Raw genomic sequence first — 60948 nt, forward strand, 5'->3', positions numbered from 1 at the left:
CATTTCTGAGGCATAATGGGCTTTAATTAAGACGTAAACATTGGTACCATTTGCTAACTTTTGTTTAAGCGCTTAGAATGAAAAGGGTTGTAGGGTCAAGATAAGTTATCTCTTATTTCTCTTCATCAAGACATATTTTACTGTAACAGAACTGGTCATAGGCACTTATTAACGCTCGGGTGCTACTTACTATATCAAAAAGGACAGAGTCACTCTCATAAAAATGAATAGCTGAACAGGATTTGAGACTTCTCAGGATACACATAAAAAGAATATGAATGCGGTATTCGTGGCTAATTCCTACGCATTAACACTCAAAAGCGGTGTTAAATATTCAACGATTATCGCTAAATACTGATAAGATATTGTTTTTGTATTTCTTTTCTATTTTGTTTATTTATTGATCATTTTTATTTACTTTTAAATGTATATTTTGCAAACGCATCATTTTTATACAAGTCCGTTTATTTTTTTTTTATATTTAATATCTAAACACTCTGTGATAATTGATAAAAAGGGTGCTTTTTTAATAAATGAGTGTTATAAAATTAGTTATATTGTTCAAATCTCACTGGCAAAAATACCAGGATGCAGCAGTATTTAGTTTATTTTAAGGCCAATTATTTATTTATTTATTTCTGTTTCTCAAAGGCTTTAAAAAAACTTTGGGTGATTTTAAAGAAATAAAATCAAAGAGTTACTCATTGGCCAATTACCTGAACTACATCTGTTGCTATTTGGCTATAAGAATATTTATGGTGAATAAGTTTTTTGTATGTAAGTCAAAATACTACTTTGTTTACATTTTGCTACATTTATGACAAATTATTTCATATTTATCACTTTTTTTTCGGATAACAAGCATCTAACATTTCTCTTAAACTATTTGTTTGCCCCTTTTTAAAGAAGTAAATCTTTATCAGAAACATTATCTGTTTCTGAGGAATAATGTGCCTTTAAATAAACCCAATAAGAATTTTCATAAATTTTTTTTTTTTAAATATGTTTTTGCATCGTTTTGGACGTTAAACATAAAGTAAAATCTTAAATTGGATATTTTACCAAATATAAAACATAAAATAATATCTTAATTGCTAATATTTTGTCAATTTTGCTCGATTCTTTCATCATTTATCAATAAACATATTTACAAATATAATTAATTAAACTTAAAAATTAAATAAAAGCGATGGGAAAATTGCAAGAAAATGAAAAAAACACAAAGTGACTTACTTTTATTTCCGCTTAAAATCATTTTTCAAACTTGCCGTTTCCTTATCCAAATTCAAACTGAAAATTTAGAAGAAATTACGTGCATTTTTGCTCCATCAATTTATCAGGTTTTGAATTTTTACATAACTCATTGTTAGCTAAGTAAAGGCACGCACAATTCCACCGTGTTACGTTTATAGCGAGTCGTCCAATCGGGAAACGGGAGAAATTTCACAGTGTGCAGGCGGTAAAAAATTGAAGCAAAATACGGAAGCGTGATTAAATTTCGTATTAAATATAACGATTAAAATGATTGCCTTAAATATCCAGCTGTGATGGGAATATGATGCCACACAACAGTAAGAATAAGGGTTACATCCACCGAATTTCCGGCTGCTATTTATATAGATTCCTGGCTCACGTGACCCACATGAGCGCCAATGTTGAGTTACCATGTTTCATCATATGTTGCTGAAAAACACCAACTATACACCAACTAGTACAGACTAGGATTCCTCTTATTTGAAAAAATAGAAGGTCCGTAAAATCATTTTGAATTAAAGGAAGGTCCAAAAGCCTAAAACATAGGACTATCTAGGGCACTTAAAACAGAAAGATAGCTGAAAAAAATTAAGAAATATACCCGAAAATAAATTGAGAAACATATTTTGGTGCTATTCATCGTAAAAAGCGTTGCAACGGTTTTCATTTAAGGTCATTTTTCACTTTAACTATTCTGGAAAAAGAGAGTGAGCGAATTTTGCTCTAAACTTACATCAACATTAATCTCCAGTCCCGTAATGCCAAAAAAAGCGGATCCCTCTAAAGTCCCTCGTTAAAACATAGTTAATCTCATTTACAAAATTGCGATACATTTTCACACATATCTGATACAGTGAAAGTTGGGACAAATATTAATCCCATGTGAAAGTAAAAGTACCCGGTATGGGTTCAAATCCCCGTTAATGAGTATTGAAGCTTTGAGGCTAACATACAGGGTTTTGCTTCAAAATGAATGCTGGATGAATGAAAGCTGGTTATTGAACTTACATGTGCACCCACACACCCATCTACACATGTATCATCAACAATGCTTTAAAAAGAGACACAAATCTGCATTGCTACATTTGTATTTTGTAACCTAAAAAACCCTGTCTGACATAAAAATTGCCATTGAACAGATCTAATTGGAAAATTGATTTTTTTACAGTGAGGTTAAAGAAAACGCTGATCCAAGTCCGACTTTCTCACGTCTCGCAATATGTCAAGATTTAATTCGTCTAAGGTACAGTTGACACGTCATTTCACCACAGTGAGTATCAACAAGAAAGATGATATGAGTTTTATTGTTAGAAATTGATTCGAAAACATGATAACGATTTGCCATTGAGTGTATTTAATACTGATCATGCTTAAGGGTGCCATTGGAGCATCACACTAAATACCGTATTCTGGTATATACCGGACAAAGCGCTTGAGGTCTCAACCCGGTACGGAATTAGACCGAATCCGTTGTAGTCTAGAAAGTAGTTCTTTAATATTTTGAAGTGGCCCAATTTAAGTCATCCCTAGTTAGACTCGTCATAATTAAAGTGTATTTTTTTGCATGATTGTGTGTAGTTTTTGTGTTATATGATGACTTAAAAAGTTGTTTTTTGTGTATTCTCCAGGAACTCACTTTTTGGCGGAAGGATTAAAGATGTATCACCCACCAGCAGTCAGGAGTTTTTAATGTGGTGAATTTAAACATTGTTACAACAGAATGAAGATTTCTGAATAAAAGTAGATGGCTAACCTATTATATTTTGGGCCTCATTTGACTTAGATAGTGTTGATGTTTAAAGTTAAGACAGAATATAATTTATCAAGAACAGTGGAATCCAGAATTAAGCCTCAAATGTGACTGATTTACTATAGAACCAGGAATACGACAATTCATCGGGCCGACGCCTTGAATGATTAATGCTAAAATCTCGCCGGAATGAACTTTAAAACGTCTTGTAATGAATGAAAAGTATAAGAATCGGCGAAAAAAAATGATATTTGTCTATTTTGTGATCATGATTTCTGCAAGCGTCTAGAGGTACTAATGTATTGAGTTAAATCCCATGCTAAATGTGTGTAATCACTGCGGTATACTGTACCCCGGATATTGCTCGATATTATGAGGACTTTCGTCCCATTTCGCGACTTTGAACGAGGAAAGAAGGTATGTTTAGTGACGATATTTAGTCATTTTGAATTGGTTTGATATAAATTTTGGAGAAAAACAAATACTACGATAATTTCTCTAGTTACTGAAACCCCAAAAATGTTGAGAAATAGCTTTAAAATATAACTAGGAGGTAAAATTCGTCTCTTTGCTCACGTGATAAATGAGCTCGGATCAGTCAAATTTGATGTTTTTGTGCATATACTTCCTTAAAGAAAAACTTGAATCGAGTGAAATGTGATAATGATGATAATGTTTATGTTGTTAATGTTCAATCAACAATAGAACCTCAGATGACAGTGCATTTTGAGAATAAATATACATGTCAGTGTACCGAGTATTGAGTTGGAGTTTGCCCGCCGGTGTCACGAGTATTGCTTTTTAGTGTAACGAGTATTGGTTATCAATGAAGAGTAAATGCAAGTAGTAAACACAAAGTATTTACCACATTTAATTTTAAATATTTCTTACTGTGTATACTTATTTACACTATATGTGCAGAATATGCAGAATTCGGAGGTACTTTACTGGAAACATCAGCGAATAATCCAGATTTACATTCCTGCTCGTGAAAAATCTCAGCCGAACGAACTCAGCTATTTTCTGTGTTTAAAATGTTCTCGTTGCTATCGAAGGATCAACCTTCCAGAATTTGTTAATAATTATTGCATATCTTACTTTAAATAGTAAAAGAATGCATCCAAAGTGCATTAATACTGCCTCAATATTGTCAATATTAGACGGTATTGAGCAAGTGTGCCAATATCTAATATCAACCGACTTCCTTCTATGCCAAAAATCCATATAAAAGGTAACTTTCGGGCATTTTGTACCTGCACTCTAGCAACGGCAGACCGCTGCACGTGAAATTTTGTTACGCCATTAGCAATGAGTTACCGTATGACTGCCGAGCGGGTACAGCTCAAAAACCGAATAATCGATTTTGATAAGATTATGATAAAGGGCAGCAGATGCAATAAAAAGGTTATGTTCCTTATAACCTTTTACCTCATAAAGGCGTGTTTTTGAAGGCTTTACACCCCACCCCTTTTGAGGCCTCAAATAATGTAAAACATGCGCTATTTAGGCCCCAAACACGGTTTTTTCGTTTGAGAAATGTTGTTTCAAAAGAGTGATCACTTTTTTCGGCGCCACCCATTAAAAAAAGTACATCAAGGGGGTTACGCAGGGGGGGGGGGATGTGCCCCCTTCTGTTTGGGGTTTGAAGTGGGGCAGTAGCCCCTCTAATCGCCGAGAAGACTTGGGACTTGTGGCGGCTAAATGGCCTCAGGTCGATTTTAAAGGTACCGTGTAATAAACGCCGAAAACCTAAGACTTTATCTCAATCATTGAGAAGTTGGTGCACCTTGAAATCTGTTTTGATGGGAAAAAACAACGCAAAATAGAGGTTTTTGGCAATTTTGAGACGCCCCCCACCCCGTTGCCATGATAATTGGAAATTTAAAATTGAGCATGCTATTCCACAGGCTATGGTCCAGCTAACATTTGTGCCCTGTTTGATCAGTATTGAAGCATTTTTTATAGTTTCATAGCAGTTTGAACTTGTAACAAGAGGCTTAAATTACGCTTAATTATAATTAAATGAAAACAGCCATTTTTCGCATTATGCTCATGCAGTAAAATGTTAAGACGATACCGGCATGCTTGGACGGCATAAGCCCTCAGGCCAATATTTTATTAAGTGAGTCGATATGTTTCTTAAGGCAAACTTGCCCTGTAAAAGCCTATTATCAATGTCATCTAAATATTTTTTTTATTCTTGTCCATTTCAGAGATTGGTCTCGTTGATCAAAGTGTCTTGAGACATGTAAAGTTTTTTATCGTCAATTTTGATGGCTCTACCCTGCTTCCGACCCAGCACACACTTAATTTCATCCATAGTGTGATTTTCAACCAAATTGGAAATTAAATCTCTGTATTTGCCCGTAGGAAAAGAACAGTAATAACACTGAAAATGCACTGTTGAATCTGAACTATTTGAATAAATATCATATAAACAGTACATTATCAGAAAAATGAAATTGAATCGATAAACAGACGTTAAAATTAGACAAAAATATCGAGTCTCCATACTAATGTGCTCATTCTGTTTTGCAATGCTCCGTACACTAAAGTTGGGCTATTTTGCAATACTCTGTACACTTAAAATCAATACTCGGTACACTGTCTTGTATCTTTTTTGGCCTGTATCTTTTTGTACTTTCACACTTTTTGCCTGAAATTTGGACAAGGCATACTTGGATTGTGAATAAAAAAATTGCTCGATTCATTTTTTTTTATGTTGGTAATATAATAATTTCTAACGATTCTACATTATCGCGGTCAGTATTTTCTAGTGAGCAGCGGATCGTTAAGGGGTAGTTTAATCAATTTTACAAATACCTGTAATACTTTTACGTATTTTAGAGCTACAAAAATACCTCTAAATATATAAAACCCGTTTAGATAAATGAAATAGCCATTAGTTTGGAAAATATCGTCGATGAACTTACCTTCGTTCCCCGTTCAAAGTCGCGAAATGGGATGAAAGTCCTCATAATATCGAGCAATATCCGGGGTACGGTATACCGCAGTGGTAATGGAATTATCCTGATTTGAATGTAAAGCTTTTTATTTGCTATTGAAATGTATATGGAAACTGGTCAGCTAAAATATAGATCTTGGTCAGACTGCATTAGTATGTAGGTATGACTGGCTCTGTTCAGGTTGCCTTGGAAAACAATATTAGAGTAAAGTTGAAGGTTGTCTAACAAGGTTTAATTTACAAATGTTCAGGCACAGGACAACCAATAAATTATTGCCACTTTACCGTTCCCATACCTCTCAGCGCCGCCGGAAGTTCGAAATTCCAACAATTTACAAGAAAAAATTGTTGTAAACTAACTTATTGAACATCTGGACATGTGTTCACACCGATATGATCATATGTTATAGAAGTCCCTAACATTTAAATTGCAATAACAGAATTTACACCAGGTGCCACTAGACGAATTTAACTCACTACTGTGTTGCAGCTGTACCTCCAGACGCTTTCAGAAATCATCACAAAATGGAAAAATGTCGCTTTCTTATCATAATTAATCGGTGTGAATAGATGAATTAGGCATCTTAAAGCGCATTTTGACCGATGAAAAGGCGAGATTTTAGCATATTTCATCATTTCAAGCGCCTTGTCCGGTATAAACCGGAATGCGGCATTTAGTGTGGTGTTCCAACACTTTTTTAGTCTCACTCCCACTTCACCAAGTAGGTGTAACATGAAATGTGTCTCTCCTCTATATCTTTACCCAGTTACCTTGTCAGAATATCTGGTTTATGCCAATACAGCAGCCATTCGTGATTTCAATCATTAATATGTCTTGTGATATATCGATTCAGCTTAAATAATGAGGACAAAGTGGTCCGAAAGTTGCACATGCTCAGATGAACAGTTGAGAAGCGCGTGAAATTTTAAATGTGACCATTATTATTTTTTTCTTCATTATTTGACTTATTGGTCACTTAGTTTCCACTAAGTAAATATTGTACGTAGAGCAATCTATCCCTGTCTTAAATTAATCTGTTACGATTATTATTATGTATTATTCATGCTGACATTACATGTATATAAATTATATATAATTATTGATAAGTTTTATGGTGATAAGATATATTTTAAGTCTTTAAGATTACATTTATTTAAGATAGATAATATTTAATTGCTATATTATCAATATTTTAGAATAGTAAATTATTAGTTACATATCTTATGTTTAAAAGTAATACGTAATCAATTTTTTTACAAGATTTTTAAGCATTATTTTAAATATCGTGAGCGAGCTGGATAGCTTACCCAAATGAAAAAATAAACTCTCATTCTAATTGAAGTTCAAATCTATTTCACTTATTTCTTGCCAATGATTGGCAGTTTGAAAGGTCACGAGAAGGTGACCTCCTATTGGTGGCCGTCAGATCCTAATGGGTAGCGGTAATTATAGGCGCTGATTTTAATCAGATTGAATACATTCTTTTGTCAATGGTGAAGGACAGATGGTTTCAAAGTCAGCGAACAATAAACCAGATACATACGGATCGTCATGTTCAAATTACTTGAAATCATCAACCATTTTAAATACAAACGATTTTAACTAAGTCCATATGTACATGTATGTACATGAATATGCATGTATGTAGGGTTCCACTTCTAACGAATCAAATGTCATTGAAATTGATCGCAGTGATTTGAAATAGTTTATAGTAATCGCATATCCTAGCATGTAAACAGGGTATTAAAACTTCGCATGTTAACGTTACGGATGAAGTGTATATAACACACGCGACAGATGATAGATTATTTGATAAAATCAAACTTGAAAATCTGCTGATAAGTCATCAAAATTATGAAGTATAATTACGTTTTTAAAGTAATTTAATTGGAAGAAAGATTTGAGAAAAAAATATTTCTGATATATGGTGTTGAAGGAAACTTCCTTGTTGAATTATTAAAGGACATGGCCTAGTTGTAAAAGATGTATGTTAATTAGTTATTAAAATGCCTGTCTTTCAACCAAGGGATCGTGGGTTCCCTCATATAACACCAGAACACTCAAACTATCTATAGTTCTTACACTTACATATGATAAGTTGAAGCGTTTTACCCGGGCACGACGTTCAAAGACTTACACAACTGTGAGAAATGAGTAGTTCTGTGTGGTCAATTATTAATATTCTTTGAAATGATAGTGATACACCACATAAATAATTAATGATAAAGCTAGCTATAAAGAATTGCAAAATGCAACACACTTAATTAACAGCGCAGACGGTAGTTATCAAAGCGCTGAAAGCACCATCGCCAGATAGCCACGGCCGAACCATTAACATTAAATTTTATCAGATTACATGTTATGTTTCATGTTAACTGTTAGTATCCGACGATGTGAAAGCACTAGGTGATTCAGTGTTGTAAAGCAATTGAAAATTATAAAATGTTTTATAAAACATCTTATGTTTTCACTAATTTCAAAGAAACCCAAATAAGAATTATTTTGTAAAAAACAATAATTTTATTTTAATAAAAGAAGCAAGAGTATACATATGCTGTGTTAACCTCATCTGTTAAGGGCAACTATCAATAACATCTTATATATATTTAAAAGGGGCATAACTCTTAAAAGTATTGCCATTATTCGTACAATTCTGCATAGTCATGGTAATTAAATAATTACTAATGCCAAGTCGAAAGTTTTGATAATTTTGAAATTATCTTACTAATAATGAGTTATTTTGACAAATATTCCAAAATAAAAATATAATAATGCCTCTTGTCTTTCAATGTGCCTTGCTATTTTTAACAATTATTCCGAGATCATCTTACTAATAAAAAATTATTTTGACAAAAAGTCCAAGTTAAAAAAGGGGCAAAATATATCTTTCAGAATAATGCCTCTTGTCATGCAACTGTGCCTTGCAATGTTAAACAATTATTTCAAGATTCATGCTGATATTTTTAAAAAATATTCTGGTAATGCTACATTAAAGTTTTTGCATGATGACAACTAAATTGCAGCGTGCATAATACTCGAAACAGATAAGGTAATAAAATTGTATTTATTGTCCAGGTCAAGCAAATACAACTGGCAAGACGAACTTGTTTGGTATGAGATAAAACACAACACTTGGGTTGAATGAAATAGGGCATTTATTAAATGCCATAAATGACAAATGTTACATAATAACAAACATGACAATCAAAATACACTTTCAAATAGAAAACAATCTTAGCAAAAGTTATAATGGATGACACAATGTAGAACAAAAACACCTTAACAAATATAATTTTATAATATGAACTGCTGATCAAAAAGAAAATTGATCAAAAAATAGTTTTCAAATCGTGGTCGACTCGCCCAGGAAAAACCATAGTCTGGAAACCTGTGCCCTTTTATCTTGTGTCTAGTACCACTTGATGTAGGGCTACATCCTTGAAAAATATTTTACAAATTCTGTACATGAATAAGTGTATTACATATGACTAGATGATAAGTATTTATGATAAACAATAAAAAATTTGAAAGAGATAATATAACATCGACTAGTTTGATAAATATTTGCAAGAACAATATACATATAATGTACCTCATGAATAGTGACACAAGTATTTTGGGATAAACAATAAGTGAAAGGATTGTATTCATGAACAATAAATGAAATGGTATTTATATCAACTACACAAAATGAAAGAGGAGGGTGGAGTTGGAGGAGGTGGATTTTAGTAATAAAGAATGTCAAGATATCCTTCTTCGCCAAAATTATTTCTTTGTGATAGATCTAATGTAATCATTGGTTAATTAACATCACATGATTTAGGTCTTGATATTGATTGGATAAGACATACTTAGCTAAAACCCGGGTAATATTCTGTACAGTACAGTGATGAGAATATGTCTCAACCCGGTACGGAATTAGACCGAATCCGTTGTAGTCTAGAAAGTAGTTCTTTTAAATTTTGAAGTGGCCCAATTTAAGTCATCTCTAGTTAGATTGGTCATAATAAAAGTGTATTTATTGCATGTGTGTAGTTTTTGTATGTTATATGACGACTTTAAAAGTTGTTTTTTGTGTATTCTCCAGGAACTCATTTGTTGGCGGAAGGATTAAAGATGTAGCACCCACCAGCAGTCAGGAGTTTTTAAAGTGGTGAATTTAAACAGTGTTACAACAGAATGAAGATTTCTGAAAAAAGTAGACGGCTAACCTATTATATTTTGGGCCTCATTTGACTTAGATAGTGTTGATGTTTAAAGTTGAAGACAGTATATAATTTATCAAGAACAGTGAAATCCAGAATTAAGCCTCAAATGTGACTGATTTACTATAGAACAAAGAATACGAAAATTCAACGGGCCGAGACCAAAAGGGACCAATGACATAAATAATTTTATGTGAGCATAAAATCTTATGTATGCAATATAAAATACTAAAGAATCGTGTCCTTGAGACAGACAGTCATGTTAAAATCAAGTGTCAAGATTTGAGAATCAGAATCAAACTATTACTTTTTTCAATAACATAAATGTCTGTCATATTGCGAGTCATTCATGCAAGTTTTGTTTCGTACAGGAATGATACTAAAATTAGAATGGCATTGATCCAGGTTTAGAGCATGATCTTTATTTTATCGTAACAAAACAACAAACCACGTGCGAGGTATATGTTCTTATTACATAATTTAAATAGAATAATAATAATAATAATAATAATAATAATAATAAATTATAGTAATAATAATAATAATAATAATAAATAAATAAATATTATTTAATAAATAAATAGATAAATAAATAAATATAAATAAATAAATAAATAAATAAAATGTTCTAGTACAAAAAATATCATTCATCATAATAATATCCACAATAAATCACTTACAATTTTATTTAATTAATTTCAGCCTGGTTCCACGATATCAAGTTTTGGTACACTATATAACAAGAAAAGCATTGATGCAAAGCATCAAAGGGCGTCCAAGCAAGAAATGCAGCAAGTGAAGATGAACTAGTACACATATGATGACAAGATATTCTTATAAACTACCAGAAATGTATACCACTTATGAATGAGCGGACGAAAGACATTGTTCATTATGAACTTTGATTGGCATGCTAGAGATTAGAATATTACTTGTTATTTCTTTATGATCGTGGTTATTAATAGCAACGGATATACATGTATGCAATCATTTATAATCCATATGTGTAACGCATGATCAACACGTACCACACATTTGTCCCTTATTATGTTATCGCGATTAGCGAAGACCCCCTTAAGGTATCTGTTCACACTTTAAGTTAGTAAAAATATGACACTGGTTATATTACCATGTTGATCATGTTGAGCATAATTGTTTATTATACAATAATTGTAATATCTATTAATTTTAATTAAAAAAAAATACAAATTTTATGAATATTGTTTTCTTTTATTCTTTTTTGTGTTTTATGTGCTATTTTAATACTGAGTTTTTACTACTCTTTTTTATTAAAATTGTAAAATAAATTTTAAGAATTCAATTGTCATATTGACCGACGATTATAAGTCAAAGCTTAACTGGAAAAAGTCAGTAAATTATGGTTTATCTTTCAATATATAATATTGTTTATTCTTAAACCATGTACATTGTATTTTTCTTTATCATTTTTTTAAATTATCGATCAATTGAATAATTCATAAAATCTAATTTGTAACTTTGAATAATTCCTCGGCATCTTTACTAAACACGGATAACAAATTAAATAATTAAATAAAATGTTTCAGAGTTGATAATGTCATTTTAATACCATAAAAAATGTACCTTTTTCTCAATTATTGTACATATCACGGATTTATATTACATATAAATCCGTGTACATATTTATTGTTTTTATCTCATATAGATAAAATGAAACATGCTATTGTTGTTTTTTTTTCTAATTGTAACGATATCAAACATCTACTCCAAAACCGGGAGAGACTGGACAATAAACCTGTGGTACTATTCGCCGGTCACTAGTAAATCCTGGTCAAAATAGACCGGGAGAGACCGGCATTTACCGATAGGAGTGATAAATAGATATATCTATAAATAGGTTTTTGGAATATTTAGGTCATCAACTGATCATTCTAGGATACATGTACAACAATAACATACCATGCTAACCGACTGTGTACTACAAAATGATAAATACAAAACCCCGAAGGGCGCGATTTATTGACGGAAAAGGTTATTTCATTTGAAAATGTTTGCATTGCGAAAATTCATTGTAACATATCGCGACATTTCATTCTTATTTAATAATCAAGCACCCGCATACCGATCGGAATTTTCGGCTTTTATTATGACCGACTAAAAGGCTCGAGAAGTTGCTGTCGCCCTTTCACAAAATCTGATCTCATTCCATAAGAGCGCCGCGCTTCGGCGCGGGCGCCAATTACATGAAATCAGAAAATTGTACAGTCAATTGTTTGTATACGGAGAAGCGATAATATTATCTTTCCAGTTGACCAAAATGTTTCGCAACAAAGCCAGAAATCTAAAATGGGTCCCGAAGTGTTAAGCGGATATATGAGAATGTTTTTATTTACTTTTTTGTATTGAGGTCTGACAAAATAAATCGTATGAATAATGCATCTTATAAAATCACATAAGACTCGGCTGCTTTGCAGTCGAATAAATAGTACATGTGTTGCTAAATAACAAACAAACATAAAATACGAGTAAATTCTTGTTTTAATGCATTTCAAACTTCAATAGGTCTTTCTTTTCAGGTATTTATGTTTATAGAAAGTTTGGTTATCATTTTAAGATAATAGATAAATTCCAAAGAGGTACTGACATACTACCACCTCACAATCAAGCAGACTTAGGGGTGCCAAACGGCTGGTCACGTGATCAATCGAATAATTTACTTAATTTGTAAGGGAAAAATAGTAAGAATAAGTTGAAAAAAAAAAGAAATAAAAAAAGGTACAGATCAAGTCTTATAACATATTCAATTCTATTAAATTGGTTTTGAAGAAGCAAAAGTTCTGAAACTGCGTTAAATATTGAAATATTTTGTGAAAATGTTGGTGAAAAGAAAATAAAAACTTAAGATAATTTATTTCAGTGTTGTCTCAATAGTAATGACATAATTAACTTAACAGAAAAAGTATGACTTAATTATATTTTCTTTACTTTAGTTTCGATGTTTCATTTTGTATTTTCAAACACTATTTTCATTGCATCATTTTTATGCAAGAATAATTATATATGAATATTTCATTCACTGAAATAGTGAAGATAATCAATCGATGTTAACTGATTAGATGATTATGTGTTTGAAAGTACATCTTGAAAACTTTACAGAACTGAACAATGGAAATGTGATTCTATTTAGTGAGCGCCTTTTCTTAAAAAGATGAAAATATTTTGTAACTAAAATAGTAGGAAATAATTGAAAAATGTAATATGAAAATATACCTACTATTTTCACAACGAAAATTAAAATTTGCTTGTAACGTATAAAAAAACAGTTAAACAATTGAGAAACAATTTATGTGCAAATATTTCTTTTATCTTTTTAAAACTGATAAAACCGTTTGAAGTTTATGCTCACAGTGATTTTTTTTTTAAAAAAAAGTTTCTTTTTTCATTTATTGGTACAAATATTGTGTTGAATTATACAAATTATATCACGTGACCAGCAAAAATTTAGAAATAAGTCTACTTGTCGTGGGTTTAAGTCTATCAGCACGAGATTTAAAATGAAATTGATTCGACGTTCTCAATTTCCAGGACGTCCTCTTTCAGCCCATTTCCGGTTATGTAGTCTGCTTCATTGGCACGTGCGGAACTTATCATCTCAATCAAAATGTCACTGGAACTTACACACAAGCTGTGTGAATCTGCATTAACTTTTTTCAAAAGCTTTTTCTCTTTCCTTTTCTCAAACCATGCCATGATGAAACCAAAGCAGCTAGGAAATTTTGCGCGTTCTCTCTTGTCGTCTGCAACTTCAATTTCAAGGAACGCTTCAAATGGCTTATGAACCACTTGATCATCTCTCTTGTCGTCTGCAACTTCAATTTCAAGGAACGCTTCAAACGGCTTATGGATCTCGTGATCATCTCTCTCAGTCGCTTCTGTAATGGATTTTTGCTTTTGCTCAGCCTGAAAAATTATAAGACAAAAATAAATCGGACGTCTACATGAATTATCATTATTATTCAACATCTAAAATTGCTTATCTTTTTATCTTCATGCAAGCTTCCGTTTTATACGCAAGAATCAATTATGAATTGTCTTCACATTGTACATGTTTTACGACCCCCTTGAATACACCTATGGAAATCACGTTGGTATACGCAAAATTTTTCATATTAGATACACGTTTGCTAGTATGTTTTCATCCGAATTTATAAAATGGACTTGTGCAGCATCCATCTTTAGGACTGTCCTTATACTGTCCATTTCTTTCGGGGGAAGGGGGGGGGGGCTTGGGAGGGGGATATGAAGACGAAAATAAAAATCCTGAATGTGCTGGCTAGCCTGGCTGTTAACATTGGCAAAACTTATCATAAACAGTTGATAAAACTTATCATAAACAGTTGATACAACTTATCATACACAGTTGATAAAACTTATCATAATCATTTGGTAAAAATTATCATAAACAGTTGGCAAAACTTATCATGTTTGGATCTAGCAGGGTAAGAATGAATTGTTGATGCTATATTATCTTGAAGTAAATAAAGGCTTACCCTTTTCTTTTTCTTATTCTTCTTCGCTATCTTCTTCCTCATTCTGTTTGACAACTTCTTATCCTTTTTCTTTATTTCATCGGCTATTTCTCTCCTATCTGCTTGGTTCCCTGGTTTTGCCAAGAACATTTCCGCAATTCTTTTCAATCTTTCTTCTTCACTTTCTTTGTTCGTGCTGCTGTAGGTTTTGTAAATGACGTCAGTGTCATCTCCCATGCTTCTGACATCTATAATAGGTGGTAACGGATTTTTATCTTCCTCTTCAGCCATTTTTGGCTGTGAAGAATATTTACGATGTTGATGGTTCGTTGACCAGCGCCGCTTTGTTAATGCCGTCGTCAAGTGACGTTTTGACGTTCAGTTTTTTATGACGTCATTGACGATGCTATTGACGCTGTATCCGTACTAAGCACTTAATGTTTGTCTTCGCATATTTTGGTTTCATCATATATTTTTAAGGGAGGGAGATTTGGGATGAAAGGAATATTTATGTCATAATTCAACAACAGCAACAAATTTTTTTAAATATTTTTTCTTCTTTTTTTTTCAGGCGATTGTTTAGAAATGAGGTGTCTTGGTAGTCTCTTAACCTTTTCCCCTTAAAAGTTAAGGGAGCATATGGGGGTACCTTAATATTTAAAGGAAAAATCGGCCAAAGTTAAGGAATTTTTACCATAAGGAGTTTTATGAATAACAACTCTGGAAATTCTTAAAAACTAAGGGAACTTTTACGTATTTTAAGGGAAATCTTAGAATCTAAGGGATTTCCCCCCTAAAGAGCTTTACGAGTACGACCCCTGGTTTATAGTTGTTAAGTAACGTGGTCAATAACATCCCGGCGGTTCAAAGAGACATGAAAAGCAAACAAGAAAAGCAAATCTTGCAAATTTTGCTAAACATATTTATCTGTTAAACGACCGTCACAGCGGAATTGCGTTCCCAGTACAACCTTTAACGCAGTGAAAACATCAAGATCGCTGTAGGGTCGAGTGAGGAACGAGTCAAGTCGCCGCAAGCACATCCATCATTTCCTCGCAATCCCGAACCACGGCGACGGCCTAGCCACGGCGACTGTTTTGGACATGCAGTAAACAAACGACGATTATCGGCGTTCACATTAAATTTGAACAACGTCCCATGGTAGAAACTCCATGAACATTCAAAGCACTCTAGCTTTAACGTCCTGTAGATGCGGAATAGACCGCCTCCGTGGTCGAGGGGTTAGAGTCGATGACTTCATATCCAGTTACCTCCATGGCGTGGGTTCGATCCCCGGGAGATGCTTTGGTAGTTTAGCGCGAAGGAAGGTAGTCTAGTACTGGTGTAACCCTCCAGGAACGATGGTTAGGAAACTACCCGTCTATATGACAGAAATACTGCTGGGAAAAGGCGTAAAATGAAACAAACAAACAGATGCGGATTATCGACGAAAATTCACATTAATTTCTGGCATGTAATTTAGCGACTCTGTGGCTACCCCGATGCGTTTGCAGTGCGACAAAGTACTAGTTGCCAAATGATAATTTTTTTTTTGTCAACATTTGAATTTTTTATGGAAAAAGTGACAAATGTAAAGCAATTCATCTCAAGTACATGAAGCAGTTAAGTTTATTATTTTTTCAATAACATGTAAAACAAAAGTGTTTATGTGCTTCTGTTAAATTAGAGCAACTAATGTGGTTCCCTTCCTTCTGCTTGCTAGTTGGGTTTTTGATCTTACACCAACACTTTAAAGGTCATATGATTAGATTCCAGCTTTAGAAGTGGAGGAAGAGCTCAAGTGTCCCAGTGTGTATTACGTCAAACATGAGCATGGAATCAGAGAAGAACCACCAACCTGTTACCTAGCTGGATAGATTTATTAAGTGAAATTACTAATTTGAAAACAAAGACCTGGGTGGGATTCAAACCACAGTGGTAAAGGGCAAGTGATTTGGAGTTGGTGACCTTTATCACTCAGACATGAAGATGTTTCCTGCTTAAAATCTAACCTCTAGCTCATTGGGTTTTTTAAAAGAAGATTTTTTAAGTTTTTACTATACACATATAGTTAAAAACAATGACACCTCTGGGGTGGGGCCAGTTTTAACCCCAGGGCTTTTATTTGAACAAACTTTGTAGACACTTACTAGAAGATGTTTCATTCTTAATATCTAAACTCTAGCTATTTGGGTTTTTTCAAAGAAGAGTTTTAAGTTTTTGCCATACACATATAAGGAAAATCAATGACCCCCGGGGCGGGGCCAATTTTGACCCCAGGGCTTTTATTTTAACAAACTTTGTAGACACCCATTAGAACATGTTTCATGCTAAATATCTTAGCTCTAGCTCTTTGGGTTCTTTAAAAGAAGATTTTTTAAGTTTTTAATATATGCATATAGGGAAAATCAATGACCCCCTGGGGCGGGGCCAATTTTGACCCCAGGGCTTTTATTTGAACAAACTTGGTAGACACTCACTAGAAGATGTTTCATGCTTAATATCTAAACTCTAGCTATTTGGGTTTTTTCAAAGAAGATTTTTTAAGTTTTTGCTATACACATATAAGGAAAATCAATGACCCCCGGGGCGGGGCCAATTTTGACCCCAGGGCTTTTATTTGAACAAACTTTGTAGACACCCATTAGAACATGTTTCATGCCAAATATCTTAGCTCTAGCTCTTTGGGTTTTTTAAAAGAAGATATTTAAAGTTTTTTCTTTTGGTTGCCATGGCAACCAGAGTTCTGCATGGAATTAAATTCTTTGAACAATTTTTAAAGGTGACCACCAAAGGAACATTCCTGTGAAGTTTGGATGAAATTGGCTTAGTGGTTTATGAGGAGATGTCATTTAAAGTAAAAGTTTACGGACGGACGACAGACGGACGGACGGACGCCGGACGAAAAGCGATCACAAAAGCTCACCCTGTCACTTTGTGACAGGTGAGCTAAAAAGTATTCTCATTTTAAAGGCCCATTATGCCCAAGAAATGGTTTATTTCTCAGAAGCTTTTTATTTATTTTTTGGTGTTCTGTTATAGTTTCAAAACAATTACTGGCTGATTATTTGAAACTTTTTTGCTTCTGTTTATTTTTGGCAATTACTACGGTTACAGTGATTTAGTATTTTGTATGAAAGTAAAAAAAAACTACTGTATTTACATTTTGATACTTTTATGAAAAATAATTTCACATTCAGCAAAGATCTAACATGTCTCTAAAACCATTATTTAAATGTTTTAAAAAGTAGGAAAATATATTTTAATTCTGACGCATAATATGCCTTTTAAAAATGTGAAAGTCATTGATAAATTGTAAGCTTACCAAAAAGATAAACAAGAGGGCCATGATGGCCCTGAGATCGCTCACCTGTATGTAGGCCCCCCACCCCCCCACAACGTTGCAGGGCCAATTTTAACCCAAGGGCTTTTATTTGCACAAACTTGGTAGACACCCATAAGAAGATGTTTCATGCTAAACATCTATGCTCTAGCTCATTGGGCTTTTTAAAAGAAGATTTTTTTAAAGTTTTTACTATACACATATAGTTAAAAACAATGACACCCCTGGGGCGGGGCCAATTTTGACCCCAGGGCTTTTATTTGAACAAACTTGGTAGACACTTATTATAACATGTTTCATGCCAAATATCTTAGCTCTAACTCTTTGGGTTCTTTAAAAGAAGATTTTTTACTATATGCATATAGGGAAAATCAATGACCCCCTGGGGCGGGGCCAATTTTGACCCCACGGCTTTTATTTGAACAAACTTGGTAGACACCTATTAGAACATGTTTGATGCTCAATATCTTAGCCATAGCTCTTTGAGTTCTTTAAAAGAAGATTTTTTAAGTTTTTACTATATGCATATAGGAAAAATCAATGACCCCCCGGGGCGGGGCCAATTTTGACCCCAGGGCTTTTATTTGAACAAACTTGGTAGACACCCATTAGAACATGTTTCATGCTAAATATCTTAGCTCTAGCTCTTTGGGTTATTTAAAAGAAGATTTTTTAAGTTTTTACTATATGTTTATAGGGAAAATCAATGACCCCCCGGGGCGGGGCCAATTTTGACCCCAGGGCTTTTATTTGAACAAACTTGGTAGAAACACACTAGAAGATGTTTCATGCCAAATATCTAAGCTCTAGCTCTTATGGTTTTTTAAAAGAAGATATTTAAAGTTTTTTCTTTCGGTTGCCATGGCAACCAGAGTTCTGCATGGAATTAAATTCTTTGAACAATTTTTAAAGGTGACCACCAAAGGAATATTCCTGTGAAGTTTGGATGAAATTGGCTTAGTGGTTTATGAGGAGATGTCATTTAAGTAAAAGTTTACGGACGGACGGACAACGGACGGACGGACGACGGACGGACGCCGGACGAAAAGCGATCACAAAAGCTCACCCTGTCACTTTGTGACAGGTGAGCTAAAAAAGGTAGAAATGGGACATTACTAAGCAATGTTGAATAATAATGTTTTCACATGGTTATCTGCCCTTTCTAAAATTCATTCAGATTTTGATATTGAAAAAGTACTTATATTTAAAAAGAAATACTGTTGATTGTTTTTGAGAAATGGGTCGTAGCAAAACAAAAACATAAGATGGGCAGTAAATGAGGAATGCAAATTTGTTTGAAGGTTCAGATGTATTTTTTTCCCATTAAAATAAAGACTTCTTCATAACTTTATTACTACATACAATTTGGCTAAACTATCATTAACATAACATGTGACCAGATATAAACAAAAATTAAATTTGTTATTCAAGTTGTCAAGCTATCTACTGACTACTGTTTCTCTACTTTTCTAAACAATTTAGTTTTATATTCACTGATATATTTCTGAATCAAGTAGTATTTAGAAAATTTTGTGACATTATGCCAATTCAAGTGTAAATGGCCAGTGAACAAGTCAAAATCAAAAAGACTTAACATTTTTGCCATACTTGTGTTACATTTTATATTACTACAAAAAATAATCAATAATCCACATGACCAACAAGACTGCTGCACTTTTTATAATTACAATTTCTATTGTCTCTTAATCATTTTAAATAATGTTTCTTGCAATCTCCATGGACAACTTATTCTGAGTTACACTATTCTGGAAAGTTGTACTTGTCTTTTAAACCAAGTTTGCAACATGGTTTCTTTAATCAATCCTTTTTCTACTAGATTCCATGGATGATCTTTCCTCAACATAATGAATACACCCAGTCCCTCTCCCAACAACTCCAACACAGCCCAACATCTTCCAACACAGCCCAACATCTCCCATGCAGCCCAACATTTCCCACGCAGCCCAACATCTTCCACACAGGCCAACATTTTGTTCACTGGCTCAGCAATGCACTTCTATTCTTGGTTGACATAATTATCGTCTAAAGAAATTAGTTACAGTTTTTATCCAATCATACTTTCACTCTTTTATAACTGCCTCATCCCATGGTCCATGAATGTTGCTAAAAATAGATACATTTGTCCATGAATGTTACTAAAAATAGATACATTTGTCCATGAATGTTACTAAAAATAGATACATGTACATCATGTACATTTGTCCATGAATGTTACTAAAAATAGATACATTTGTCCATGAATGTTGCTAAAAATAGATACATTTGTCCATGAATGTTACTAAAAATAGATACATTTGTACATGAATGTTGCTAAAAATAGATTTCGAACAAATATCAACAAAATGTTTAATGAAATCAAGTGCTATAAATGTGATAAAAAGTTAGATGTATACAGATTTCCTGTCACTTGCAGTGTCTATTCTAGAAGGGGGGATTCACTCATATTTTTGAGAATTCCCCCCTATTTTTTCAAAGGCAGGGGGGAAATTTTACATAGAGAAAGAAGGAAAAAGATCAACAAATGAATTTTTTTTCTAATTTTTCGCTAAAAATCCCCCCTATTTTTCAAACCCTAGAATAGACATTGCACTTGGAGGCTTAAGAATGTATTCATAATATTATAAAGTCTGGTTAAATTCTGGCTAAACATTTATTTCAAGTCAAGATTTATCATTTCATTTTTAGATATCAATAAGGACTAAAAGTTGGCTATCAAAATGAAAAGTAGCCAAGTATGGTATGAAAAAACATATACAGAGGATACTTGTTCATTTTGAACAAATAGGCTACAAGAAAAGATATGTCACTGAAAAAGTTGCAATGTTTTCAGAGGCACATAGCATGAATTAAAATATGGATATTTTCCCCACTAACAAAAAACAAACAATTACCCTGTAATCATGAAAGGAAGTGTTGTAGAACCAATGATCTTCCATGAATTTCTTGATGATTTTTTTTCACCCTAAAGTACTCAAGCAGGAATGTTTGTTTTGTTAGTCTAATTTTATGTTGATTTCTACACATTTTTTTCATATCTCAGCAGTCAATCTGACTGGCTTTCCAAGATAGCCATACAGTAAATTAGCAATTTGTCAACAAGTGACCCCTAGCTTATCCTGCAAAAAGTAGTTTGTTTATTTGATTTGGTTTTACGTCACACCAACACAGTATAGATCATATGGCCATGTTCCAGCTTTAGTGGTGGAGGAGGACTTTAGGAGCCCTTTCGTGCATTATTTCAGGCATGAATGGGCCCCTGAGTAGAATCACCAACGTTCCGTAAGCTAGCTGGATAGCACAAGTAGTAGTGAAACTCCTATAATAATATTTGTAAAGAAGAGGGAATAAACTCTGATTTATATAATGACAAAAATAAAACTTACTTTTTATATGGTTGAAGGGTAATAAGCCACCATGGACAAACAAATGTGATAAAAACTAATGTTATCAACAACAAGAAAGCTGCTGGCATTGAGATATAGGTCAAGGTCACCAGGGTCAGTAGGGAGAGAATTGCTGTCATGGCAACATGGGATGCTGGGATAGCTTGCTGTAAAAAAAGAAAAAAAATGTTTAAGTTTTATAGGGTGATACATGTAGTTGTTTAAATTTATGCTTCAATATATCTATACCTCAATTAAAACATCCTCTACATATAAAACAAGACCTCCGTTGAGACTGTTAATTTACAAGGCTCATGAGAAAAATATGCCTTCAAGGAAGATAGCAAATTTATCATTGCAAATGACTCAGATTTGACTTTTTCATCAAATGTTAAAGAAAAAATATTGTCTAATTTTTTTTCTAGGTAACAAATTAACATACTAGTCATACAAAATAATTGAACATTATGACTTCATTTCATTTTAATACAAAAGAAATCAATTAAATCAAGGTGGCAGTTAGCTGAATGCATAGAAAATCAAACTTGATATAACATACTTGCATGCCAAATATAAACCAATTTAAACCAATTATTTCAATTGAAAATTAATTTAAAAGGGGATATCTCTATTAAAATAATGAGTTGATTGCTACTTCAAAGTTATGCAGTGAAAAAACACTTAACTCATAATCATTAATGCTGCTAAGAATCACACAAAAAGGTGATTTTCATTTTAATTTGGAGTTTATTTCTTCACTTTTTTTTTGCAAATTGTTTTATTTTAAGTGCGAAGTTTCAACCGAGTCGACCATTCAGTAGTTTTGGTGTTACCAACTTACACTAAATAACTTCAACAAAGTGTGATGGCAGTCAACACAGAGGGCAAGTACAACAGCTGATTAGTTGATTAGCTCTCTCTATCCTTCAAATAGTCAAGCTAAAAAATTTGAAAACTATATATATATGTAATATATAATCATCTTTATACTTTAAAAATAACTAATAAAAGCAGCCTACCCTTAAATTTCTCCTCAAAGCTGGCCAGAGGGCAAACAGTTCCACAGCAAACGTGACGGTAGCAAAGGAATGGTGACTTGTATGGAGACGGGACGCTAAACAAACTGATGCGAACAGACCTGCATTCAGGGACAACACACCAGATACCCTGTAAAAAATTGAGATTCAATAAGTCTATATGAATAGTTTCGCAGCTTTAACAAAGTGCTATAATTTGAAAACTTTTAAGTATCTTTAAGTCATTTAACTACTTTATGTATTGCACAATTATAATAAACAACAACAATAACATAAAATTATTATGAAAAGTGTAACTACTACTATACTTAATTCAATATATGCAGTACCAAATACAATTTTTATTTCTCAATAGCTTTTTATTTTTGGTATCCTGTAAATTTTTCAAAAAGTTACTAATATGCCAATTACCTGTACCATCTTTTGCATCTATTGCTTTTAGCAATAACATGTAGTAAAGTTATAGTGATTTAGTATTTTGTATGAAATTAAAGTACTATGTTGTTTACATTTTCTTATGTTTATGACGAATAATTTTATATGCAGCACTTCTTTCTTCAGGTACATACATGTGAACTCCCACTTTCTGCAGCCATATTTTCAAAGATTTGTCTTAAAATAAGGGGTATTTTCACAAATTACAGAAATCTCCCACTTTTTATATGAGCAAATTCTCCTTTCTTTATTGCAAATTCTAAAATCTCCCTTTTTTTAAGAAAAATCTTCCACTTAATCATCAAAAAAGTTCAGATGTACGCAGGTTATAAGCATGTAACATGCTCTAAAACCATTATTTAAACATTATAAAACTCATGTGTTCTCTTCCTAAAGAATGACAAACTTATTTGTTTTGGAAGCATAATGTGCCTTTACTTCAAACATACAGTTACTAATACATAAAGTAGCTACATACATTTCAGCATCTGCACCGTAGTCATGGAAACAAAGGTTGCCTAGCAACATTACTGTTGTCATGGCGTATATTGTATCTGTTGCTATGGTTTCTGTCAGTGACACCAGCACAGGAGATAAACAATAACTAAACCCGGCAAAAATCATCACAGTTTTCAGGTCAGCCAAAACTGTAGAAAGGAATAACAATATTGAAAATTTCACCTCTATACTAATAGTAGATAAAACAAAAGCATGACATGCAATGTTTTTTTTTAATTCTAAGTTAAATTGTAGTATAACAAAGATTTTTGACGAGTTTCCATATATTCCAAACAACTTTTTATAGGTCATATAACCTGTCAAGAATCTTTGCAACAAATTTATAATATAGCAAACTTCCTTTATTTGAAAGAAAAATGTAATTTCTTAATAATATACAGTTGAATGCTTTGTTTTAATATCTTTGTAATAAAATTCCTTAAAATAACAATGGACTATAGTGCAAATTTAAAAGCACAACAATTCAATACTGCCTGAAAGGTGGGGTGGATCTTTATTGGGCCTGAAAGTCTTTCATTATATTGTATATAGTACAAATTTACAAAAAGATTGATACAGTTTTAGTTATTCTTTGTACTGAAAACCTTTAAACTTACTACTTCCATAACTAAATTTAATATACATATTTCGTAACCTTAGTGCATTTATGAGTTAAATCCTATTAAATCATGTAAAGAGTTAACCTGTAACTACACTAAGGTGACGATTTTTGGGGAAAAGTAAATAAAATAAAAACATTTTGTCCTTCTTTCATGTCAAATAAAGTATTGTTTGCCCATTTCAGTCATTTCTTATTTTTCAGGTAAAAAGTGTTACATTTTTGTATTATTAATAATTTCTTAAACGGGTTTGAATAAAAGTAAAATTTGAAAATTAATGTTCTCACCATTCAAAGATGTGAATAATTTTAGAGAATCACTGAAAAAAAGTTTTCGCAACAAAATATATAAAAAAAAACACATTTGAAAAATACATACAATTGTATTTTTCATATTACTCATAGGGATTATTAAAGATGCTTTGATCTGAAATTATACCCCTACCGCTACCCCCTCCTTCCAGATCCTGTTACAACCCCCAAAAATATGATTTAAAGTCAATTACCACATTTAGCATTCATAACTACAATAATATGACACTATGTGGAAATTGACTTTAAATCAGATTTTTGGGAGTTGTAACAGGGACTGGAGGGAGTGGGGAGGGGGTATTGGTAGGGGATTATATCAGATCAAAGCGTCTTATCCCTGTGGTATTACTTACAAGTTCTGATTGACCTTACATCTCGTTGTAACAAGCAATTAGCCAGGTAACCAATGAAAGTTAATCCACCAGATATATACACCAGTGTCTCTGCTGCCAACACTTTCACATCCATAAAAATAAACACCATCACAAAAATGCATACACTGAAACCATAAAAATAGAGAGAAAAGTGAAGGATATTTTATTAACCTTTTTTTTTAAAGGCTCTCCAGTGTTTTTTTGTTGTTTTTTTTAACATGAAAGGACTTGAAATATTTTTCAAGACTTGTATACCATTTGATGTACATTGAAGGTCTAGACAAAAAAACTTGTGTGCGAAATTTCAAATCATACCACAACTCTATTTTCCAAGAATAATTATTTTTATTTTGCAAAGAGACCAAAAAATTAAAAGCCTATTGTGGCTTTCGAAGGGCAATTAGGGTCTAAATATTCATCAATTTGAAACACATGTATAATGATTTTCTATGTAAATTGCTTACCTACAGAGCTGTTGGGTTACCACACCAGATTCTTTAACAACTTTCCAATATTCATAATTCCGTGTATGTACTGAAATTACAACATACATATGTATCTTCACAATTAAAACTAGATTCATCTGTAGCAAAGCATGCTTGACTTTTGACATTATTGTAAGGTGGCCAGTCACATGACACTCATAACCAGTTGAAATTGTGGTTAAATTTGTTACTATTTTTTTAGAGACAAGTGTGTCAATGTCTTTGATACACTTACATGTATTTATAGAATAGATAAGATAGTTTCTCTTTTTTTTTAAATAACTTTGATGTTTCTGATGTTTATATCAATGGCAGAGTCTGTAACTTTCCTTTCTTGGTACATTTAAGACAAGCGTTTTTTTCCATAATAAAACTGTTGAATGTTCTTTCCTTTGTTTCAGTATCCTGTTTAATACTATTACAAATTTAACTTGAAAACTAGTGCTACATTTCTGAAGACCAAGTAAAATATTATGCAAGGGTTTGTAACCTTTATATGCACATTTTATGAATAAATGAATGGGCAAAATCCAGTTTAAAGTCTGTTGTGAAGCAGTGGAAATTGTTACAATAATGCCATTTCTGTAGCAAACACAAAGAACTTGCAAAACTTAAATCTAAGTTTGATTTAGGCATAATTACTAATGAAAGTTTGGATTTCAATGTTTTCAATGTAAATGTACCTCTGAACCAATGGTGGCTGCTTTGTGCCATTTGTGTTTTGACATTTTAACTTGTTAATTCTCGACTTTTTGCTTGGTGGGGTCGCGGGTTTAATAAATAAAAGTTCACCCCGCGCCCCAACAAATTAGGGTGTTATCGCTCCGCTCCCCAGCCATTTTAACTTGTGAATTATCGACTTTCTGTCTTGGACGCAGGGCGAAAACACACAAATTATTGGGGATGCGGGGCAAAGTTTTATTTTAAAAAAATTGCCCTGCACACCCGCTTATTAGTTTGTTTTCGTCCTGGGCCCCGTCTTTTTATTTCTTAAATCTCGCACTGGGCCCCCATGGGACAAATTCTCATCTATTAAACTTCGTACCGCTTCTAAACTAATTTCCACTGTTTTCCCTCCACGCCCGTCAATTAAACATGTAAATTATCGACTTTTTGTTTTAGCTGGGTCGCAGGGCGAAAACACGAATGGCACATTGAATCAGCCACCATACTATATAAACCAATCACCTTACCCTCTTCTTCTTCTTCAGAGAATTGAAGCCGATATTTTAAAAGTTATTTTAAATGTTTTCCACTGGTAAATGCATCTAATAGGAAATGCATTTTTCCTAAGTGTCTTATTCACACTAGGTTTAAATAATTGAAATATCTTTCTTTGATTCTTTTCTGGCCTTTTCAATAAAGTACATTTCCTTTTCAGATTTACAGTCAAATCGGCCCCAAGTTAGATCGGCCCCAAGTCGAATCGGCCCCAAAATAGTCAAATCGGCCTCAAGTGAAATCGGCCTCAAGTCAGATCGGCCCCATTTTTTTAATTTTCTTTATTCATTTTTAATTTTCTTTTTTTTAAATGCTGCATGCATATTGATAAAAAAACAATTGTGTGGATGGGAATACCAAATGAGAAACCATGGATTACAAAGAAAACAAGAACAAAACATATAATAATCAAATTTATTGTCTGAGTATAACGTTTAACATGTACATCTTCAATGTACTATAAACATATGAAACATGATAAATGTAACTGTATGAGGCATATGAGGTTTTTCACACAGCTAATTTAAAGCAATCAAGTGTGAACAACATGCTACTTGAAACGTCACACTCTTTAATTGGATGGATATCACTATAAATAAGTATTTTTCGGACAAAATAATCATGATAGAACAGAGCATACATACTTTATTTCTGACTGGGGCTTAACACACATCATCACAACGAATATCACAACATACATATACATGTCTATTTATTATAATGCATGCACCAAGAAATCATGTTATAATAAATTCAAACAGTTATACTCACATACATGTAATTATAGAAAAGGTTTTGTTTTTTTTTAATAAAGGGGACAGTTTGAGAATTTACGCTTATATATGATTGCATCTCAATATTTATTTTTTATCAATAAACTATAATTTAAATCAAAAACTACTCTTTAAAAAAGTTGAATTTAGAAATAAAATTTTATTTTTTACTTATTTTGCTATGGCAATTAATTCACCATTATTTTTAAGTATAGGCCTATATAGCTGTTAGTCACAAAAATAACTTTAGGGCCGATTTGACTAGTTTTGAGGCAAATTTGACTAGTTTTGGGGCCGATTTGACTAGTTTAGGGCCGATTTGACTTTTTGAAATTGTTGTGTGGCCGATTTGACTAATTTTTGAGGCCGATTTGACTAATTTTGGGGCCGATTTGACTTGGGGCCGATATGACTTGGGGCCGATTTGACTAGTTTGCTCCTTTTCATGGCAAAATTTGTTTCCATTTACAGTTAGAAGTGTATTAAAATGTCTTACAATTCTTCTTCAGTTCATCTAGGAAAGTATCATCAACATAATGGTCTGGGAACCCTTGGTCCTCGTACAATATTTTTTTCCATTTCTTCATTATGCCATCCACCATCTTTAAGTCATGTGACCACACATAGACTGAGCATGGAAATATAATAATTTTTCTAACATGTACACGCTTTACTTCAACAGAAATGTAATAAGCGTCTAGAGGATAGAACAACTATCTATGCAACCAGTCAATGTGGTTGCTATGACGAGATCCACTTCCGGAAAAATTGTTTACAATATGGCGGTTCTATAATTTGCAAAACATTATTATTATAGGTTTTATTGGCTACTTAGCCGGTACAGCATTAACTGAATTGCTGGAATAAGGTTTGTTATAACAATACTGCAGTATCGTTTAATCTGAAAAGATAAAATATGCCGCCTAAAAAGAAAAAGAGTGGAAAGAAGAAGAAGAGCGGAAAGAAATCAGCGAGAGGATCCCCAACAAAAGTGGGGCCAGATATCAATGAGCTGTCGAAAGAATACTTCCTTATTCAGATTCGGGATCTTGAAAATAGGCTTGCAAGGTTTGAAATATACAAATATTCTGGTCCAAAATATACAAATATTCTGGTCCAATTTGTCTATAAAAGTTGAGTCCATTTTTAACTTTATGCATTTAACAACACCATGCAAATATTTTGAAAGTTTTTCTCCCTATGATGCCAATCATTCTAAAACTTGGCCATTAGTCGATTCAATACGAAATTAGGCAAAGCCAGACATTCCTAGACAGCGCGCATGCTTAGTGTAATCGATTCCGATTTCGAAGCAGTATGAATTTATGATGTAGATTATAAGATAGATAGCCTATGAATGGGGAAGTCGGTTAAAAAAATGGTTCATTTTTCTGATTTAAAGGTGTCATTCTGTATTTCATGCACCCCTTCCGTTTTAACTTGGAACACTACGATTAATTTTAATCTGAAAAGTTGCAATTGTTCCTGTTTTTGGAATACCCTGCCTATTATTATTGAGTTACATTAAAAATGGTGGCGCACAACTAGAACTGACACTGAAAATGTCAATGATAGGTTCAGAATTCTATATATTCTTTTATTGCTTTTTATTTGATTTCCTTTTAAATACATCAGGACTGACAGATATGTAACTTTTCTAAAAATTTACAAGAAATAAATATTTGTCCATTTTTGTAGAAAAACACAAAAGCATATGTGTATCACCCAGAAATAATCAAGAAATCACCCCTATAACATTAATATCTTCAATAAAATGCAAGCTGTGATACTATAATTATTCTAGTAACGTCTAAATCTGTTCTTGTAATTTATAATGATCAATTTTTCCATCGCAGTCAGATGAATTTACATTGATAATTCAATGCAAAAAATGTCTTAAATAGTCATACCCACTACCACCAAGTTTTATGGGAATATATTTTTGGCCCATACTGCAAGATAAATGTGATTGTTTTGTAAAAGGTTCAATCAGTTTTTAGCTCACCTGAGCTTGCTCAGGGTGAGCTTTTAGGATCGGTGAATGTCCGTCGTCCGTCGTCCGTCGTCCGTCGTCCGTCTGGCCGTCCACAATTACTTGTGAACACTCTAGCGGTCGCATTTTTGCCTCAATCATCATCAAACTTGGTCAGGATGCTTATCTAGTTGAAAGCTCGGATGAGTTCGAACATGGGTCATCTCGGATGAAAAACTAGGTCACAAGAGCTAAAAATAGAAAAACCTTGTGAACACTCTAGAGGTCACATTTTTGACCCAATCATCATCAAACTTGGTCAGGATGTTTGTCTAGGTGATAGCTTGGATGAGTTCGAACATGGGTCATCTCGGATGAAAAAGTAGGTCACAGGAGCTATAAATAGAAAAAACCTTGTGAACACTCTAGTGGTCACATTTTTGAACCAATCATCATCAAACTTGGTCAGAATGCTTGTCTAGTCAATTGCTTGGATGAGTTCGAACATGGGTCATCTCTGATGAAAAAACTAGGTCACAGGAGCTAAAAATAGAAAAACCTTGTGAACACTCTAGTGGTCACATTTTTTGACCCAATCATCATCAAACTTTGTCAGGATGCTTGTTTAGATAATAGCTCGGATGAGTTCGAATATGGGTCATCTCGGATGAAAAACTAGGTCACCGGAGCTATAAATAGAAAAAACCTTGTGAACACTCTAGTGGTCACATTTTTGCATCAATCATCATCAAACTTGGTCAGGATGCTTATCTAGTTGATAGCTTGGATGAGTTCGAACATGGGTCATCTCGGATGAAAAAGTAGGTCACCAGAGCTAAAAATAGAAAAACCTTGTTAACACTTTAGCGGTCACATTTTTGCATCAATCATCATCAAACTTGATCAAGATGCTTGTCTAGGTGATAGCTCGGATGAGTTCGAACATGGGTCATCTCGGATGAAAAACTAGGTCACAGGAGCTAAAAATAGAAAAACCTTGTTAACACTCTAGTGGTCACAATTTTGACTCAATTGTCATCAAACTTGGTCAGGAAACTTGTCTAGGTCATTGCTGGGAATAAATCGAACATGGGACATTTCGGATGAAAAAACTAGGTCACAGGAGCTAAAAATAGAAAAAATCTTGTTAACACTCTAGTGGCTACTGTTGTGATCCAAATATTCTGTTAATTGGTCTGAAAGTTTGTTTTGATGATTTCTAAGTCAAGATCGAACATGGGTCATCTTGGATGAAAAAACTAGGTCACACCGCCCAAATATGGGAAAAACCTTGTTAACATTCTAGTGGTCACATTTTCGACTCAATTATCATCAAACTTGGTCAGGATTTGTCTAGGTAATTGCTTGGATGAGTTCGAAATCGCATGTGAAACTAGGTCACCGGAGCTAAATATAGAAAAATCTTGTTAACACTCTAGTTGCTACTGTTTTGATCCAAGTATCCTGGAAATTGGTCTGAAAGTTTGTTTTGATGATTTCTAGGTCAAGTTTGAATATGTGTCACCTGGGTAAAAAACTAGGTCGCACTGCTCAAATATGGATAATCCTTGTTAACACTGTAGTGGTCACATTTTTGACTCACCTGTCATGAGACTTGGTCAGAATGCTTGTCTAGGTAATTGTTTGGATGAGTTTGATAATTCAGGTGAGCGATCTAGGGCCATCATGGCCCTCTTGTTTAAGTTACATTATATTAAGATTCTTTTTAAACTTGCTCTAACAAATGGAAACAAATAACTATCAGTCATCGAATTTAGCACTGGCCCATTGGCCCAATTGGCCAGTGAAAATTAGTTTGGGCCAGTGTAAATTTTCAGAAAATTTAGTTAAATATATAGTAGAATAAATTCAAAACTGGAATTCGATCCAGTAAATTCAAAATCTTAAATTCAATGACTGAACTATGACTTAATTTTGTTGTTATATTTCTATTTGTCAACACAGAGATTTTTCTATTATTGTTTTATACAAAAGCAATTTTCTTATCTCAATTTCTGTTTTGATACAAACAAAATTTACCATTGTAGATATCAAAAGAAGTGTGATGAACTTGAGGTGGCCAATGGACAGTTTCAAGAAAAATTTGAGCAGATGGCCAAAGACAAGAAGGAGATTGTGGCCTTCTGGAAAAAACAAGTGGAACAGAGAAGTATGTTATTAACAAATGTATTTCAACATGCAATTTTAACAATTATGTTCCAAAATATCATATTTATGAGTTTGAATTTAAAAACATTAATAATTTGTAGATCTTTATAATGCCATTTTGAACAATGAAGATAATGCACAAAAAAAAATAGTTTTTGAAAATATGTTTTCCCTTTACAATTTGATTCAGAAAAAGCAAAAATCTCCTGTTCGTAACTTTCTACTGCAGTGCCATAGCCAGTTGGTAATTTATAAATAATTAAAGCAAATTAATGCATGCCATAACTAGTTGATGATTTATGAATTATAACAGCAAATTAATGCATGAAAATAAATGTTTTCTTTACAGCTGATGACATAGCTGACCTCAATGATCGCCTCATTGGTCTTCAACAAGCTAAAGATGCTGAGAAAGAGCAGTACGAGTCTGAACTAGTGAAACTCAGAAATGAGTTCCAAGAAACTAAGGACCAGCTTACCTCGGAAAATATGATCTTAAGTAAGTTTTCTTTTCTCTCTCTTTCTCACATCATTCTTTCAATGAGTGGGCACATTATAGTTTTGAGGTAATACACGCATTTTTACATCTTTTTATAAGTTTGGAGAAAAATGAGTCAGAAAAAAAAATAAGGACTGGTTGGCAATTGTACCTTTGAACAAACAAAGTATTAAATTATGTTTATAAATCAATGCTGTCATAGAAAATAACAGATTTTCAACATTCAGTTTACATGCTACTATTATCAGGACTTATAAAAAATGTGTTATTCATTTAATTTTCTTTTCTGATCAGATGGTAAACTGGCTTCCCTGGAGGAGTTTAAGGTACAGAAGGAGGACCTTATGAACAAATTTGCCATGATGGAAGCGGAGCTAGCACAGAAGGAACAGGAACACAAAGATGAAATATACAGACTAGAGAGAAAACAAGTCATTGATAAAGATATGTAAGTATTGTGCAGAGATCATTTAAAGCTGCATGCCTCCAGATGAGCCAAAATGTTTCAAGAATTTTTTTTAACAAACCTTAAGAAAAATGTACTATGACTGTAAGGAAAGTAAAAATATTCACAATTAATGACTAATTTTGCAGTATATATCACCTTATAATGATATTTCTACTGCGTAGCTTACATTAGTAAAGGCTATTTTTGCATATTTTGTGCTATTTTTGGTAATTTTTTCTTTAAGCTTTAGATATATTTTTGTATGATTACAAAGTACATGTATGTCAGGAATTTGAATAATAAAATACAGTTTTAATAATTTTTTTTCAAAATATGATAATGCAATGAAAGAAGGAGAAAATTTTCACAAGTGTTTTAATTAAAGTATGTTCAGATTGCTGTGCACAATTATAATAAGAATTTGATCATTACTTTATCCCCAGAAATGTTAACTTTGTATGGTTATATTACTGTTTATGTGCCGCAGTTCCAAGAAATGAGCAAGGTTACAAAAAATGTTCAAGAATTTTTTCTGATTTCACTGCTATATGTATAAACCTTATGTCAATCGTACACACTGAAATACAAAAAAATTTTAAAATTTAAAATATTCCCCCTTTTAAAATCCTTTAATATTCAAACAATTTTTTCATTTATCTTTGTCTAACCCCCTAGATTTTTTAACCCAATACTATAGATTAAGAAACAAAATTTTTTTTTGCCATCATCCCAAAAATTTGGTTCAGAGGAAGGAAATCGTCTATTTTTCAATTTTTTGTTTTCCCTTAACTCTGAATTATTCTTAAATTGAATAAAAAAAATTTTCAGGCTCAAGAAAAAAATGGTGAATAGAGTGAATCAGGTAGCTTCGGAGTTCAGGAAAGTTTCAAACAAGCAGATGGCAGAGACGACAAAACGTACAATCAGAGACAATGTTTCTATAAACGCTCAACTAGATAAAATGTCTGATAAAACAACAGAGTTAATTGCGGAGAATGATGAACTACGGAAGAAGAATAAAGAGCAGAGACAAAAGATTGAGATGCTGGAAGAAAATGAAAAAGAAATTCTCAAGAAAAATCACAGTAATCAAAAGGTAAATGCATAATCATTTTTTTGTGCGAAAAAAAAAATGCAGTTGCAAATAAAATATTATAAGTGTAAAAGTCATATGTGACAGTTTGATATAAGACTTATATGCAGAATGAAAACTGTATAATAGAATATATATTTAAAATTTTCATAGTATGAATTTAGAAGATGATAACTGTAAAAAAAAATAAGCAAAAGAATTTGAAAAGCTCATAATCTATTGCATAAATAAAATATCTTTTGTCTAAAAGATAATTGTATTAGAATTTCTGAACTTTCTAATAGCACTTGTAGTACACAAAATAAACCTCCCTGTAATTGTCTTTTAATTCAAATTGAGAAAATTGAATGTTTGAATTCTTATAATTCAAATTATTTACCAAAAGAGACTAAATAATTGTAGAATAATGCGGACGAGTCATGGCCCTTAATTTTGATAGGGGCATAGGTAGTTATATTTATCATCTTTGGACTGTTAACTGATTGAAGATTAGAAATAAAATGGTAAACCATTAAACATCTGATGACTTTAAATTTTCATCATGGTATCCCCATTATTGAATATGGTTAGTTCCAACATAGAAGGTGGAACAAGTTCATTTAAGAAATTCAGTAGGTTAAGGATTCTTTTGTGGTGATTAATGATTCCTTATTCTGTTGTTATCCAGATAATAAAGATGTTAACGGAGAAATGCCGGAACCAGGAAGCTATGATAGAGGAGTTTGAACTGAGGGAACAAGAGTATCAGGAAGTGATGTCAGAGACCGAGATGCTTCGATCACAGACAGAATCTATGAAGTATGTTATAAAAGTTTTTGCCGTGTTCTTTAAAAAAAAAAATAAAGCAACTTTCGTTTACCAGAAATTCAGATGGCTATATTGATACTTTAAAATTTATCTATATAAGATTTCGGCACAAATAGAATAACACTATGTTATAATTGTACAATCAGTATGTTATGATAGTAACAATATACATGTAGTAAACTTGATAATTTCCCTCATTATTATCATCAGCAAAATTCATTCCTGTAATAAAAGATGATTTAACTCACATTTTGCATAATCAAATACAAATGAAATGGTAAAAAAACTTGTATCATACTTGTTGACATATGTAATATGAATTTTAAGTGTGTAAGTCATAACTGCAATGCTTTACCCATACTTTTGTGTTTGAAGTTCCTGAGTTCCTGAATTTGAAGTATGAAAGGGCCGGAATCTTGCAAATATGCCTGAATTACCAAAACTGTTCAAATTTTCTGGAAAAAGAAATCAAGTAAAATAAACTATGTGTTATCTGATTATTAAAATTATGATTTAATACTTTACAGGGAAGAGATTGATCGTATTAACAAAGACAATGACAACCTCGAATTTGAACTGAGAACAGAAACTGATAAAGTAACAACAGAGGTGAAAAATAGGAAGAAACTGGAACGAGTGTTGAAGGATGCTGCAGGGGCTCTTAAAATGGCACTTAGAGTAAGATTAGTTATGAAATTTTCCTGATACTTACTTGTACATAATATTATGAGTATCATTATCAGTGCATTATTTTATAATATAACATGATTTGGTGGTCATGTCAGCAGTAATAAAATTACATAGAGCAGAAATATGTAATACAACAAATAAGTCTTCAACAAAATTGAGCGGACAGATATCAAACAATAACGCATCCACGTTAAATTTCATTTACATTTCAAAGGCATTAAAAAAACAAAACTTCCCATTACTGTCCGAAGTTATAAATATTTAGCAAGTAATAAAGGGTAATTATAAGATTTATAATTGTAATGTCTTTCAAGTCTGATATATTGGTATACATGTATGACGTTTAAATTTGCACAAATATTTGATCGTCAATTTAAAAAATTTTTTTAGAAAGATGATCCCGACACTTATGATGAGAGTGACATGAATGAAGTGGAACGTCGAGACAATATGCTGGAATATCTTCTCATACTTCTCAACAGTGCGGCGGCCATCGGTGTTGGGCCACAGCCTGGTGAGATAGGGAAACAGTTTGTAGTCAGGAAGAAAAGTGCTGGTGAGATGCCAGGAAAACAGGGCATTAGAAAAGGGTATGTTTTCTGTATATTATTTAGTTTATATCAAAATAATTATACAGGTTACGTATCCATATTTACATTTCAGCCTTAAAGTTACATTAAATAAATATGTTAAAATATTTTTGCCGTCGGCCTAAAAACCAAGCATTCTACAGTTTCATTAACCTTTTTAACAGTATCGTTATAAATCTCATCAAATACTGTTCATAAATCAGGATTTTAAATGGAAAACCCCACGGTAACACTAAAGTTCGTACACGAATTTTAACATGCAAATGAGGACTATAATCAGCTCGTGTATGCGCTACGTCACGGAGTTATAGTTGCTATCCGGAACACAGCAAATATAAGATTTCTTGTGCAACACACCTTTTACTGTTTTAAGCTTCACGGTGCACTAGGCCTGTGGTTCAGAAAAAAGAAATCATCTCATAAAAAAAGATTAAATTTGTATCAAAAATATCCGTTACAATGCGGAAATATACCGTTAAATTAGGACTGCTTCTTATAGTCATGTTTGTTGATTTAATATTGATGTACGGATGATCTGAAGGCGGAGTTTCTCATGCAAACAGAAATTGTACTTCCGAATTCGCCACCATGAGGTTGCACATTTGTATGCTCATTAAACTCATTTTGGTTGCCTGGACACCAAAATAAGATCTGGAGTCGATATGAAACCCAATTTATTAATGAAATATCCCTATTTCTTTTTTTTATGAAATTTATTTAATGTAACTTTAAGACTTTTATGAAAAATATCATTTCAGTTGAATCCATAAATGGTGTCTTTCTTAGAATGATACATCTTATCAATAATGAAGTGTCAGGGCTCGCTAAAATTAATTAGTTCCGCCAAAACTAAAGCCAAAAGTAAATAAAGATGTACAATGACAATAGAGCCTTTTTAGCTCACCTGTCACAAAGTGACAGGGTGAGCTTTTGTGATCGCTTTTCGTCCGGCGTCCGTCCGTCGTCCGTCCGTCCGTCGTCCGTCCGTAAACTTTTACTTTAAATGACATCTCCTCATAAACCACTAAGCCAATTTCATCCAAACTTCACAGGAATGTTCCTTGGTGGTTCACCTTTAAAAATTGTTCAAAGAATTTAATTCCATGCAGAACTCTGGTTGCCATGGCAACCGAAAGAAAAAAACTTTAAATATCTTCTTTTTAAAAACCATAAGAGCTAGAGCTTAGATATTTGGCATGAAACATCTTCTAGTGAGTGTCTACCAAGTTTTGTTCAAATAAAAGCCCTGGGGTCAAAATTGGCCCGCCCCGGGGGGGTCATTGATTTTCCCTATATGCATATAGTAAAAACTTAAAAAAAATCTTCTTTTTAAAGAACCCAAAGAGCTAGAGCTAAGATATTTAGCATGAAACATGTTCTAATGGGTGTCTACCAAGTTTGTTCAAATAAAAGCCCTGGGGTCAAATTGGCCCGCCCCGGGGGTCATTGATTTTCCCTATATGCATATAGTAAAAACTTAAAAAATCTTCTTTTAAAAGACTCAAAGAGCTATGGCTAAGATATTGAGCATCAACATGTTCTAATAGGTGTCTACCAAGTTTGTTTAAATAAAAGCCCTGGGGTCAAAAATTGGCCCCGCCCCAGTGGGTCATTGATTTTCCCTATATGCATATAGTAAAAACTTAAAAAATCCTCTTTTAAAGAACCAAAAGAGTTAGAGCTAAGATATTTAGCATGAAAAATGTTCTAATAAGTGTCTACCAAGTTTGTTCAAATAAAAGCCCTGGGGTCAAAATTGGCCCCGCCCCGGGGGGTCATTGATTTTCCCTATATGCATATAGTAAAAACTTAAAAAATCTTCTTTTAAAGAACCAAAAGAGTTAGAGCTAAGATATTTAGAATGAAACATGTTCTAATAAGTGTCTACCAAGTTTGTTCAAATAAAAGCCCTGGGGTCAAAATTGGCCCCGCCCCGGGGGGTCATTGATTTTCCCTATATGCATATAGTAAAAACTTAAAAAATCTTCTTTTAAAGAACTCAAAGAGCTATGGCTAAGATATTTAGCATCAAACATGTTGTAATAGGTGTCTACCAAGTTTGTTCAAATAAAAGCCCTGGGGTCAAAATTGGCACCGCCCCGGGGGGTCATTGATTTTCCTTATATGTGTATAGCAAAAACTTAAAAAATCTTCTTTGAAAAAAACCCAAATAGCTAGAGTTTAGATATTAAGCATGAAACATCTTCTAGTAAGTGTCTACAAAGTTTGTTCAAATAAAAGCCCTGGGGTCAAAACTGGCCCGGCCCCAGGGGTGTCATTGTTTTTAACTAATATGTGTATAGTAAAAACTTAAAAAAAATCTTCTTTTAAAAAGCCCAATGAGCTAGAGCTTAGATGTTTAGCATGAAACATCTTCTTATGGGTGTCTACCAAGTTTGTGCAAATAAAAGCCCTTGGGTTAAATTGGCCCTGGCAACGTTGGGGGGGGGGGGGGGTTGAGGGGGGCCTATATACAGGTGAGCGACCTTCAGGGCCATCATGGCCCTCTTGTTTTAATTTATTTCTGCTTATTTCAAACAAAGCAATATTTCTGTAGAATTTTATTCATGTTTAATGAAAATATCGCTATTGAAATCATTCCTTGTACAATAGCAAAAGGACATAAATGTAAAACCTATTTATACACTTTTATACATGCTTGTATTTCTTGTGCCCTTTAAAATTTAAAACACCAGTTTTACATCATATTATAAGAATCCCATTCTTTCTAAAATTATTTCTATATTTTTTTTGCACCTTTTTATATTTGTTTCAAAACTAGACATTTTATACATTATTAAAGGGAGCTTCCGGTGGTGTCCGGTCCAGGTACTCTTGCTCACTATCAGCTGGGTGACCTTGGTTTGATACCCAGACCCAAACAACCTATACCAACCAGTATGGATAAAATGAGAGTTCTGTCAGCGACTACTCGGCTTGGCGGACTGAGGAAGGTTCTATGTAGATCTGTTGGTGTTCAAACTGTCAGTGCTCCTAAGGTAAAGTAATGTTATTCCATCATAACCCTTGTGCTTCTTGGTAAAGTCAATGTATTTCCGTTAAAACATTTGGTGCTCCTTAGGTAAAGATATACATTTCCGTCAAAATTTCAGTTCTCCTAAGGTAAAGAAATTTAAAATTTCTTCTAAGGTAAAATAATTTGATTTTTTTTTCAAACAGAATGATTGTGCTCTTAAGATAAAATAATGTAGGTCCACAAAACAGCTAAAGATCCAGTCAAACTGTCTATGCTCCTATATATTTATATGTATATATTTTTCATGATTTCTACTTTTGGGAAATTTTCACATTTAGAGAGATTTTTGTTTGAACAAAGCTTTTGTTTATGATTAGCATTCAATATGATGTATGTATGTTTTTTGTTTTGTTTTTTGTTTTCTATTTAGCATACTGTAACACAAGTTTAAATATTCTCTGTATTGGCATTTTTTTAAAATCTGGTTTCAGGCAATGTTCTATGCAGACCAGTTATTAAGCCGGGCACCAGCTTCAACACAGGAAGCAGTTCTTCATGACCTGCAACCACCTGAGCGATCCAGAGCATCCCCATTATTACTAGGACCCATTACTCCGACTAGAAAAATGGCGGGGAAAGTTATGTGATTGCAAAAGACAAATTAAACCTTTACAACACTTTTAAAATACAATGTTTTGGCTGCAGTTACATAAGATGTGAGTATTTGAAGGCACGGAGCCTCATATACATGTATCTGCTAAATAAAATTGGTAAAAAAAAAGAGTTTTTTAGTAGATAAAAGTCAAAGAAAACAGTGATATTTTCTCGGAAGCTGAGCAGATGGTAATATAAGTCATGAAATGTGTTTAACTTAAGAAATGTCTGTTTGAATATAAGTTTTATAGATTCAAGGAAAAAAATTTACACATTGCCAAACTGGTTAAATTGAATATGCAGTTTTGCATTTAAACTGAAAACTGTCACATGCAAAATTTTATTTATTCAAAGATATAAATGTTTGTTTGTATGGATAAAGCATCTGTGATATTTGTTAGAGAAAATTGTGAAAAATCTGTATTTATCTAAACCTATCAGTATCATATGAATGAGAGGTGGAACTACAAAGTCACCTTAGTGCAGAAATGGGTTAAGTCCTTCTATATGTTATAGGAGTTAACCAGTTATTGCACTAAGGTGATCACATATAACATGACTTTTGCCCTTTAACATTGTGAAAAATGGTGTAAACTGCCAATGTAGAGACAGTTTAGTATACACTTTTTTAAAATCTGATGAGATTTTACTGTTGAATGTTTTATTTTACTAAAATAAATCTGGATATTGAAGTTCCCTATACTTTACAGGGTGTGATTCCATATTAGAATCTAAACAAGTATAAAACACGAAAATGTATAAAAAAATATCAGTGTAGATGTAGATACTGACAAGACTTGAGAGTGTTGAAGCATCATTTTTTTAAGTACATTATATTTTGATATTTAAGTTGAACATCCCCAAAAACAAATGCACGAGTATTTCTAAAAGTTCAAAATTCAAGAAGTTAATCATACAAAAGGAACAGAGTAATGGTCAAATAAATACCCTAATTCACAAGTAGCATGATTGTATATGTTTGATTTTGTGACACTCGATGTTTTAAGTAAATCAAATGTTGACTAATGTTATAAGATTTGGTGTATAGAAGAAGAATATGATGCTTGTACAATTTTTGTTCTACTGTAAAATACACATGTCACTTGTTATTTCTATTTTTCACATCTTGTTCTTAAAAAAAGTGCTTTCAATAGCACTCGATAGAGAAAATAATTGTTGGATTTGTAAAAGAGTAAATGAACTATAATCCTTTTTCTTAGAAAAAGAGTTATCGTTCATTTACAGTCAGAAATTCTAAAGAGATAAATGAAAATGTGTTGATATGTTTTAAAATTGTTATAATTTAAAAAAAGAAAGATTCTGTTGTAACTTGCTATGCATCTTTTTTTAAACAGATTTGTGAATTTGACAATTAATACAAAATAATGCACTGTTTCTTATTTTTTCTAAAGAAAATAGAAATTTATAAATTTATCACTCATAGATATAAATAATGAGTTAAACTAAAAAAGTGTTGGAGCACCACAGTAAATACTGTTTTCCGGTATATACCGAACAAGGCACTTGAATGATTAAATGCCAAAATCTCGCCTTTTCACCCAACGGAATAGCTCTTTAAAACATCCAATTCATCTCTTCACACTGATTTATATAAGACGATGAATGAAAAATGTAAGAATCAGTGGAAAAAAAACCCGATATTTGTCTATTTTGTGATCATGATTTCATCAAGCGTCTAGAGGGATTGCTCCAACATTGCATTGAGTTAATTCCATAAATAATTGAGCCGTGTCATGACAAAACCAACATAATGGGTTTATGATCAGCATGGATCCAGACCAGCCTGCGCATCCGCACAGTCTGATCAGGATCCATGCTTTTTGCCATCAGTTTCTTTTCTTGTTATAGGGTTTGTAAGCGAACAGCATGGATCCTGATCAGACTGCGCGGATGCGCAGGCTGGTCTGGATCCATGCTGGTCGCAAACCAATTATGTTGGTTTTGTCATGACGCGGCTCAAATGATTGATAGGTTTGTTACACTGAATGACACAGATTTGTTTACTGTGATATATGAAATTTTTTTTTAAGTAATTTTTAATCATGTAAGATTGCTATTCAAATTCATGTTTCTATTTTTAGTTATTGTCTTATTGTTGTATGATTATTCTTAAAGTATACAGTAATGTATGCTTCAAATAAATAAAGTACAAAAATGACTTGGTTGTTTTTTTTCCATTTTATAATTTTATTATAACATGCTCTTGAATTGGTAAGTTATTAGTGATTTAGGAAATTATTCCTGGAGTAAATGTCATTTCTGGGAAAATGACACCATTGAAATGGAATAAATGTCATTGCAGGAGAAAAATGTAAGCATAGGACTGGATTGAATGTCATTACTGTAAGAAAATGTTACTACAGGACTACAGTTAATGTCATACCTGGGAAAATGTTGTTATTAGACTAGAGAAAATGTCATTACTGAATAAGAATATTACTTCCAGACTTGAGTATATGTCATTCCTGGGGAAATGTTATTATTAGACTGAAATACCAAAGAAAAGGATTTACTGCTTTAAAAAGTTTTTTTTTTCATATGTAAGCAATGGATAAAATTAATACTTTCATCCAATTTCACATGAAATTTTCTCCAAAATAAATTCTGTTACAAACTATAATATCTATTGTTTTTCTTTTTATCATGTAAAGTATAATTATATATAAAGATGTAACTGAATCACTAATATCTGAACACTATAACATTGAAAAAGGAAAATAGAATGCCCTGACATAAAAATGTTTTAAAATCACCAGAAATAAATTGTTCTTAAATCACCATAGAATTAGTTGTCAAGTTTCCATTTCTATGTTTTAAACAAAATATGACAGAATCTACTATTTTCATCACCATGCCACCAAGTTGATTCACTTTTGTTACACATTGACAAAAAATTTTTCCCCCAAGGGGGGTGGTACCCTTTTGGGTTTAAAGGGGTCCCGCCCTTTAACCCCGGGGTTTTTTGATTCGAGCCCTAAAATTCCGGGGGGTTTTATGACCATGTTTATTTTTGGCACCCGTTTCTGGTTGGTTCCAGGGTGTGGGCTCGAAAGTTGGGTTAATTTTTAAAATTGCAAGAATTGTTTTGCAAAACTAACTTTTAAAATTTTGTTTAAACTAAAATTTTTTTACAACCAAAATTGTTTTTAATTTTTTTTGAAAAAAAGCACAAAAATTGGGGAAACCCTGCCTTTTTTTAACATAAAAATTATAATAATATCTAATTCAATCAATTCATTTAAGTCACATCATTGTCTTTAAATGTACTGTCACTAAACTGACTAGAATCGTCACTGTCCTCACTGTCTTCTATTGCACTGAATATCTGTGCACCGGACTGTCCAAATTGGGGTCCAATACGTTTAGGCCGAAAACCCGAACCCATTTTTTTCCCTGGTTTGGTAATTTAAGCCTCCGGTTTTAAATTTTTTGTTCCTTTTTCTTTTTTTTTCGGGGTTTTTTAAAAAATTTTTGGTAATTTAAGGAAAAAAAAAAAATTAAAATAATTTTTAAACCAAAGGTTTTTTTTTCCGGAAAACCCTGGTTTTCCTTTTCAAAAATTTTTCAAAATTTTTAACCTCCGGAAGGTTTTTTAGCTTCCCAAAATTTATGAAAAAGGGGGGTTTTTTAAAAAACCATTTTTGGGGGAAAATTCAAAGATTTATTTAATTAAAAAAAGGGGAAGAAAAAAAAAACTTTTTTTCTGAAGGTTTAAATTTCCATTTTTGAATGAAAACAAAAAAATTTTAAAAAAAAAAGGTGGGGGGAAAAAAAAAAATTTTGTTTTTAAATTTTTTTTAAAAAAAAAAAAAATTTAAAAATTTTTTGCTTAACATGCAGTTTAGGGTAGCAATACCTGTAAACTACTAACATAAAATGTTTCAACATTTTTCTATGCCTCCAGATAAGTGGTGCCAAAATATTTCAAGAAAATCAAACTGTATTTCCACTTTGTGATTAACACAGTAAAAACTAATTTTGCATATTTACTTTTTGGTAATTTGCTTGAATTATAATTGTTGTTTGCAATGTGAAAATGCAATTCTTTGTTTACTTCACAATTATATGATTGTCTTTTTTAAATACATTTTCAAAATTTTCATGAAAATTAGCATGAATCTTGAGGCATGCTGCTTTAATCTACACTGGGAATGTTCAAGAGGCATGCTCCTTTGAAGAATTCACAAAGGGGCAGATAGGTGCATTTAAACTGTAGGTTATTATTTCATAAAAAAAGTTAATGCAAATTTCACAGCTTAAACCAGTAGAGGATTAATAACTATTAACACAACCTCTGAACCTTGCTTACAGTTTATGGCCTCTGTTTCGGTGATATAAAGTATTATTTTTCACTGTGTTTGAGTGCAAAGAGACTCAAACTCGAATCCAACAAAGAGCCAGATTTTTTTTTTCAAATGCAAATGCATCTTTGTGTTACAATTTCAAAATGTTTATAATACAATACAGATGTACTTACATCAGTTTTAAATGACTGAATAACAGATTTCACTCCATTATGTCCCCTGAAATTAGAAAAAAAAAGTTTTAACTTCGAATGTTAAGAATAATTCTTTTAAATAACTTTGTTACGTACTAAATTATTTTTAAATCTAAACTACAAAAATAAACTGCTATACCACTAAATTGAGAAGTTATTTCCTGTAATTATCAAATATTTATTAGAAATGCACAGAGTTGTTCCCCTTGCATTATATATGAAATTCATTACATATAGAGTTTTTCCCCTTATATAATCATGTAGAAACAGTAACATTTCATTTAATTTCATGCTTTCCAGTGTTTTATTGTAAATATCAGATGATTATATTCTGATAAACCACTAGTGAAATTTATAAAATATAATTTACTGTAGCCGGACTATATCTGAATGCAGATGAAAAGAAAATCATTACTAAATGGAATAACAGGCAGAAATAAATGTCGTCATACCTAAATTTTGCTTCTTTAGGAAAAGAAAGTCGTTGTAACCATACATCATGTTAAAAATGTAACAAAATTAGAGAAATTTAACAGAACTATATTTCAAAATTGATGATGTGATGACGTCACAAAGGAGAATGCGCGACATAACACGGCAAAATCAGTAAAAAATACTTAAAATCACTTAAAAAGCATGAAATAAAAAGAAAATTTATTTGTTTTACATATAAGATTGAAATATATTTTATTCGTGAACACCAGCTATTCTATTTTCAATCGTGGCTACGCCACTCGTGAAAATATTGCATCTGGTGTTCACTCAGTGAAATTATATTTCAATCTTACATGCAAAACAAACAAATATCCTCTATATAATTATTCCTAATATCATCAAGTACATGTACTAATTATAAATATAGAATCACCTCCCTTGCATTATCCACTATTTAATTTAAAGACATAATGTAATAATGACATAATGCTTTACCCTCCTAATAATTATAATTTGTAACCTTAGTGCAATAACTGAATAACTCATATTAAATTTAGAAGGACTTAACCTGTTAATTACTGCACTAATGTAACAATATTATCTGCAATGTAATAAATACCTCTCATAAATAGTCGGTTAAACCCCTTGAATAATCCATTATCTAATAAATACATGGACAGGGCCTATTTCAGGAATTTTTGGGAAATGCCCTTAGCATTAATTGGGAAAAGAAAAATATTAAACATTGTTGGAAATTTGAGAAATTTTAAATGTGGAAAACTACCTAATACATGACTTGTTGTAAGTTTTTATTAAAATGTGTTTAATATATAATAACATGTCACTTTTTTTTAAGAACCATGAAAACAGTTCAATTTTTCTCCAAAGTTTAAACAGCTTCATATTTTTGGAGTGCTGGGTTGGGAGTTTTTTTTATGGAAAAAAAAACATTTTGGATTGGAGAATGCATTCTTATTTCTGGTGATGGACAAGGGCGTTTTCTAAAGTATCATAAAAAAAGCCTAAATCTTGTGGTATGCAGCTTCAAAGCTTTTATCATATATGTTACTTGATACATTAAAAAGACACTAAACAATACTATACTAAACAAATATTTATAAACATATACCGGTATATGAATAAAAAAAATCAAACCACAAAAGAGTGGCATAAACTCACAAAGGACTTCCGTCTTCCTTTATTGTAACTTTGCCAACCTTTTTTTGAAGGTCATCATGCACAATGAATATGTTTGATACTGGCACATTATGTTTTTTAGCTGAAATAAACAGAACAAATTTTAATTTCAAGAGTAACCATTAAATTTCTTCAAAACTTAAGCACCCAGAATTAGGACACAGTTTTACTAATATAATTTACATGTAGATACAAGCTTTCATAACACTTTACTGATAGTCATGAATCTTTTGTTATATTTTCATGAAATTTTTTATGATTTCACTGAAGAATCACATTTTCTTACAATTTCAATAGGTAACAAATATAATTATTATATATTCAAAACAAAATCACTCAGCACAATGTTAAATTTAATATCCAGTCAGTGCCAAGCTGTTGTTTTCTTGGGCATAATTTCTAGTAAAATGTTTCCATAAGCAAAAACTAAAAATGTAATCTGCATTTATAATCTGTTTGGCATAAAATTTACAAAGTGTACATTTGAATTGTTTTTGTACATTTTCAGCTACTGAAAATTAAATTATCAATACTGGTATGAGATCACATGTTAAACAGTATCAAGATACAAGCAGGGTTCATATAAAGGAATTTCTTGCTATCAGACTTGAAACTGACCATTACAGACATGGTTATGTGATATTGTTATATAAAATGTAGATGACTTCTAACACAGTTTGGACTCAGTAACCTCTTAAATATTTTCAATATAACAGAACTGTAGATGATTTACTTACTACATGTAAATGAAAGTTGATATTATGTAGACTTACCTGTTTTATAAACACTTGGTCCATTTATATTCATGGGCTGTTTTGGTTTCAGTAGCACAAGATTTATATGTTTCAATTCTTTTTCTCCAACAAAGCCAACACAGTCTCGATTCTTTGTAAAATTCATGTCAAGAAATTTAGCAAGCCTATTGACAAACTGCATTCCTACACTGTGCCTTGTCCCCGGATAGTCATGGTTTCCAAGACCTGCTATCTGTTTGAACAAAAGTTTGATAAATAATGAATGATTCCTGAATACTGTATTCAACTTACGTAAACTGAGAATATCTTTACATAAGATGTAATGGGACCAATTTCCTCAGCTCAGCAAAGATCTAGGCTTGATTGGGCAGATATCAGCACAGATTGATCACTGACCAATGAAAATCCTGCATAAGATTTGAGACAGAGCTCAGAAAAATCTTTTCATAACCTTGAGGATATGAAGCGAGTTTTACCTGACTTTCTTACCAGTACAACTTTAAGGTACGTGGGAAGCACTGAAAGTGTTACCAAGGATCAAACCTGTGACCTTAGGAGCACAGGTGGCAGTATATCAGTTTGGACACCCTACCCCTCAGGAATGATAATCAGTGGTGTAACTAACATCATAGGAATGTTTATATATTTAATTACCTTTATATTTACGCAGGAGCCTATATATCTTTTTTTGTGAAAACACTAGTAGACTTTTATATCCACTGTTATTAATATTAAAGTAATAGTTATACAAATCTAAAAGTAAAACTTAAAAACAAATTTAATCATGTATGAATTGTCAATTTATTCTTCTGGCCTTCAACGTTCTATAATCACTAAACAAAACTTCAATTTTAAGTCAAGAAGTCATTAAAAAAAATGATCTTACCATGAACGTTTCTTTTTTGTTTCCTTCCATTGTATAATTCCTGATTTGTTGTGAAAAAGTTTGACAGTTGAAACAGTTGCAGTGCTGTAGGTCATTCCTAAAACTCAAATTTCTTAATAAACTTTCTTTTAATCTGTAATTTTTGGAATAAAAATAACGTATCTGACCCACAGTTGTCGTGTTTCTAAATATAATAACTGATTTCATCTTATATAAACGTGAGGAGACAGTAACTCATGATATTATTGTGAAATTGTCTGTCAAACGTGCAATGTATGGAAATCCTGTAATGTGCTAAAAATATCACCGGATGTACTTCTCTAATGTATCTGATTGGTTAAGAATTTTGGGGAAAACCACTAGTTTATAAATAGTTATATACATGCAGATAAACTGTCATGGCGGCTACAGGTGTTCTGACAGGGAGAGTGGCACTAATAACAGGTAATATTATACTTGGAAGCATTAGATCGTTTTGAATTTTATGAATTAAGTATAGTGTTATGCTTATTTTATCAGAATATTACATTTTTTGTAGTTGTCAGTTGGTTTTAAGTCCAAATTTTTAGAAAATGTTGAAGTTAAGAATGGACTTTGAACTCACTAAAATTTAAAAAAAAAAGACATTTTAAAAGACATATGATTGTATGCTCCTATTGCATTTATAAACTTCTTTGTAAAGTTGAGGGTTTTAGCTCATTAAGAGACCAATATTTCGTTGCAGGTGCTGGTAGTGGCATTGGACGTGCAGTTTGTCAACTGTTTGCCAAGGAGGGAGCTGCAATTGCTGCTGTAGATTTAAGTAAAGATGCTGCACTTCAAACAATACAAGATCTTCCTACAGGTTTGAATATTTGATGTGTCACATCATAAGTGAACTATGAAATTTTGTAAGATATTCATTATAATGCTCTATATCATATTGCAGCATATAAGGCAGCGTTCATTTAGCATTTGCAGTTAATGAGCGATTTTTATGATTATATATTATTTATTTTATTAAGTCTGACCATGCTATTCTCCAACATCAACATCATCACCATCATCATCATCATCTTCTAACAATCTAACAATCAATTGCTGATTATGACTGAATCACCCTTTAAGTCAGAATTGTAATTTACAGATACAGTTAAAAGGATTGGACCATAGACAAAAAGTTTTACTTGTCATTTCCTTTTAAGCGACCTTTTTATGTTATGTACATGAGTGCATAGGACAGTTATTGGTATTAAAGCTAATTCAACCTTATAAGCATGGAAAGAAATTATTATACTTATTATTTAATTTATATCATCATTAGAAATTTTATGTTATGACAACACATTTGGAACAATCTGTTTTTTTGTAACCTATAGCACCAGCATTAAGTCACCATGCGTACTGTGCCGATGTCTCTGCTAGTGGATCTGTCAGTGACCTCTTACAAAATGTGCAAGCATCATTTAATTCCCTACCAACAGTCGCTGTCAACTCAGCGGGGATCACTAAGGACACCATGATGTTAAAGATGTCCGAAGAACAATGGGATAAGGTCATCAATGTCAATCTAAAGGTTTAAAGAATATTATTCTATTGTATTCTTTAAATACTGTCCAGTAACAAATCATTTTCTGATATTAAAAGTAATTAGGTTAATAGGATAATAGAAGAAATTAAATGTAATTTGATTGTGTAGAAAGCTTTAAGCCTATAATAGACACACTTTTAGATCAGTATTTTGAATCAACCATTACTATGCAATGAGTGTAAAGTTTCTTGCTTGAGGCAACAACAACTTGCTCCTGAGGAGGTTTAAACCTGCATAGCCAGCAATCCCCACATTATTACATGTAGTCCTATGTGTTAACCACTGGGCCATGTTGCCAGTATTACTCAAACCCTTGTACATTTTGTATTTTTATTATTAGTTGGGTTTTAAGTCACAACAATGCTATTGGTGGACATATAATGACTTTTCAACCTTGCTAGTGGATGAATACTCTGTGCATTATTTTAAGCTTTTTAGTAGAACCATCATCCTTCCATAAGGTAGCTTGATAGCTTGGTTGTGTGACAGATCCCAAGTCTCTGGCAGGATTTGAACCCAAAGCAGTGAGCGGCAAATATTTTTAAGTCAGTACCCATTTTGCCATTGAGGTCCTTTATTAATTAGGAAAAGGGTTTTACATGTATTTGGAAAGGTAAAGTATTGATTTCATACAGGTTGTCTGTCTCAAGAGGCTAAAGAAGTTGTATTTATAGTTATATTTCTTGAAAGAAATCTTTATAACTAATCAATAGATTCTGTAAACAAATGTATTATGGAAGATTCTGTAAACAAATGTATTATGGAAGATTCTGTAAACAAATGTATTATGGAAGATTCTGTAAACAAATGTATTATAGAAGATTCTGTAAACAAATGTATTATAGAAGATTCTGTAAATAAATGTATTATGGAAGATTCTGTAAACAAATGTATTATGGAAGATACTGTAAACAAAATATATGATTAAAGATTCTTTAAATTTATGATACAAGATTCTTTAAACAAATGTATTATTAGAGAATTGTACATGCATGTTTTCTGAGAATTATGGTTTTATTTAACAACAGTTAGAATCTTGTTCAAGTTCTGCTAAAGATCACTTTTGAACAAAACAAAACAACATATTAATACTATTATTGCCTCTGTCACATTCTGTTAACTACAGATGACTGTATAATGAAGACAAGATTTTAAAAGTTGTGGCTATCAAAAACTATTTTATATACAGGCTGACATTATAGCAAAATGATCAAATTCAAGCTTGGAACAAAGAAAATAAATCAGACCCCATTGGTCACTGATTAAAACATAAACTATTATAATTTATTCTTTCGACTTTTAATGTGCTTTCTTATTATTATTTTTCAGGGGACATTCCTGGTTAATCAGGCATTAAGTAGAGCCCTGGTGTCAGCAGGAATTAAACCAGCATCTATAGTCAACATTTCTAGTATCTCCGGAAAGGTTCGATAATTTTAGCACTTACGCTTACCGGGTATACTTAAAATCTTTACTGATGTTAAGTCAGCACCTATTATAAGCAGTGGAGTATTTATTAATATAATGTTTTTTATATAATGGTACAATTTACCTATTCTCACAAGATAGGCCCAAGTTTGAAATTTGAGTGTCTCTTAACGAAAGTTAAAACATATACACTTATACAGTTGAGTTTTGTTATTTTTTCAACATTACATGGTTCCTACCTTTAACTCATATACACAATAGATGTAAGAAACTGGTATTTAGAAAAAGAAACAAACAAATAATATCAATTTAAAAGAAAAATACGCTGTCTCCGTAAAGGGTTACATGATTCAACACATAAGTGCTGCATCATTTTGTCAAAACTGAACATATTTTTTTTATTTTTTGTTTGATGATATATTGAAGTTTGACATTTAAAATAAATTCTGAGTAAAGCTCTTTGCATTTTTCGTTTTAAAACAAAACTTTCTTGTCTCCAAACCCAATGTAATCTACGTTACTTAGTTTGCGAACAAAAAAGCACAGGCAATAAACACATTAAAAGGTGTTTAAACAGATGTTAATACTAACAAAACATAGTATAAACGAAATGCAATACAATGATTAACTTATTTCATAAAAAAAGTTTACACCAGAAACACAAACTTAATATTTGTAAAGTAAAGTTAAGACTGTAATCTACGTTACTGCTATTACTCAAATATTGTAGCTTAGGGTGCTCTTTACAGACTATTATCAATTAGAATAGACTTGTTAAACATTCAATACTTTATATTTTGTAAAAGTTAATTGTTTGTAAAAAAAATTCATGCTCGTGACAATAAAGATGTAATCTACGAGATGTAATCAACGTTACCACGGTTTTTCAATTTCGGCAAATAATTTGATTTTCATGTCCGAGATAATGTTAAACTGTTTCAAGGTTCCGTAATATAACCTTCTAGATCAATATACACATAGTTTGTTTCCCTTTATTTCAAATTTGCCACTTATTCCGCCATTTGCATTTGCAATTTCCGCACAGAAACACTATATTACTGAGTTCCAGTTATCTTCAGCAAAACAAAACAGGGTAAGTAATAAAAATGTTGTTTTTTATATACATCCTTATTTCTAATAAAATTGATCTGATGCATTTATAAATTCAAACATAAATTGCAAATATTAGTTACATAGCCCACTAAGTTTGTTACAAATCTTTTTCTTTCTTAATCTCCATTTTTGCTTACCAAAATATTTTGTTCATAAATTTTTATCATAACAGATCTACACAGATAAATGTATGTTATCTGTGTTATACCAGATCATCTAAGATTTTATAAAGGTGTAACAAATGTGATACCAAAGTTGGTAACGTAGATTACAAAAATATCGACTTGTGATATCTGCAACACCAATAAGTAGTTCTTCATCAAATATTTGACATGTTCCTATACTGTGGATCATAATATAGTAGTAAAATGTAATAAAACTACTTGTTCCTGGAGGAAAAACTGATATTTAGGCATAAATAAATAGTTTCTAAAAATGGTAACGTTGATTACAAAATAAGTAACGTAGATTACTTTTTTTTCGTTTCAGCAAGTATGGGTATAGCCTAGGCTGAAATACAGCAAGCCTTTTGTGGGAGATAAAAAAGTCATCTTAAGGAGAAAAATACCTTGAAAGAGAGCAAAATAACAAAATCATACTAAGCTACGACAGTGAAAATAAAAAAAGGTCCTTTAGCGACCAAAGATAAAGTATCCAGAAATTGACACAGAATGAAAGAGCTTGAGCATCAAATACAAGTTAATAAATTAATTGGCCTTGTTGTGTTCAAGATGAAGACAAAATAATTGTCAATGATGAAAATGGTGTGAGTTCAAGCACCAGCAAACAGGAAAATAGTTGTTAAGCATATTGGTACCTTGAACTGATTGAGGAGTTGACGATTTTCTTGTTTCATACTAGCAAAAACTTAAATGCAAAGAGGTCAAAGCACCAACTTTCAAATGGTCAAACAAATGACAACAATATTTGTGTCAATTTTAAAGATGTTTTTCTATGCATAGATGAGTCATCCAAAGTTAGTTGTTGTGGGCAAAAGAGGACGAGATTAGATTCATTTAAAGCGGCCTCCAGCTTTCATATTCTGTTCCAAAAATATTTTTAGTTTCTAATTAAGTATTTCATTTATTTAATCTTACAAAAGTGCAACATATCACTGTAAGAACTCCTTTAAAACAGTGTCTAAAGATTGAATTTTAAAGAACACCGGTGATGTTCGGTTCTAAAAATAAGAAAATCAGAAAAAGAATTGCACGCTTTACTTATTTACAAATAGATAGCAGACAGGTAATTTAGATGTATCGATGAGTTTCATTATTGTTTCTGTATTTAAATGATGGCAAGTATGATTTTCCACCATTTTTTTTATTTGACTTTTATATTGAAACATATAAAATCTTCATAAAAACTGAAGGCCACGTTACTTTAAAGAAATGGTTCAATGTTTCTAACAAAGCCTTTTTTTTTTTTGTTGTTTTTTTTTTTTGTTGTTTTTTTTGTTGGTTTTTTTTTTTAAATAAACATCATGTTTAAGAGTAAAAAATATTTTCTTATGCATTTGACCAGACTTTTCCATTTCAATTTAAGAATCTATTGATTTTCTTTTGCAATATCTCGGACATCAACATTTTATTGTTGAACATGTTGAAACAAAAATTAACATCCTTGAATATGAGGTAATCTACGTTACCATCACTGGTCAATTATTTTATTTTGTTCATTTGTTATTTTTGGTATTAAAGTAACATTTTAAAATCCAGTCATAGTCTTTGTTATATTATATATATATATGATAAAAAGATATAACTTAATGGCATCCACGAGGTACTTTGCGTCCTTAAGTTATTAGTTTTTTAAAGAAATTGATAAATGAATATGTTTGAGCATAAACCTTTCATTATAATATCTCAGTCGACTAACTTGTTACTGATAATTACATCTAAGATGCATTAAAAGCCAAAAATGAAACATAGATGTCATTTTATTTTTAATTTCAAAGTTTATGCTGTTGCCCAGTTACAGCTGCATACTTTGTAATTTACGTTACCATTTCATAGTTTTGTTTGTATTGGCGTATGCTGCATATAAAATATATTTTGAAGTGAAATACTGTTGTATCTTAATATTTTGTGCTTATATTTCGTATTAAAATCAACAAAATAAGTACAACTATGAGTTTGTTTGTGTAGCTATTTTTACTGATGAACATATTTTCCAGAAATACTCAACCCAAAATAAATGAGAAAGTTAAAGCTTGGTGTACGGTTTTATAAAGACCTGTGTATAAAATATGTAATGTTACTTTGACAAATTATTTATCGAAGTGACTATTTGTATCAAATGCATTGATAGTATATATCAAAATAAATTTGATATGACCATCGATTTATTTTTAGTTAAGGTAACGTAAATTACATTTTGAAAAAGTACTCAATTTGTTTCAGTGACTGTTCTACAGATAATAATCAAGTTTGAGTGATGAAACTTTCCCAGTATGTCGGACACATATTTGTATAAACGTCTATATCATAAAACTTTGGTAAAAAACAAGTTCAATTTTTAACATTTGGTCAATGCAAGTTGGGCCTATCTTGTGAGAATAGGTGAATTGCATAAGACAATATAAATATAAAAATTATATTTGATAATTATTTAGATTTTTAATTGTTATAACATTGACAAATGATTGCTGAATTTTTGGAATAAATGCATTTGAATTACTTTATAAGTAAACATTTTTTAAGAATTTAAAATTTAAGAATTTAAAATGATAACATTTCTGAGGCATAATGGGCCATTACAGATATCTTACCTTAAAGGGACTCAACTGAGGTTTTTCTGACATGAACAGACTGGAAATAAATTTTTGAGATTAATGTACCATTTGATGTAGGTCAGAAGACCAATAACTTGTTTGCAAAGTTTTAGATCATTCGCTCACTCCATTTTTCAATTAAAATTATTCTAATTGTGTAAAATGACAAAAATTGAAAGGTGTTACAATGCTTCTCACTCAAATCAGGCTAAGAATTGCTCAAAATTATGATTTTCAGTTTATTTCTAAGTATATGTTTTCATTTTGCATATCTTTCTGTTTTAAGTGCCAAAGCTGATCTATGTAAGAAATTCAAATTTTATAATTTTAGGTTTTTCGATCTTTGTGGAGTTCCTTTAAGTAAATAAATTTAGTTAACTTTTTTATATATTCACTATTTTTAATATTGAAACTACATTCAGATGAATTACCATGGATCTAGAGTTTGCTTCTTTTAAGGGGTATAAAGCTATGATTATCTTATGATGTAATTCCATAAAATTAATCAACAGTAAAATCATATTGTTCCCATAATCTTAAATTACAGTCAATTCTCGAAAGAGTTGTAACATGTTATAAGAATGTCTCGGTTATTTTACACAGTGAATATTGTATTTAATTAAACAGATTAAAACGTTCCAGAACAAAGTATTGTGTTACTATTATAAGTTTGGTTTTTATCTGTCTTAAAGCAACGATTTGCACTTGAGCCATTTGTTTTTAATGCAATTTATTACCATATTTCGTTCATACAAGCATTTTAGAAGCATATTTTGTTTTGAAATTCAAGCAATAATATTTGCAGCAGATACAATATAGCTTTATACACTTTGAAGAGTTCATATTTAAGTGTTATGTGTTCATATATTGAATGTAGAGAACAACATGTTTGTGTAAAAATTACATGTATATATTTCAGTCAGGTAACCGGGGCCAAGCTAATTATGCCGCCTCTAAGGCTGGTGTTATTGGATTAACAAAAACTGCTGCCATGGAACTTGGAGGGTAATTTTACAAGATTTTGTTTTTTGTATGTGTGCATTATATTATGACATGTCAGTCTGGAATTTCTAGTGTTTGCTTGCAAATGAGACAAATCATTACTTCAATGTCTATTTTTAGATCTACCTATTACTTCCTGAAATAATAATATATACGAGGGTTGTCCCAATATTCTGTGACAAGATTATTTAAAAGCTAAATAAAACGGGTACGAATTTGATATTTTAATATGTTATAAACCCATATAATTTAAACATTTTCACAAATATTTATAGATAAATATCAACAAACAACAAAAATATGCCAAAAACACCATGGCAACTAACTGAATCGCGGCGCACGTCCAACGTCAAAGACAGCGTTAAATCTATATAAGGCGCCTTTCTCAAATACTCTCAATGGCTTTCAACGCAATAATGGTACCCATAAATCGTCAATTTCTGATTTAAATCATGTTGTTGTTAATGTTTGTTGAATGTTTGGATGGCATACATTAATTTTTGCTATACGCGAACTTCCGGTCGCGTTACTCCTGTTTTTAGCTGTAAGAAATAGGCGACGAAGATCGGTCTTCCTATACGTGTTTTCCTAATTTCGCTTTTTGTAACGCAAAACTCTGGTTTCGTTCATGCCTTTTGTACACAAATGCTCAGAATATGTTGCTAAACTGTTATATTTGGTATATTTGTTGAAAATCGTTACATGTGTCATCTCGAAATAGTCATGAAACCTGAGTGACATGTTCACTGCGCCGCTAATTCTTCGAACGTCGCCATTTTAACTTTCCTATTTTATATGAGATATTTTCATTTATTCGTATCTTTTTCGTTTTTTAAGTTATTTAACTAAAATTTTCAGAGATGATTTAAACATAGCAGCAGAGGGAGTCAACGTGATATTTAGCAGATATTTGAGTTATACGTAATTAATTTCAGCCTATTCATAACAAACTGTAAATTATTTGACGTGCGCCGGCAACTCTAACCAATGTCGTTAATACTGAAAATTTCTAAGTAACTAGGGTAAATTTTTTTTGTAAATGATATGTTGTAATGTTAAATAATAAACTTAACGGTTATATGTGTGAATTATTTTCTATTGGCGTTAAAAATGAACCGGCTATAAAATTTATCACGGACTTTTGGGACAACCCTCGTACAATATAGCAATTTTTTTCTGTATCTGTAGAGATGAATATTTTATCATTTATAAATGGTTATTTATCATATACCCCTGCTGATTTTGGGACTCAGTAAAAATGGTATTGCATGGCCGTGCATATATTTTGATGTGACATCATTTAACTTTAAAAGAGGTGCTAAATGTTAGCGTTTGACTGTAGGCGCATTAATGAAAAATGATTCTTTTGCGCTCTTAAACAGTCTTTATTTTGTGTATGTGATAAATAGAATATTATATACTTGTAGGTTCATTGCTGAATTTATTGAACTTGTTGAATAAAATAATATTTTGCTCACCAGAGGCTAGCATAATATAATTTTATTCATCTGTTCAATAAATTCAGTATTTAACCTATACTCATTCAATATCCTCTATTGTTTTTAGACATGGTATACGAGTGAATGCTGTTTTACCAGGATTCACTATAACTCCCATGACAGATGTAGTCCCAGATAAAGTTAAACAATTAGTAACAGCAATGATTCCACTTGGCAGAATGGGAAATCCAGAAGGTATGTACTTGTCAGTTTTAAAAATAAACTTTACCAGTCTAAATGTCCTGTATTTTGATTGGCTAATTTAAAGTAAAAATTTGAAATTAACCAATGAAATTGAGTATTTGATAGACTGGTTTACTACCACTATGTCTTAGTATAGATTACATGTATAGTCTGAAAAATGATTAAATCAGCCAGCAGGACAGAGCCTAGTCAGATTTTACGCATGTATTTAGTATTATCAGCAAGATAAGATGGGGGATATTTTATAAATTTTCAAAAAAGTCTTTATCTTCTTTTAGCATATGATATTGATCAGAAAGGTTTCATTTTTTTTAAGCTTTTAATATGGAATGTGTTTGGCTAATGAATTCTAGTGCTAACGTGAGGTAGTGCTTTGCACATGAACCAGGTCTCTAGGTCAAAGGTCAAGGTCACACTTAGATCTTTTTGAAAAATGCTTGTCCAAAGCAAAACTTCTACATGCATCAAGGGATTTTTTTCTAACTTGGGACAAATTTTCATCATTGTGAGGGTGAGTGAAGGCCATAAAATTCAGGTCCCTGCTACCAAGGTCAAGGTCATACATAGAGGTACATGTAAAATTTCAGATAAAAATACAAAAATATGTACAGGGACCATCTTGCTTGCCACACTTGTAGCCCACATCTCCACCTAAAGCGTTTGTGACGGTTGTCTTTTTGTGACAATGTCACCGTGTTAAAGTTTCAGATAATTTTATATTCTCTTCAGAAATCGCTGAAGCTTGTCTGTTCCTCGCATCAGAAAGAAGTAGTTACGTTACTGGTTGTGCCCTTGAAGTTACAGGTAAATACTTTTGTGTGTTTTGTGGTGCATTATTATTTTTAGATTTGCCCTTTTCTGTACATGTATGTCTATCATGCTCTCTGCCCCTAGACTGACTAAACTGATATGTAAGGGCATCCTTGTTCTATGAACACATTTCTTGCAAATGCTTGTAAAATCTTTTATAAGTACATATACTCGTATTGTATATAATCTTTATTTTAGTTTATCAAAATTGATTTAAACAGGGCTTTGTTATGGATATGTTTAATTCAAGGGCATGATGCTAAGTTTAAACTCCTAATCAATTGAGTCCAGAAATGAATTAAAATTAGCATGATTGTTTCATTGAACCCTTAATTAAAAAATATAAAATAACCCTCAAAACTTAAGACTGTGAGACAGACTTTTTAGATAATTACTGCAATTACATATATTGTTACGAGGATTCTGGGCATGAGATCTGGTGATAAATTAATGTATTTTCTTATTTTATCTTATAAATTTACTTTTCTTTTGTTTATTTGCATAATGTTTTACAAAAGTTTTATAAAATGCATATGAAACGTAATATTATATATCATGGCTAAATTTATATATTTCTTCAAAATTCTGGAATCCAAAGGTTTTTTGGAATCATTGGAGCATCTTTTAAAAGACATAGAGCTGAACCGTTTATATGTATATATATTTTCAGGTGGTCTGTTTGCTTAAGGCTGTATTTCAGGGTTGTGTACAACCAAAAACCTGGTGACCTGGTGCTAGAGCTGTTACCAAATTATCAAAATAGACTATTTATACTAAATGTACTTATATATTTTCTTGTAATATATTTTCCTGTCATTTTTATAGTTTATATATTTATAATGCCTTTATTACATGTACTTGTTGCCATATTGCACCATTTTTTTTGGTATACAAAATAAATAAAGGCTGTGAATATCTTTTTTATTTTGTCTCATTTTTGTTGGATTCTGGGAAGATGTTAATTTAAAAGATTATTAGTCAATATAAACATGTGCCTGTTATGCATATATTTTATATTACTTGTGATTTACTCAATTACCATGGTAATCATGATTGTTTAAGGACTTGCTCTTACCCGTAATAACCAGAAAGTCTACAAAAATTACAAAAAGCATATTAAACCTCAATTGGCATGCCATTTTAGTGACAGGTGTCCGGCACGTTGACTGGTCATTATCCCCAATCCCCTCTATCCAACAATTTAAACTGCAGTGGGTTTTTTTCACGTAACATGCGTTTAAATATTATAAATATGATTGTTATAGCATAAATTTCTTCCATTTTAAAAAGAAACAAAAACAGAAAAAAAAATATGCTTGTATATGCATTTTTGTGTCGCCTCTACGGAGTAGTGGCGACATATAGGGATCACTTCTCCGTCGTCTGTCTGTCTGTCTGTCTGTCCGTCCGTCCGTCACAAAACTTGTCCGGACTACACCTCATAAACTACTGGTGCAATTTCATCCAAACTTTACAGGAATGATCAGTACCAAGTCTAGTTGTGCATATTGTCAGCATTTTCCGGTTCAATGATTTTTGTCAGAGTTTTTATGGCCCTTTAATAATTTTTAATTTTAAAGTTTGTCCGGACTACTTCTCTTATACCACTAATGCAATTTCAATGAACCTTTACAGGATTGATCTGTAGCTCAAGTCCTTGCGCATATTGCACGGGTTTTCCGGTTGAATGATTTTTGGCCGAGTTATGGCCCTTTGATAAAAAGGTTTCTTTTTCTGTGTGTTGCCAGATACACAAAAGCTTGTCCGGACTACTCCTCATAAACTACTGGTGCAATTTCATCCAAACTTTACAGGAATGATCAGTACCAAGTCTAGTTGTGCATATTGTCAGCATTTTCCGGTTCAATGATTTTTGTTTGAGTTATGGCCCTTTAATAATTTTTATTTTTAAAGTTTGTCCGGACTACTTCTCTTATACCACTAATGCAATTTCAATGAAACTTTACAGGATTGATTTGTAGCTCAAGTCCTTGCGCATATTGCACGGGTTTTCCGGTTGAATGATTTTTGGCCGAGTTATGGCCCTTTGATAAAAAGGTGTTTTTTTCTTTTTTTTGCCAGATACGCAAAAGCTTGTCCGGACTACTCCTCATAAACTACTGGTGCATTTTTATCCAAACTCTACAGGTATGATCAGTACCACGTTTAGTTGTGCACTGTCCGTCTGTCACAAAATTTGTCCCAACATGAAATTGGCCATCATGAGGCGACACATGTGATTACTGATCGCTCTTGTTTAAGGTTGGGGCTATAGATAGGGTTCGGGTTAGTGAATCAATTCATGGCCAAATGTTGGTTGGTGTCGAGATTGAACAATGCGTTTAACGTTAATTATCTTTGTTGCTGTTGGAAAATTTAATTTATTTACAAAATCATAATTGAAAACTGAATATGCTTCAATTTAAGTCTTGATATGTCTATGGTTTGTTTTCGTTATTAATTTTATTTACAAAAACTAAAATTCTGAAATGATCTAAAAAATTTCAAAAATTGTTTCATGTTTCTGAGTTTTTTTTTTTTTAAATTTTCCCACCATCGAACAATGACGTATTGTACGCACATTTCCAAATGACGTCAGATATGCATGCAAGGCCTGGACGTTTAAAGACCATCAAATATTATACCACAATTTTCTGAATCTTTGAATGAAGATTATTAATTTTATTTCTGTGGCATTGAAAAGTCACGCGTAATCTTTTTCTTCTTTTTGCACCACCAGAATTATCAAATCGCCGCATTACAGATCTTGGAATTAACAAAGAGTTTTGTGTCTTTACTGGAAGAAACAATTGACATTTCAAAATCAAAGTTCTGAAGGCACTACAGTCGGGATCTGCCTGCATTTTTCCCCATAACGTTAATTAAACTTAATTATTCACACTGTTCTCAATACTTCCTTTTATCCGTCTTAGTTGATTCCCCCTATCGTCTTCTATGTACAATAAATGCCAGGTGTCAGATCGAAATACTAAGAACTACTTTTTACGCTCATCAATAAATGTGTCATTGACGGGTGAAAAGACTACTGTAGGAAATGCACCCAACTTTCATTAGCATTGTATTAACACAATGTGAAATAATTATTATAAGGATCTTGCAACGGCTGCGGGTACAGACCGGAATATCAAGCTTGAGGGTAAGACTGTTTTAGCGGTAATGCAATGGGGCTCTGCCGAGTTTCCACATTTATAAACAGCTTCCCGAGAACTATATATTCCTGTCTGTGACGACAACCGGTGTATGATTTATAACATTTTAGTAATATTTCGGAAAACTGATATTTTCAATCAGCACTTTATTTTTATAGTAGCGTATGAATTTACATCGTTATTCATAACGCAAAATGATGTCATCCTAAGAACACAATTCATTCATTAAAGCGCGCGGTAATGACGTCATTTAAAGTGCTTAATTTGTCTAACACCGACTGGTAGTACAGACTGAAATATCTAGTTTTATGGTGGTAGCAAGGATTTGCAAAGTTTCGGCTAAACAGTTAACCGAGAGCTACATATATATTCCATCTATAACGACAGCGGATGTTTCCATCTTTTCCTTGCATATTACATATTAATCATATACTTTAAATAGAAATTGCGAAAACTAAAAAGCAATTTTGATAATCTCAATAGTATTTTGATTTGCCATAAGTA

At 32.1% G+C, this 60948-nt stretch overlaps 5 protein-coding genes across 5 annotated transcripts; 2 read left to right on the forward strand and 3 right to left on the reverse strand.

Annotated features, from left to right (window-relative positions):
* Positions 1-13228: 13228 nt before the first annotated feature.
* Positions 13229-15017, reverse strand: LOC132748150 (uncharacterized). Its single transcript, XM_060737699.1, has 2 exons — positions 14705-15017; positions 13229-14114 (listed from the first exon to the last, which is right to left on the reverse strand). Exons 1-2 carry the CDS (start codon positions 14972-14974, stop codon positions 13704-13706), a joined length of 681 nt encoding a protein of 226 aa, XP_060593682.1. The 5' UTR covers positions 14975-15017; the 3' UTR covers positions 13229-13703.
* Positions 15018-19165: 4148 nt separating this feature from the next.
* On the reverse strand, positions 19166-27832 carry LOC132748152 (phosphatidylinositol N-acetylglucosaminyltransferase subunit C-like). Its single transcript, XM_060737701.1, has 7 exons — positions 27681-27832; positions 25170-25239; positions 24685-24830; positions 23381-23549; positions 22450-22597; positions 21431-21597; positions 19166-20150 (listed from the first exon to the last, which is right to left on the reverse strand). The coding sequence occupies exons 1-7, from the start codon at positions 27784-27786 to the stop codon at positions 20108-20110; spliced, it is 849 nt and encodes a 282-aa protein (XP_060593684.1). The 5' UTR covers positions 27787-27832; the 3' UTR covers positions 19166-20107.
* Positions 27833-27958: 126 nt separating this feature from the next.
* Positions 27959-41262, forward strand: LOC132748151 (cilia- and flagella-associated protein 157-like). The gene is made up of 10 exons (XM_060737700.1): positions 27959-28252; positions 31205-31326; positions 31675-31824; positions 32119-32272; positions 33101-33368; positions 34033-34163; positions 34700-34850; positions 35253-35452; positions 38256-38451; positions 38921-41262. Exons 1-10 carry the CDS (start codon positions 28101-28103, stop codon positions 39074-39076), a joined length of 1680 nt encoding a protein of 559 aa, XP_060593683.1. The 5' UTR covers positions 27959-28100; the 3' UTR covers positions 39077-41262.
* Positions 41263-43470: 2208 nt separating this feature from the next.
* LOC132748155 (peptidyl-tRNA hydrolase-like) lies at positions 43471-47173 on the reverse strand. The gene is made up of 4 exons (XM_060737703.1): positions 46876-47173; positions 46008-46221; positions 45217-45316; positions 43471-43627 (listed from the first exon to the last, which is right to left on the reverse strand). Exons 1-4 carry the CDS (start codon positions 47080-47082, stop codon positions 43516-43518), a joined length of 633 nt encoding a protein of 210 aa, XP_060593686.1. The 5' UTR covers positions 47083-47173; the 3' UTR covers positions 43471-43515.
* Position 47174: 1 nt separating this feature from the next.
* On the forward strand, positions 47175-58191 carry LOC132748153 (estradiol 17-beta-dehydrogenase 8-like). The gene is made up of 8 exons (XM_060737702.1): positions 47175-47319; positions 47600-47719; positions 48234-48430; positions 49775-49870; positions 54679-54764; positions 56328-56455; positions 57194-57268; positions 57945-58191. Exons 1-8 carry the CDS (start codon positions 47274-47276, stop codon positions 57959-57961), a joined length of 765 nt encoding a protein of 254 aa, XP_060593685.1. The 5' UTR covers positions 47175-47273; the 3' UTR covers positions 57962-58191.
* Positions 58192-60948: the final 2757 nt, after the last annotated feature.

Source organism: Ruditapes philippinarum, unplaced genomic scaffold (assembly GCF_026571515.1).
Source record: "Ruditapes philippinarum isolate M1 unplaced genomic scaffold, ASM2657151v2 ctg1243_1_1_1_1, whole genome shotgun sequence".
Classification (NCBI taxonomy): domain Eukaryota; kingdom Metazoa; phylum Mollusca; class Bivalvia; order Venerida; family Veneridae; genus Ruditapes; species Ruditapes philippinarum.

Excerpts from the sequence above, each read along its gene's own strand:
- LOC132748151 (XM_060737700.1), top strand. The coding sequence starts at position 28,101 with ATGCCGCCTAAAAAGAAAAAGAGTGGAAAGAAGAAGAAGAGCGGAAAG. Across the intron at positions 31,327-31,674 it reads AAAACAAGTGGAACAGAGAA|CTGATGACATAGCTGACCTC; the intron begins GTATGTTATTAA and ends TTTTCTTTACAG. Across the intron at positions 35,453-38,255 it reads AAACAGGGCATTAGAAAAGG|GGAGCTTCCGGTGGTGTCCG; the intron begins GTATGTTTTCTG and ends ACATTATTAAAG.
- LOC132748155 (XM_060737703.1), bottom strand. The coding sequence starts at position 47,082 with ATGAAATCAGTTATTATATTTAGAAACACGACAACTGTGGGTCAGATA. Across the intron at positions 46,222-46,875 it reads ACAAAAAAGAAACGTTCATG|ATAGCAGGTCTTGGAAACCA; the intron begins GTAAGATCATTT and ends TTGTTCAAACAG. Across the intron at positions 45,317-46,007 it reads ACCAAGTGTTTATAAAACAG|CTAAAAAACATAATGTGCCA; the intron begins GTAAGTCTACAT and ends TGTTTATTTCAG.
- LOC132748152 (XM_060737701.1), bottom strand. The coding sequence starts at position 27,786 with ATGGTGGATGGCATAATGAAGAAATGGAAAAAAATATTGTACGAGGAC. Across the intron at positions 25,240-27,680 it reads AGATGAACTGAAGAAGAATT|TACATACACGGAATTATGAA; the intron begins GTAAGACATTTT and ends TTGTAATTTCAG. Across the intron at positions 21,598-22,449 it reads CTTTGAGGAGAAATTTAAGG|CAAGCTATCCCAGCATCCCA; the intron begins GTAGGCTGCTTT and ends CTTTTTTTACAG.
- LOC132748153 (XM_060737702.1), top strand. The coding sequence starts at position 47,274 with ATGGCGGCTACAGGTGTTCTGACAGGGAGAGTGGCACTAATAACAG. Across the intron at positions 49,871-54,678 it reads TTTCTAGTATCTCCGGAAAG|TCAGGTAACCGGGGCCAAGC; the intron begins GTTCGATAATTT and ends TATATATTTCAG. Across the intron at positions 54,765-56,327 it reads GCTGCCATGGAACTTGGAGG|ACATGGTATACGAGTGAATG; the intron begins GTAATTTTACAA and ends TATTGTTTTTAG.
- LOC132748150 (XM_060737699.1), bottom strand. The coding sequence starts at position 14,974 with ATGGCTGAAGAGGAAGATAAAAATCCGTTACCACCTATTATAGATGTC. Across the intron at positions 14,115-14,704 it reads AGAATAAGAAAAAGAAAAGG|GCTGAGCAAAAGCAAAAATC; the intron begins GTAAGCCTTTAT and ends ATAATTTTTCAG.